Below are 71,726 nucleotides of genomic sequence, written 5' to 3' on the forward strand. Positions count from 1 at the left end.
CAGGGTTTGTCAGAAACTGCTTTAGACCCCAATCTACAGCACATTGGGGCTGCAGAAAACACTGTAGAATTCAAGATTCCTTAGGGGTGAAGGTAAGAATAAGAGTGAATGAGAAAAGAAAGGAAAAAGTCCTATTTGCAGGGTCATGCCAGGGACTTAGCACTTAAATATATCTGCAATGAATCTAAAGTGCTAGGAGAAAGAAACAGAAGAGAAATGTTCTCCCCTTTGGCAACATGGTAATCAAACATATGTATACATACACACACAAAAAGAGTTGTATACATTGCTGATGCGTGTTTATAAACCAGCAACTGGGGGCACGGGATAGGAGGAAGCCCTGATTTGTAAAATTTGCTAATTTCCTTGGTGTAAATACTCCCATGACCATGGCCAATTTCAAACTTCCAGCAAGAGGTCCTGAACTTCTGAGTTCAGAAGAGATGTAAATAGTACAGCATTATAGCATGTCTGCCATACCGACCACAACAGATGCAAATAGTCTTAAGAGCACAGGAAATAGTATATATACTTTTGAGTATTACTTTTTGTTTTTAATACAACTTACTTGATTGTAAGTGCATGACATTTAATTTTTAATAATGGCCATGTTTAACAACCAGTTCGCAAAATTCTTGAAAATTTAATCATCAGTAAGCCTGTATGAGCTGGCTCCAACATTCCACATCTAAGTAAATAAGGGGAAAGGAAAAATCAGACTGAAAACTATTAAATACTATTTACTGTGCTTTTTTTTTTTTTTTTTTTTTTTGGTATAGATAGGGAGACATAGTGGAAAACTAAAGAATTTTTAGGGTTCTAAAAATGTCAACAGGTTCTGCTCATTAGTCCCTCAAAAATGTAAAATATTCTCAAGAAAATGAGATGTTTCAAAGAATTTTAGGGCTACAGATGTGAGTACTTAAAATATAGGTAAATGTCCAATTTTATAAAGGCTATCTATCTGAAACGGTTTCCATGTGTTCTACAAGCTAGCTAGAATGATATGTGAATTAATTTATCATTTTTTAAAACTTGTTTTACTGCTATCAAGAAACGCAGGAACACTCAATTACTAAACAAATCCTGGGCTGGGCCCACCTTCTGCCAGAGTCAGCAACCCCTTTAACTCCAGCAGTTACCAGCACTAGGAATGCCGCCTTTACAAGACTCAGCATTACAGAGAAAAGAAGAAAGAGAATGAGTTGGAAGGAAGGGGAGAAGGGAATAAGGAAGGGAGACATAAAAGCTAGTGTTAAGAGTGCCACCAATTACAGCCTTGGGCACTGACAGTTATCAGAGATGTGTGCACTTGGGCCAAAGGCTGTAGTCACTTGTTTCTTTATTTCGGCATCTGACCGCTGCAAGATTAATGCACACTACCATGCAATCATCGCCGCTGTACTTTCACAGCCTTCGTTCTTGAGATGACAAACATCTGGATAAGTGATAATTCACACTTTTCCTGATGTTTGCAAGTATCTGGATGGATCATGCCATGTAGACAAAAATCGGTATAATTAACTTGAATGTTCACCTTTTATCCTGCAATCTTGTTACACTAAAGAAAAAGCAGTAAATCCTTCTAAAATTTGCCAAAATAATGCGGTCATGTGTATCAGACAGCCTTGATTAATGTACAATTATTACTGTTTTATTTGGGCGTGTACTGTTTTAAAAGCCTCCCTCTTACTAAAACTTAAAAATATCCCATCCTGTCTGGAAAACTTTAAAACAGCTTTGTAAAAAGTTATCCATCAGAGTCATGTTAAAGATTGAATTTATGTTGAATAATTAGTAAAGTAGGTGTGCCAATTCATTTTGCTACCCCTGAGTCTGGCTTGCAGCTATTATTTGTGGGTTAATAAACATTTTATACTTATTTACTAAGGCTATGTTAAAGTATCATAATGCTGTCTTGTTTTTATGAAGATGATCCCATTGATTTTTGATCAGTGGGGCATGTGCATTCAGTGATATTTCTGGAACTAAGAATTTGTGCTAAATTGGGTTGCATTTCTCACCCAGTGAAAGATTGGCAATACTAACTTCTTATATGGTCAGCGGAACACTTCTGCTGTATTTAGCCTAACTCAAAGCTATGCATGTAAACAGAGGTAGGCCTCTATCAAAATCAGTTACAAACACACTTACATACTAAATGCCTTTTAGTGATTATAAAAAGTTCATGTAAGCGAGACAACCCAATATGAAAGTGGTTAAGTCCTTTTCAATTGTTGTCACCCACTAAGACCTGCCTGTGTCCACTGGTGCAAGTTGTCAGAGGTGCCCACGAGCAAATAAAACAACCGTATGTATTTAAAAATCCCAGATAAATAAGTAGTGCTAAAAAAGAATAAAAATTAAATATTAGTTTTGTGGTTAACGGAAATGAACAACCTTTGATAAAATAGTCCCGGTGGGGAAGGAGAAGTGCTTTTGTTCGTTTTTTAAATGGCCGCCGTGGTGAAACTTCGCCTCTTGTAGAAATTTACTTTCGGTCTCCTTCAACTCGCTTTTTACGAACTAGGTAAGAAAGAAAGAAAGGTTAACATGACAAAGTGAAGGGATACTCCTTAAACTTCAGATAAACAACATTAATCACACAGAACAGCAATCTCACACACAGAACAGCAATCTCACACACTTAAATTTCAATATTCAATTACCCACCGGATTATTCTCTCATTCTTAGTTAAGATTGAGAGGATAAACCCAGTGTCGTGATGGGTTTACATTTACATAAAGCTATGTCTGATAGTTGAGAATTTGAATGTTAGGACTTCCCAGTTCTACGGAGTAGAATAGATCCACAATGTAGTGAACTTCCAAATATTTTCTTGGTCACTTATCCACAGCCCTTCTCAGCTTCTGTGCAACTCAATCACCTATTAGCTTTAATGCCCCAGGATGACACATTCACAACCCGTTAATTCTGATTATGGCTTGCAGACCAGGAGGATCTGCAATCGAAAGTTCCAAGTTTCTAAACCTGTTTTAAATCAAATCTCCTAAATATCAACCTCCAAGGAAGGTGTGATTCAGATGGCAACCAAACTCAAGAGATTAAAGTTCCCTTAAACTGGTTCTTAGTATCCAAGGAGTTGCCTGGCTGCCCATTCCCAGTTTCTGCCACCGTCTTCTTCCCCCTTTCACCTCCCGCCTGCAGGCTCCTCTAGTGGGTAGCAGGAGGGCTACTCTCATCTTCTTGGATTTGGCAAAAATGGTGCCCTGTGGCCCTGCCCCAACTCTCCACTTTAAATAGCCCAGCCTACTACCTAGGCTGCGAAAATGCAAAAGTCAAGCCCACAGTTACAGCTCCTGGGCTCAGGATGGCCCCTCCATTTACTTCAAACTTCTCGTTGTGCCTGTTCTTCTTTGGTCTCCATGTTGTTCAGCTGTGGACCCCCTCTGCTTTTCCTAAACATCTTCCGACTGTTGCCTCCACCCTTCCCCAAAGCCCTGTTTGCTGGGATGCCTCCTTAGCCTCACCTTCTGCAGCCCAAAGGCAAGCACTGCCATCTGCCCGGCCAGCCTCCAGATGCCACACATTGCTCTTTGGCTGGACCTCAGGGTCTTGGCTCAGTATGTGCAGGCAGAGAACTGGACACTAATTTTACTTGCTCCCTTCTGGTTCTAACCCTGCAGCTTCTATCTTGTTTACTACCTGAATCCTCCCTGTGGCCAGCACCATACGTCGTAGAACACTGTGCCCAGTTCCCCTGTCCACGGTCTGGTATTCTGACCCTGAACCTCAAACTGGGGACTGAGGCCTGCTATTGGCTAACTGCTTGCCAAGTGGACTATCTACACCTGGATGCCCTTTTGCTATGCTGCTTCAAATGGCGGGGATGTCCCCAGACCAAGCCTTCCCAACCTGTCCCATTCTTCTGTGCTGTGGTTGACTAGGCCATGCCCCACCTCATGTGAACAGAAGAAATGCCACAGATCCTCAGCAAAGAGTGGGCAGCAGGAAATATTAACGAGAGGCTAACTGAAAAAGCTACCTCTGAGTTTCCCTTCATAGCATAGTTCCATTAGTTCAGTTCACATGTAAATTACCAAAGTACCAGGCATAACCACAATTAAACCCAACTACAGAAGCACAGTCAGGCACAGACGAAGTAAATTGGGAATGTCCATGCCATTGTGTCCATCCATCTTCTGGTGTAGATAACAGCAGAGGGTGATTACATGCAATAAGTAAGGAAAGAAGAAGCAAATACATCAAGGAAACCAAGCAAAAATCACAGGTTGTCTGGAAAAAAGAACAAACAGTTCTTGAGAGAATGCTACAATAAAGCTTAAACTGTGAGATGATGAAGATTCCCATGACCATGTAATAGTTTGCCTTTGATGAAAGGCTAGCACTAATGGCCAGTGGGACGGTGACATGTTAGAGCTGAAGTGGAGAAATGAATGATCATCATGTTTTTCTAGTTGCTAACAGCACCACAGTATGCCCGCATTACCCAGGTCATTATTCTTTGTGATGGCAGCTGCCACCCTTGTTCGTGGCCCTTGCTTGGTAAACTGATATCCAAATTTGAGGATCCTTGAATTCTCCTCGAGCATCTGGGCAATTTCCATCTCTACGGCTGTTCCCAATTGCTGTCTCTGGTTGCAGGTGCAGGTACATACATAGGATGACCAAGAAGAATGAGAAAACAGTTACTCGTGTGGAAAAGATACGTGGCTACTTGTTGGACAACAAACAAACAAAACAAAGAGCCAAAAGCCTCCAAATGAATGGGAAAAAGTCACTTGAGATGTTTTCTTCCACGCAGTCATTTGCTCCTTGTCTAGAGGCAAAACCCGACAGACAGATAGCCAAATCAGCTGAGAGGACTAAGCCAATTATTTATGAAGGAAAAGATGATTCCAGATGTAAAGTGAAAGCAAAACCAGTATTTGGTGTTTCCAATTTACCCGTGTTTATGGTTTAAACCAGTGGTTGGCAAACTGCGGCTCGCGAGCCACATGCAGCTCTTTGGCTCCTTGAGTGTGGCTCTTCCACAAAATACCACGGCCTGGGCGAGTCTATTTTGAAGAAGTGGCGTTAGAAGAAGTTTAAGTTTAAAAAATTTGGCTCTCAAAAGAAATTTCAATCGTTGTACTGTTGATATTTGGCTCTGTTGACTAATGAGTTTGCTGACCACTGGTTTAAACAAAGGGTGTTTTTAAATAGGAAAATTGTCTTATAGCAATCAATCCAATTACTGAATTTCTATTCTGGGATCCATATCCAAAAATAATTAAAGATAATCAATTAATGAGCTGTTCTCTCTCAGCAGAGTCTCACTAGGAGATCCCCAAGAGGCTTCACCACAGTCAAGTGAGTTATCACACACTTGAAGCGGTTACTGGACTACAGAAAAGTAATCACGTTTCTTTATGTTTGTAAAAAGAGATATTTTGCTTGTCTTTTAAGGTGAGACATAGAGTAATAAAAACATTAAAAGTAGATTTTTAAAAATGGCAGCATGTAAAAATAAGAATTTAAAATTAAATTTAAGGGACACAGTATATTTTTTCATAATATATTCACTAAATATTTTTAAGTAAAAAGGACAGGCTTGTTTAGAAAAAGCAAACAATAAAGTGTATCCTATATAATAAAGCGGTAATATGCAAATTGATCCTCAGGCCCTTGCATCACAAGATGGCCACCCCCACGTCATCACAAGATGGCTGCCTCCATGTTGTCTCAAATTGGCTGCCCCCACATTATCACAAGATGGCCGACAGGGGAGGGCAGTTGGGAGTGACCAGGCCTGCAGGGGAGGGCAGTTGGGGGGGACCAGGCCTGCAGGGGAGGACAATTGGGGGTGACCAGGCCTGCAGGGGAGGGCAGTTAGGGGTGCTTGGGCCGGCAGGGGAGCAGTTAGGTGTCAATCAGGTCAGCAAGGGAGCAGTTAGGGGGCAATGAGGCTGGCAGGCAGAAGTGGTTAGGGGAAATCAGGCAGGCAGGCAGGCAGGCAGGCAGGCGAGCTGTTAGGAGCCAGCAGTCCCGGATTATGAGAGGGATGTCCGGCTGCCAGTTTAGGCCATGTGGGTTCGGGCCTAAACCAGCAGCTGGACATCCCCCAAGGGGTCCCAGATTGGGACCCTCCCCAGTGCACGAATTTTGTGCACCAGGCCTCTAGTAAAATATAAAAGCTCCCTTCCCCTAATATTCCCATTGCCCACAGAGAAAGCCAGTTTGGTATATAGTATGTAGTCTTAAACATTTTCTATGCATTCACATGTCTATGTAATCTTATGTACACCTATTTTTTTTTTTCACAGAAATGGATTCTAGTAGCAAATTGTTCTGAAAGATGTTTTTCTTTTAAGATTAATAACACCTTTTCATGTAGGTAAATACATGTTTATCTCATTGGACAGCTGCCCAGCATTCCACTGTAGTAATGCATCATAATGTCTGCAGCTAGGTCCTAATGACTGTTCGTTATATCGCTTTCCATTTCTACTATTGCAAACCTTGCTGCAGGGACCTTCCCGTGCACACACAGTATATCCTGGGGCATTTCTGCAAGTGTGCCTGGGAGGCAAATTTCAGCAGGATCCAGGTGTAAGCATGTTTTAATTTTTGACATATTACTGACTTATCCTCAAAGGCTATGGCAATTTTTACACTTGCTAACTGTGTTTGAGTTACTGTTTTCCTTACCCTAACCAACATGGGATGTTACCAATCTTTTCATCCCTGTCAATCCAATAAGTGAAACTTATATTTTACTTATATATATTTAATTTCTTTAATTTGCTTTTCTCAAATTATGAATAAGAACAATTAATTTTCTCATACATTTGTATGTCTTTTTTTTTTTTTTTTTTAACTAACAATCTCTGTAATTTGCCCATTTTTCCTGGGCTTTTTTTTTTTTTTAAAGGCTTGTAAATTTCTTATATATTAGGAAATTAGCTCTTTGTCAAATTTGCTGAAAATACTTTGTTCAGTTTCTTTCTTTTTTTTTTTTAAATATATTTTATTGATATTTTACAGAGAGGAAGGGAGAGGGATAGAGAGTTAGAAACATCGATGAGAGAGAAACATCGATCAGCTGCCTCCTGCACACCTCCTACTGGGGATGTGCCCGCAACCAAGGTACATGCCCTTGACCGGAATCGAACCTGGGACCCTTCAGTCCGCAGGCTGACGCTCTATCCACTGAGCCAAACCGGTTTTGGCAGTTTCTTTCTTTTTTTGATTACTTAAAGACATTTTTTTCCCGTTCATATGGTCAAATTTATCAATCTAGATTTTATGTCATGTTTAGAAAGTCTCCACTCCTGATATTTTCCACTTGTTTTATGATTTTGCATATTGTAATATTTAAATCTTATTTCATCTGAAATGAATTTTAATATAAGAATTAAAATACACCTTAGCCAATTTGGCTCAGTGTATAGTGTTAGCCTACAGACTGAAGGGTCCTGGGTTCGATTCCGGTCAAAGGCACATGCCTGGGTTGCAGGCTTGATCCCTAGTAGGAGGCGTGCAGGAGGCAGCCAATCAATGATTCTGTCTCATCATTGATGTTTCTATCTATCTGTCTCTCTTCCTTCCTCTCTGAAATCAATAAAAGTATGTTTAAAAAGGAATTAAAATAGAACAACTTTATTTTGTTCCAAAATGGATTCTAGTAGCAAATTTTCCCACCATCTTTTACTTCATTTTTCTTCCATGATTTGAAATACCTCTTTGTTGCAAAATTCTTAGGTATACTTGAGTGTTTCTGGACTCTATTACCCTGCCACTCTATTTCTGTGCCAGTATTATGCAATTGGATTGCTTTAATACCTTTTAAATTTGGAAATTTTAAGTATGGGGTAGATGAAGGATAAAAGTTTATGGAGAAAAAACAAAACAAAATAAAACAAACCAACAAACAAAAAGTTTATGGACAAAGTTTTTGTGTCCTTTGCTCTTTATCTTTCTTTTCATCTAACAACCTGTCAAATGAGTCTCCTGCCAAGATATTAACAAAATGTGGTACTTCCAGTAAGACAACAGTTTTGGGAGTCACAGGGCGGAGTCAGCATTCTAAGCAATGCGGATCTATGGGAGGGAGGAGCAGCAATAAAGAGATACTGACCTCAGTATCATGAGCAACTTGATCTCATGACACACTTTCGAACAATGGGACTGTATTAAGGACTGAGATCCACCTCAGTTCGGGGCTGCCACAGTTAGGCCTTCTGCCCCTGGAATGGGTCAAAGTGGTGCTATCCAAGGGCAGCAGGAGCTCATGGTGGACGTGGCTGACTGAGAGGGGTAATATAAAAGTCCCTTTACTTCTCCTTACAAATCTCAAGCATTTGGAGTCCAGCACGTGGATAACTTGGAGGATGGCGTGTTGATATAAAGGATGTAGGAGCTGAAAATGATGTTGGGGGGCATGTAAAAGAGGGGGAGAAAGAAATATAATATAGGGCATCTTTCTTTCTCAGCCTGAGTTGTTTTTTTGTTTTTTGAGGTCTTCTGTGTTGTATAAACCCAGGACACTAAATGAGCACCAGAATTTCTTATAATTTGGATAGTATGTTTCTTTTTATTAAGTCACTAAATACAAAGAAAAAAAGAAACAAAAGTTTAAGCATACATTTCTTCAGATCACCTTTTGTTTTTCTTTATTTTTATTAATGTCTTTTTAAAAATTGATTCTGAGAGAGAGAGAGGAAAAGAGAGGGAGAGAGAGAGAAACATCAATTGGTTGTCTCCTGCATGTACACTGGGGATTGAGCCTGCAACCTGGGCATGTGCCCTTACCAGGAATCAAACCAGTGACCTTTTGGTGCAGGGGATGATGCTCAACCAACTGAGCCACACTGGCCAGGGCACTGTCTGTTTTTCTTTAAGTAACCTCTTTTCACTACTCCAATTTATTTATTCATGATTATGCATTACCGATTGTTCTCACAGGGCACCTGATTAAGTCATTACGTATTTAGCTGGAACCCACACGGTGCGGGGTTCTCAGCAGGCCTCCATTCTGGTGCAGTTTCCTGCTGCAATGATATTAATTGGTTCTCAGCTGCTGGCCCTGCCTGAGGAAACTGTCTTAGAGATTAGTTTATTTCAAACCCTTCCTTAGACAGAGGAGGAAACGGAGATTTACTTCTATCAGTCTGTGAGTCAGTGAACAAAACTGTGGCTGGAAATCAAGGTTTGTTTATGAATTTCCTCATTCTTAAAATAAAGCAAAACATTTTTCCAGTTGTTCTAGAACTTAATCCTCTTCTTGTCACGAATAAAGAGAAGTCATTTCAGAGGTATACTGGGGGACTAAAGTTGAAAAATTACACAAATCCATGCCTAGATGACTGAGGAGGGGTGGTGAGGATGATACTTTAGATGGGATTTATTTATTTATTTGTTTGTTTCATTTTTGTTAATCTTCATCTGAGGATATTTTTTCCCATTAATTTTTACAGAGAGTGAAAGGGAGAGTGAGGAAAAGAGAGAAAGGGGGAGAGAGAGGAATGGAGGAAAGAGAGAGAAAGACAGAGAGCAAAAGAGAAACATTCATGTGAGAGAGACCTATCGATTAGTTGCCTCCTGCACATGCCCTGACTGGGGCGGGGATCGAACCTGCAACCCAGGTACCTGCCCTTGACCGGGAATCAAACCCGAGAACTTTCGGTATTTGGGCTGACATTCTAACTTCTGAGCCACACCAGCCAGGGCTTATTATTTTTTAAAAATTTTTTTATTGATTTCAGAGAGAGAGAGAGGAAGGGAGAGTGAGAGACATCAATTGGCTGCCTCCTGCATGCTCCCTACTGAATCTAGAGGAGATTTAAGAGAGACTGTATTTTAGGGTCTTCTTCACATGCATTAGAAAAAACTGCTCTATTCTAAATTTTCAGGATTTCAGCTCACTCACTACATATAAGGTTGTCAGGTTTAGCAAATAAAAATACACAACACCCAGTTAAATTTGAATTTCAATAAATAACAAATAAATGATTTAGTATAAGTATGTTCCATGATATATTTGGGATATAGTTATACTAAAAATTAATTGTTGCTATCTGAAATTCAAGTTAACTGTATTTTATCTGGCAACCCTAATTAGATGGTATTTTACAAGGAACTAGGAACAGAGTATCTAGAACCTTATTTCAGATACTGGGTTTCACTATGGCCTAAGCCAACACAAGAAGTTAAATATACTTTGGGATAAAGTGTCCACTTCTGTCTTAGATCTCCTGGGAATATTTACTAAGAGAGCTCAACTTCTTCCTGGTACTACTCTAGTTGATAAATATCCCTGAGCTATCACTTCTTTTCCTTTGGCATTTTTCTCACTTGTGTTCCTGCTCTCCTGCTTCCTGATGACCTTTAATTTACTAGCAGCTGGACACACACCAACATACACAGCATCAGCTTCCCCTGAATGTGTCTGGTCTTCCCCTGGGCGTCCCTCCACACCTGTGCATTTGGAAAGCTGTTTTGGTGATGCATCCCTTCTGGGGATGGTGAGGAAGTCTGCCTGTTTCCTGGTGGGGTTCCCACTCCCCTAATAACGAGCCTCGGGAGGAGTACAGGGCTGAACAGTCCTATTGATCTGGTCAGCAAAAAACAGAGTAGAGCTGTCCATGGAACCTGCCTCCAGGCTTAGGCAAAAGTCTTGAGTAGGCCCAGCCGGCACGGCTCAGTGGTTGAGCATCGGCCTATGAACCAGGAGGTCACGATTCCATTCCCGGTCAGGGCACATGCCCGGGTTGCAGGCCGAATCCCCAGTGTAGGGCATGCAGGAGGCAGCTGATCAATGATTCTCTCTCATCATTGATGTTTCTATCTCTCTCTCCTTCTCCTTTCCTCTCTGAAATCAATAAAAATATATTGAAGAAGAAAAAAAAAAGTCCTGGGTAGGATCCTGGGGCTTTATCAGATCTTAGAGGGTCTAGACCAGGAAATTTCCCAGATATGCAGGGGGTACTCTCAACAGGCACTTCCCTCAATGTCTCTCCCCACACCCCACAAGAGAATGCTCGTAGTACAAGCCTCCTTGCTCTCTCCTCTTTCAGTTCCATTCCGGGGCCCTTTCTTCCTACTGTACAGTGTCTAGACCCCTCAGATTCACTGAATCCCACTGTAGACACTTCCCTGTGGCAAAGGAGCAGGGTTACACGCCAAGAACTGAGACTTGCTCCCTGTGAGCTGGAGCCAGCTGAAGCAGCAGAGCAAGTCTGGAGGCAGGGCAGGCAGGCTGATGGGGAAAGAGAGGTCTTCAGGGGACAGGAAGTGGTGGCTTCAGGGAAAAACAACTTGCTTTGGCTGGTAATGGGAACCTGAGAAACTCTGTGACAGAGCTGAGATTATGACCGCACTGTGGGTGAGTCCGATGCTACTCTAAGCCAGGCCATCTTCTAGAACACAAAGTCCTTTATTTATTTATTTAAAAATATTTTTATTGATTTCAGAGAGGAAGGGAGAGAGAGAGAGAGATAGAAACATCAGTGATGAGAGAGAATCATTGATTGGCTGCCTCTTGCACACCCCACACTGGGGATCGAGTCTGCAACCTGGGCATGTGTCCTGACCAGGAATCAAACTGTGACCTGCCCTGGTTCATAGATCGATGCTCAACCACTGAGCCATGCCGGCCGGACATAGAACCCAAAGTTCTTTAAATGGGCTCTGTGGCCAGCACCAGACTGCAGGAGCCGGCTCTACTCTTTCAGCTCTGGGAACCTCCATCCAGGGACAGGAAGTCTGGCTCTGGGAGTGGCCACACTGTAGCCATAGTCCCATTGACAGGCAACAGCAAGGCTGGGGCAGGCATGGGTTGAGATTCCTGCTGAGAGGCCACAGTGATGACGGCTGAACAAAGCAGCTGTCATACCTCTGCCCTCACCTGCTCTTTCTCCTCTAGGCCTGACCAGCCCAGGGCTGGGGGCTAGCTGGTTCTTTATAGCTCAGGTTGCCCCACTGTGCAATGCTTAATTAGGAACATGCTCTCCCCTCCTCCCTCACAGGCCTGCAGCTTTTATAATGTATAGGAAAGCCAGAACATAAAATCGAGCAACAGAATTTTGTCTTTTAACTCACTCCATTGTGGCGTACCTTTCACATGCAGCCTGTGGGTCAGCTTACCTGGTTGTCGATCTTGATTTCTGTCAAGGTGTCATTTTCTCTTAGTGCCTCTACCAGGGCCAGGATTCCAGCTCCAGTTATAAAATTGGATTCTATGTTTAGACTTTTCAAGGTCTTGTTCACTTTCAGCATATCTGCAAAAGCCTTATTATTCAAAAAGGAAATAACCATTAGGGTTTCTAAAGATTTATTTCCTGAACTCCCCACCCCCAAATTAAATGAGTCTTTTTTACAGTACTTAAAAACTTAGTTAAATCATACTTTCACCTCAAAGCAAAAAGATAATTTAAAACTCAAAAAATTGGAGAAACCAAGATGGTGGCATAGGTAAGCACCTAAACTGCTGCCTCGCACAACAATTTCAAAACTACAACTAAAAGACAGAACGGACACCATCCAGAACCACAGGAAAGCTGGCTGAGTGAAAATTCTACAACTAGAAGGAAAGAGAAAAGCTCACAGAGAATTGGAGGTACGGCAAAGGGTCTTTGTGCGCGCAGAGAGGAAGGGCGGCTGAGAGCCTGGCTGACTTTCTCTGGTGGAAGGGGGAAGGAAGCCCCCGACCGCACTGAACCCCAGTTCTGACTGCACTGAACCCCAGTTCCAGGCGAGCCCCTGGGGACCCATGCTCTTGTGGGGGGAGTCTGGACTCTCGGGCAGAGACTCAGGAGCTGGGGAAGGCAGAAGTCTGAAGGCGCGCGCGTGCCAGTGCGCACAAAGGCTGCGGAGGTTGCCACAGGCTTTCCCTAGTGGAAGGGAGTCAGAGGCTCCTGACTGCACTGAGCCCCAGTTCTGACTGCAGTGAACCCCAGTTCCAGGCGAGCCCCTGGGGACCCACGCTCTTGTGGGGGGAGTCTGGACTCTCGGGCGAAGACTCGGGAGCCGGGGAAGGCAGAGGTCTGAAGGCGCGCATGTGCGCGCAAGGGCAAGGCTGACGAGAAGCCAAGACTGAGACTCCACCCCATCCAAGCTGAGCACAGAGGCTATTGCAATTTGGCAAGTCTAATCCTATAAGGCTGTCTCCAGCACCGAACTTCTCCCAGCATAGACACAGCTGATCCTTACAGCCAACTGGCCTGGAGGTCAATTCTTCCCAGTGATACCAACAACAATCAAGACTTAATTACAACAAGGCTGTACACACAGTCCACAAAGGGGTGCACCAAGAGTGTCCACCTCAGGTTAACTGGGGAGGTAGACCCACTGGGCCATATTGGAAACCTAGCACACAAATCTACCTTACCAACTCAGGGAAGCAGTGAAAATGCGGGGTCAAAGAATCAGATCACAAACGAAAGAAATGGAGGAAAACAAACGACTGGATATAGAATTCAAAACCACGGTTATAAGGCTTTTCAAGAATATCCTGAAAAGGCTGATAAATATAACGAGACCCTCGAAGATATGAAAAAGGACCAACTAGAAATTAAACATACACTGACTGAAATAAAATATATTATACAGAGACCCAAAAACAGACTAGAGGAACACAAAAATCAAGTCAAAGAACTGAAATACAAAGAAGCAAAAAACACTCAACCAAAAAAGCAAAAAGCAAAAAAAAACATCCAAAAAGTTGAAGATAGTGTAAGAAGACTCTGGGACAACTTCAAGCGTACCAACATCAGAATTATGGGGGTGCCAGAAGAAGAGAGAGAGCAAGATACTGAAAACCTATTTGAAGAAATAATGACCGAAAACTTCCCCCACCTGGTGAAAGAAATAGACTTACAAGTCCAGGAAGCCCACAGAACCCCAAACAAAAGGAATCCAAAGAGGACCACACCAAGACACATCATAATTAAAATGCCAAGAGCAAAAGACAAAGAGAGAATATTAAAAGCAGCAAGAGAAAAACAGTTAGTTACCTACAAGGGAGCACCCATACGACTGTCAGCTGATTTCTCAACAGAAATTATGCAGGCCAGACGGGAGTGGCAAGAAATTTTCAATGTGATGAATAGCAAGAACCTACAACCAAGATTACTCTACCCAGCAAAGCTATCATTCAGAATTGAAGGGCAGATAAAGAGCTTCACAGATAAGAAAAAGCTGAAGGAGTTCACCACCACCAAACCAGTATTATATGAAATGCTGAAAGGTATTCTTAAAGAAGAGGAAGAAGAAAAAAGTAAAGAGAAAAATTATGAACAACAAATACATGTCTATCAACAAGTGAACCTAAAAATCAAGTGAATTAAAAACCTGAGGAACAGAATAATCTGGTGAATATAATAGAATCAGGGGCATAGAAAGGGAGTGTACTGATAATTCTCAGGGGGAAATGGGTATGGGGGGTGCAGGAAGAGACTGGACAAAAATCATACACCTATGGATGAGGACAGTGGGGGGGAGGTAAGGGCAGAAGGTGGGGTGGGAACCGGGTGGAGGGGAGCTATGGGGGGAAAAAGGAGAAACAATTGTAATAATCTTAATAAAGATTTATTAAAATTAAAAAAAATAAATAAAATAAAACTCAAAAAATTGTTCAGTCCAGCAGCCCACACTTATGAATTTTATATATCTGCAAAACTAAAAAAAAAAAAAAGATACTGACATAGGATTACAACTTTGCTTTGTTGAGTAAAGACATAAAGAAACAAAAACAAGCCCTGACTGGTTTGGCTCAGTGGATAGAGCGTCAGCCTGCGAACTCAAGGGTCCTGGGTTCGATTCTGGTCAAGGGCATGTACCTTGGTTGCGGGCACATACCCAGTAGGGAGTGTGCAGGAGGCAGCTGATGGATGTTTCTCTCTCATCGATGTTTCTAACTCTCTCTCCCTCTCTCCCTTCCTCTCTGTAAAAAATCAATAAAATATATTTTAAAAAAAAGAAACAAAAACAAAACACCCCACTGCCATCTGTTATCACCATCAATGTTATTTTTGAGAAAAGGCAGTTTAACATAAGGAAATACATACAAAGGATTTAATTTCAGAATTATTTAATTTTCCCCTTCTTATATGAATGGATTAAAAGAAAACCTTTACTACTGACTAGCATTAGACACTACTGATTTGGTCATATCATTTCAGGTCATCCAGAAACCAGAACTCCTCAGATAACTCTTGGAACAAAGTCATCACTCAGAGCAGCAAACCCACTAGAGATGCCCAGTTCAAGCCTGCAGCCTGCATACATGCACCTGCTTGCTCCCCTTGCTCCCCAAGTTTTCCCTTCATGAGGAAAAGATATAACTTTTAAGCGACTAGAACCCTCACAGAGCATGAAATAAAAAAAAAAAAAAAAAAAAAAGAGGGCCATTATCTTGAAGAATTGCTAAAATACAGAAAACAGAAAGACTGACGGAGAAATTAGCACACAACTGCCTAAGATGCCAGAGGTAAGTCCGTGCGGGGCATTTCATTAAAGAACTGCTTTAGGCCCTGGACCGTGTGGCTCACTGGGTTGGAGCATTGTCCTGTACATTGAAAGTTCCGGGGTTCAATTCCCAGTCAGGGCACATTCCTAGGTTTTGGTTTGTTCCCAGTTTGGGCACACGTGAGAGGCAACCGATTGGTGTTTCTCTCTCTCTCTCTTTCTTAAAATAAAAAAAGTACCTTAGGAACAGATGGGACAACTAGAGCATATGGAGAACACACCACCCCTCCCTGTGGTTTCCCAGAAAAGGAGTACCTGCCAGCACAACTATCAGTGAACTATCAGTGAAAAGTCTCCTGGGAAGAGCCTCTAGCAAGGGTGCTAGGACCTGAGAGAGAAGCAGTGCAGAAACTGAGGCACCTCCAGACCATCACCAGATATGATATGGATGAAAGGAAGGAAGAGGCAACTATTGCCCAGGAATGAAATATACAGAAATCTACTCTTGCAGATGAAGCCCTCCTAAGGGCAGCACTGGTGGGGGGCCCCTGGCTGCCTGCTGGCTCCTCATTCACTCACTACAGAGAAGGTTGCCAGTCAATTCACCTGCCTGCTTACAAAAGCATTCATTCATTCATTCATTCATTCATTCATTCATTCATTCAAAAAAAGGCTACTATGTTCCAGCAGTAGAGAAAACAAAAATTCCTACTCTAGTGAGCTTATATTTGAGGAGGGCAGAATCAAAATTAATTAACAAAATATGCAGCTGTCATGTGGTGAATCAGAGGAAATGATCCTGGCTTACCCAAGTCAAACTTGCTCTCTATTCAGAAATATGAACGGGCAACCAGTGATTGCCAGATATGTGACAAAAACCAACATAAAAGAGAGAAGTGTTAGCAGATATTAATGTTAAGAAATGTTAAGAGAAGATCAATATTTATCCAACAGGAGTTTCAGAAGGACAATAACAAAAAAGAAGAGAAAGCAAAAAACTACAAAATAATAGGAAAAAATTTCCCAGAGTTGAAGAAAGCTACGTCTTTTTTTGTTGTTGTTAATTCTCACTGAGGATATTGATTTCCATTGATTTTTTTTTAGGGAGAGTGTAAGAGAGAGGAAAAGACAGAGAGAAACATCGATGTTAGAGAAACACATCGACTGGTTGCTTCCTGCACGAGCTCCCACCAGGGCCCAGGCTGGGGAGGAGCCTGCAACCAAGGTATGTGCCCTCGACTGGAATCGAACCCGGGACCCAAACTGGCTAGGGCAGCTACAAGTCTTTATCTGAAAGGACCTACTAAGGCTCAGAGGAATGAATAAAAGGCATATACAAGTGCAATTTCAGAACTCCAAGGAGAGAGTCCTCAAAGTTTCTAGCAAGAAAAAATAAAGTTAGCCCTAGCTGTTTGGCTCAGTGGATAGAGAGTCAGCCTGTGGACCAAAGGATCCCAGGTTCGATTCTGGTCAAGGGCACATGCCCGGGGTTGCAGGCTGGATCCCCAGTAGGGGGCGTGCAGGAGGCAGCCAATCAATGATTCTCTCTCATCATTGATGTTTCTAACTCTCCCTCTCCCTTCCTCTCTGAAATAAATAAAAATATATTTAAAAAAAAAGAAAAAATAAGTTACATGGAAAAAAGAGTCACTCAATTTCAAGGCACTTGAGAATTGTACGTGCTAAGGATAAGTTTTAAATTTTGGAGTCAATCCATATACATAACATAAAATATGACATAAAGCCGCTGGTATAGCTCAGTGGTTAAGCATCGATCTATGAACCAGAAGGTCACAGTTCGACTCCTGGTCCGGGCACATGCCCAGGTTGCGGGCTCGATCCCCAGTGGGGGTGTGCAGGAGGCAGCCGATCAATGATTCTCTCTCATCATTGATGTTTGTATCTCCCTCTCCCTTCCTCTCTGAAATCAATAAAAATATATTTTAAAAGTATGATATAAAATGTATAAAGCTCTAATGTGTGAAGATAATAAAACAACTACAATTTAGTGATAGAAGAGGAAGGAGGGATGGAAGGTAGAGTGAGTTCAGCAATGCCCTCATCTTTTCTAATGGAAGATAAAAAATTATCTAAGATGGCAAATTAAAAATAAAAATGTATGTATACTAGTGTTTTTCTACTGTGATTGCATATTAGAATGACCTGGAAGCCTTAAAAATATACCAATGCTTGGGCCCCAACCCAGAATAATGAAATCAGAACCTGGTGGCCTTGATAGCTACATTTTTAAATTGTTGACAGAACAACAGATGTCCCCATCTCACCCCCCCACCGCTTTGCCCCCCTCCACCCAACCCCCATCCCACCATAGGCCTTCATCACACTATTGTCTGTGTCCATGGATGGATAGCTGCATTTTTGAAAAGCTCCCCAGGTGACTAACATTCAGCCAGGATTGACAGACACTTTAATTAAAGTTATAAAGACAACAACTAGAAGAATGAAAAACAAACCAACAGTGATTATTCTGGGGAACAGAACAAGGAACGTCTAAACTATTTAAATTGTTTTTATGGAGGAAGAAACAGGAAGAATGGAGAAGGAATCCAACTTGGGGGTTTCTCAGGCTCTGCACTGTGGACATTTGAGGCAGGGAATTCCTTGTTGTGGGGGGATGTCTTATGTACTGTAAAAGGCTTAGCAGTCTCTGAGACCCACTAAATGCCAACAGTACCTCCTCCCACCCCCCGCCCCCCCCGCCCCAGTAATGACAACCAAAATTATCTGCAGACACTGCCAAATGTCTCTGGAGGGCAAAACTGCCCTGAGTTGAGAACCACTGGACTAGAAGAATAATCCTGTGTATTAGTCAGGCAGTTGCTTGACCTAAAAAGCAAGTACAAAGATTTGGACGGACATGATTGTATACCGTGTAAATCAAAGTGCCAGGTGTTTAATTAGAATTAAATGTACACATTTTAATTAGAGCACCAGAGGGAATGCATCAGGCCTTTCCTTATGGATGCTTCAAGCTTTGAGATTTACTTTCATTATTAGAATAACAAAATGTCAGAGCAATTACGCCTTTATAGAAAAGCTGCAGGACCTCCTGGCAAGCAGCCAGACCTTGCCAATTTCTTTAAACTTGAGAAAACACTTTTCTCATACTGAACAAAACAGGGGAGACCCAGCCAAACATAACCCTGGGCAGTAGGCCCAAGTTCATTTAAGTTCAGCAAATATTTGAGCATCTATTACATGTGCTGGGGATGATAACATTAGTAAAACAAAGACTACATTTCTTAAATATTATAGAAATAATTAGGGTAAAAATACATCTTTAAAGAGAAGGCCCTGCTTTCTGTACTTTACAGTGCTGTATGAAAATGCAGTTTTCTGCAATGTCTACATCTGTGTCATCCAAATGGTAGCCATCAGACACGCAGCTGTGGAGGCCTTGAAAAATGGCTGGTCTGAATGGAGACGTGCTATAAATGTAAAACGCACAAAGATGTATATGAAAACAATAAGGTAAAATACCTCATTATATTTCCAACTTGTATTTTGAAATTTTGAATATATTGGTTTAAATAAAATATATTATTAAAGTTAAAATTAATTTCATTATTTCTTTTGTTGTTTTTGTTTGTGTTTTTTGTTGTTGTTGTTATTAATCTTCACCTGAGGATATTTCTTCCATTGCTTTTCAGAGAGTGGAAGTGAGGGAGGGAGTAAGGGGAGGGGAGAGAAAGAGCGAGAAAGAGAAAGAAACATCAATGTGAGAGAGACACATCCATTGGTTGCCTCCTGCACATGCCCCAACTGGGACCAGGAATCGAACCTGGGACCCTTCGGTGCGAAGGCCAACACTCTAACCATTGAGCAACACCACCCAGGGCTCTTTTTGTTTTTTAATGTGGCTACTGGAAAACTGAAAATTATGCATATGGCTTACATTTGTGGCTGCCATTTTGTTTTGATTGTACAGTGCCGTAATAAACTCTTGACTTTTCTGGGGCATCATTGTTAATAATAATATCATTTTTTACATATTTGGGTCTTTTCTCTACACTGGCATTCAGTGATGGCAAGTTCCGTCAATACTCACTTCTATAGTTGTGGTCATATGGAAGTACTTGGCACATGGTGAACTAAACTTAATTACAGGTCACTAAATTCACTTCCTGGCTTGACCACATGCTTAATCTTAGTTAAGTTACTCAGCCTCTCTGAGCCTCAGTTGCCTCATCTATAAAATGGGGATAATGCAATCTTACACACACATTGTTTGTCTACATTCGCAATGATCTCACAAGTGCCTTGTTGAATCAAGTTTTGAACCTTACATAGAAAAGTGTCGTGAAGCTCTCTGCTTTAATGCTGATTTTTACTTCTCAACAGTGAGGCGTTCAGTCATAAACACAGACGGAAGATGTCTGTTGCCTGCGGGGTAACGAACCAATTTTCAAACTATACAAAGGCTCTTTCCTGACAATGGCATAACTGAAAGGGGAATCATCTAGGGCAGCGGTCGCCAACCTTTCGGACCTCACGGACCACCAGTGGTCCATGCACCACCCGTTGGCAACCACTAATCTAGGGGCAACCAGGTGAGAGCTGGGCCATCTTGGCATAAAGCCAAAAAGTCTTTTCTCTTCACACCCTGAAGGATAGCAATTCTTCCTCACAATTGTATGGTATGCTGGTCATACAGTGTGCATTCAACACATAGTTGTTGCATTAAAAACAGTATCAAAGAAATTACTATATTTGGAATTTACTTAGTTCAGTTAGAAAGCTATCTATTTGATCTGAGTAGGTTAGATTATTTATTAGTAGTGTTGATAACGGATTAGAAATTATTCCCATTCCTGCCATTTTATTCTAAACTAGTGACCCAGTGCACAGATTCGTGCACATTGAAAGGAAATTAATTAGAAGGTGGCCGGCGCAAGAAGGACTGGACACGCCCTGGAGCCAACCTCCCGCGGTCCCTCCCTGGCCAGCTGCACCTGGGGCAGCGCCCCGGCTTGAAGGGCATCTGCAGAGTGAGTGGGGTCCCTCCAGCAGGTGGGGTCCCTCAGCCTGGCCTGTGGGAATGGGGCTGAAACCAGCTCTCTGACATCCCCCAAGGGGTCCCAGATTGGGAGAGGGCGGTTCTCCGGTGATGCACCCTGGAATAGGGCTCCTTCCTCTCTGGTTCCGGGGTGCGTCACCTGAGAACCACTGCTGCCAAGTCACTGCAGCTCAGTAACTCCTGCATTGAGCGTCTACCCCCTGGTGGTCAGTGTGTGTCATAGCTACGGGTTGGAGCGTCTGCCCCCTGGTGGTCATTGTGCATCATAGCTACTGGTCGGATGGTCACTTAGCCTTTTACATATATATATAATATATCAAGTAGGAGTGACAAGTTATTTCTTTGTTCATGATCTCTTTAGTCACTTACATACAAAATTCACTGTGAATATTTTTGCTTTATTGAAAACAAATCTAAACGGCAGAGATTACATAAAATTATATACAGATAAGAATCCTTAAATTGTTAGTTTCATTTTACCAATGAGCTAGCTGTGCTCTTTTTCTAATTTAATGGTAGGTTTTAAATTCAAAACTGCTCTCAACTTACAAATTTAGATAATAATTTCTGGTGAAAATATCAATTTTTCAGCTTAGTGCTTATGTAATCATGGAAATAGTCTCTACTGCTGAGAGGCTGGAGGGCACACTCATTCACTCATTTATCAAGTGTTTTTCAAACATCTATCCTGTGCCAGCACCGAAACTTTCACATTGTCTGTTTTTAATGGTATTTCAGATCTTCCAAAAGACCTGTTACTTTAAATCACGTCATCAAGTAAAGAAAACTTCTGATTTCCTAGCTGAGCATTAGATGCTGTAGAACCACAGGGAGATACTCAGGCTCCTGATAACTGACATATTTTAGCAAATGTCTGAGTGAGGCATTGTGTGTAAGTACAGCATAGCTTGATGGTTAAGCATCCTCGTTGAGGAACCAAAAAGGCCTGGTGGGGAACCCTGGCTCTACTGCCTACTGGCTGAGTCACCTTAGAAAAGTTAGTTCACCTCTCTGAGCCTCAGATTGCTCATTTGTCAAAGTGGGAACTAATAATAGTACATACCTGATAATAATATAGTGGGGGATTAGGTGAGGTGACGTGTGTACAGTATAGAGATCAGTGCTAGAATTTACTAATTGCTCAAGAAACGTTAGCTATTAATAGGAGGGATAACACTGATGATGGCGATTGTAGTAGTAGTTAATTGGATCAAGGGGTTCCTTGTTTAGCTGAATTATCTAATGTGCATAGAAGGAACAGGGGTTTGGTTTTTTATTTTCATATTCTGGTTAACAATATCAAACACAAAATGTTTCAAGGTTTGGTTGTTAAAATATTTTTGAAACATACTAATGCATTTTAAAGATTAAAATGAAATATACTTTAACATTTTTATATGTGCCAAGTTCCTGTAAGATTTGGGGTCTTATGATTGTGACAGAATGTTATTACAGATGCAAAAGTTTCAGAAAATTTGTACTAAGCCCAGAACAAAAATCTAGATATTTGTTTAGCTAAATGCCTCATCTAATCCTGTTTCTTTCCCCTAAAAAGTGCATTGCTAACAAAATTCTACTTAATTCAAAGTGCCTGACAACTGGGTCTTGTTTTATTGTCTCATTATAACTTATTTTGTTTATTAACTGTGTCGAAAATAAATTTACCAGATCTAAAAATTGTTAATAAGACAAATTAAAGAGTTTATAATGAATTTAATATTTTCACGTTATATTTCTAAGAATTTTACTCACAATTGACACAGGGTCATTGCTGCGGGTGGCAGCCAGGCTGAACTTCTTGACATGGGTGTTGGTCTCCAGAGCCTTTGCAAATTCTTTCAGGGTTGGAATTGGAATGTTCTACGATGGGGAAGGTACAGAGAGTTGATAAACCAAGGATCCATAGCTTTTAAGTACTTTATATATTTAGATGACTAATTGCATGCTATCTCCTCTAAAAGACATTTATCACCCATCTTCCAACAACTGAAGCCATCCACAGCCAACAGCAACACTGTGTCTAATAAGGGAATGCAACAGGAGACACTCTGGCATCACCTTTCTGTTTACCAACCAAAAAATAACGCACCTACCATATTCCCCTCTTCTCTTGCATTCTCTGTGAAATGAAACCAGACTGACCTACTTGCTATTCTTTTAATATACCATGGTCTTTCTCTCCTCTGTACTTTTATATCTGCTTTTTCCTTTATCTGGAAATTCCTCTGTCCTTTCTCCGATTAATTCCTACTCTTCTTTTAAGACTCAGCTAAAATATCACCTCCTTTGCTATTGGCTCTCATGGGCAGGATCAAAGTTTTCCTTACCTGCAATTCCGTAACATTTGGGGGCTTACCACATCGTGCTCTAATTACTTGTTTAGTGTTATTCTCCTAACAACAAGTTCTTCAGAATAGACAAAAGGAATCCTACTCCCTCTTCTACAGCACTTAGCCGGGTACTGACCACTGGGGAGGGAGATCATATGGAGCGCAGCCAGGGGTTGACGTGAGTCTTACATGTTCCACAGACGAGTTCTGGGACTGTGAGCAACTTAACCTCTTTAAATCCCATTAAGAATTAAATGAGATAATGAATTTCAAGTTTTTAGCAAAAAAATATGATACATAACGAGTACTCAATAAAAGTCTGTTATTATTATTAAATGCTAGAAATTGGCCCAGCAAGAATGAACAAAACTCTCTCTTTCTCTCATACACAACACACACACACACACACACACTTCTCCACTTGAGAGTCACATGACCGATTGCCAAATAGAATAAAGTGTAAGTGACAATGTGTGACTTCCAAGAAGAAGTAATAAAATGCATGATGGCTTCCTGACTGTTCTCTTTCTCTTGGATCACTCACACTGGGGGAAGCCAGCTGTCATGATGTGAGGACACTCAGGCCACCCTATGGAGAGGGCCGTTTGGTAGAAACAGAGGCTTCCTGCAAATAGGCACATGTGTGCACCTTTAGGAAGTAGGTCCTCCTGCCTCAGGCAGGCCTTTACGATGACTGCAGCCCTGGCTGATAGCTTCCCGAGAGCCTTTTTTGAAACACTGAGCCATACTACCCAGCTAAGTCACTTCCTGTTTCCTGATACTAGGAAACTGTGTGAAATAATAAATGTTTCTTCTTTTAAGCCTGTAAGTTTTGAAGTAATTTGCCATTCAACAATAGATAACCAGTATATTAACACAACTACTATTATTGTTTCCAAGAATTCTAGAAATCACTTATTTTTTAAACCTACTTCTTCTTTTGAATAGGATATCTTGCCTCAAAATCAGTGACTCAAAAGATTTCAAATAGGTAATCAGTCATTCCCTTTAAGTTTCCTAAACTCACTATAAATCAAGTGACTGACAACAATCATAGTGAGATACCTTAATGTTGTTGAGATTGACTTCTTGGAGGCTGGGATCGTTAGCTTTCATCTGCTGCAGACTTACTTCCACATTTGTGGGGTTGGGTGGTTCCTCAAATACAGGCTTGACCTTTTCACCTTTGACCACATCTAAGACACAAGTTTAAAAAGAAAAGGATTCTCCTGTCAAAATCAATGATGATTTCCCCCCCGGCCCCACAAATGACCTTTCTTTCATATGCTCTGATTCTAATAATAATTTATTATCTATGACAAAGCTTATTCTCCACTAAACAAGTATGGGAATGGTATGGCTCTGAGTTACAGTTTCAAAGACTGATGCTTCTCAACCGCAATGAGAAGTCTCAGTAGCTGACACTGCATGGAGACAAAAGTGCAGGAGACCCTACAGCAAGCATGTCAAACTCGTGGCCCACAGGCCACATGTGGCCCACAATGAATATTTTTGCAGCCCAGCCAATACAATAGTATGTAAGAAACGATTTAATAAAAGTTTCATAACTTATTTTTTACAATGTCCTGTTATACATAATTATTAATAATGCACTACAACGTTCGCTAATGACTGATTACTATAATCGTGTTGCATTCATTTCCCTTACGCGCCTTATGTGCAGGCGCACCACTTCTCTCCACTAATACTAGCAGCGAATATTTTAGCAGCCGACTGCCATGTCATTAGTCTTGGACTGACTTGTTTGGTGTGCGCAACAGGAAATAGTTCACTTTCGGAGAACAAGAAAAATAGGCTTATTTGTGTTATGCTTATTTTTTGTTGTTGTTTTTGTTAGAACTCAGCAAAATAAAATTCCCCTTTATTGTGGACAACATTGTTTCACACATACATCAAACAGGCCAAAAAAATAAACAGCAATTTCATAGACAAAAAAAGAGGAAAAAAAACCTTTTTATCTTTGGCCTTTTTAACCATCTCATACAAACCAACAACTTATAATACAGCTAAGTACATACACAAAAAGTTACTGGAATGCTCGTAATGTTTTGTTGTTGTTTTTGCTTTTTTTACCATGTTTTTTGTTTTTTTTTTCTCCTTTGAGATTATAATGAACATCGTCACACCACAAGTGAAGTCAGAAGTAGGACAGAGAATGCTCCAAAGGCTGGTTTGGTCATCCTAAGATCATTAAAAATGGCTGACCCCTAACAATATGTACAAAAATATAAAATGTAAATAAAAAATGCAAATTTTCCTTTTTAAAGTATTTTTAAGAAAAAAAGCAGGGCCTTGGAAGTTTTGGTTCTTTTTTTCTCCCCTGTTGCAAATTCAGGTTGTGGTTTTGGTTGGGTGGTGAAGAGCGCTTGTCATCTGCAGGTGGCGCTGCCCGAGGTGGGTGGGTGGGCAGGCGGGCGGGAGTCTCTACTTGAAGGTGACCACGTCTAGGTTCTGAGACGGGAAGTGGAGGGTGGATAGGTCACGGAGGCCTTTAACTTTTCCTTTTTTTTTTTTTTTAATATATTTTATTGATATTTCAGAGAGAGGAAGGGAGAGGGATAGAGAGCGAGAAACACCGATGAGAGAGAAACATCGATCAGCTGCCTCCTGCACACCCGCCACTGGGGACGTGCCCGCAACCAAGGTACATGCCCCTGACCGGAACCGAACCCGGGACCCTTCAGTCCGCAGGCCGACGCTCTATCCACTGAGCCAAACCGGTTTCGGCTAACTTTTCCTTTTTTTGCTGTCTAGTCATCCTCATCAGTCTTCTGCTTCTTGGTGTCAACATCGTCATCCTCATCATCTCCAGCTGCCTCAGCCTCCTCATCTTCGTCTCCATCCTCTTCCTCACCATTACCTTCCTCTCCCTCGTCCTTCTCCTCCCCTCCTTCTTCCTCTTCTTCATCTACCTCATTGTCAGCCTCCTGCTCCCCATTTTCCTCATTCTCATCATTTCCATTCGCAGGTGCATCTCTTCCATTCTCTGCCTCCTCCACAACTTCTTTCTTCTCCTTTAAGAACTTGGTGGTGATCTCGGAGCTGGTGTCCACGGCCGTGTCTGACCTGGTGGGGCACACAGGTGATCTTATGCAGGGGATTTTTGTCTCAGTGGATAGAGTGTCGGCCTGCGAACTGAATGGTCCCAGGTTCAATTCTGGTCAAGGGCACATGCCCAGGTTGTGGGCTCGATCCCCAGTGGGGGACTTGCAGGAGGCAACCGATCCATAATTTTCTCTCATCGTGGATGTTTCTATCTCTCTCTCCCTCTTCCTTCCTTTCTGAAATCAATAAAAATATATATATTTTTTTTAAAAAGCGAGAGTTGGAGGACTCTGGTGAAGAAGCTGCTGGACTCTGCGGCGGTGAAGGAGGCGCACGGTGGAGGTGGTTGCAGCGAGTGGAGAGGAGCCACAGGAACAATACAAAGATGGCTTTTCGGAGCAGCCAGTGGGGCACGTTAAGCTCATTAATTTGCAGTTATTCAGTGTCTGGTAAGTTAATGTTCAAGAAACAATAATTTTTATTAAAATGTTCTGTATTTTTTATGTTAACGATTACTCATTTATTCCAGCCCTTTGTATTCAGCATGTCTCTATAAAAATAAACCTACATTTCTATGAAAATGGAAGCTTTTTTTTTTTTTTTTGTAGCCCACATAAACTTAAACATTGTTTATTTGGCCCGTGTTAGCCTTTGAATTTGACATGCTTGCCCTATAGCAAACGCAAAACTCAAATAAAATAATATAAATCCCTGGGCAGTATTTGGGGCTCCAAATGGACATCTTTCAGACTATAATAAACAAACCCTATGATCTGAGATGCAAAAAAGAAATAATGAATCTCTTCATTTCCCAAACCTTAATAATAGGTCTCTGGCTTTTTGGCCATAACCCATGCTCCTCTGATTTCCATTGTGCAATGTTAGTTTTGAGGAAGGTATGGGAAGAAAATAAAATAGAAAAGAATGGAAGAATTTTCAAAAGTTTTTATCAGAAAAAAAAATTTTTTTAATCCTCACCCAAGGATATTTTTCCATTGATTTTTAGAGAAAGTAGAAGAGAGAGGGAAAGACAGAGAGAAACATTAATGTGAGAGAAACACATCAATTGGTTGCCTCCTGTACACGCCCCGACCAGGGCCCGAGCCAGGGAGGAGCCTGCAACTGAGGTATGTGCCCTTGACCAGAACTGAACCCAGGACCCTTCCGTCTTTAGGCTGATGCTCCATCCACTGAGCAAAACTGGCTAGGGCCATGGTCGGCAAACTGCGGCTCGCGAGCCACATGTGGCTCTTTGGCCCCTTGAGTGTGGCTCTTCCACAAAATACCACGGCCTGGGCCAGTTTATTTTGAAGAAGTGGCGTTAGAAGAAGTTTAAGTTTAAAAAATTTGGCTCTCCAAAGAAATTTCAATCGTTGTACTGTTGATATTTGGCTCTGTTGACTAATGAGTTTGCCGACCACTGGGCTAGGGCATATTTGCAATATATATAAAACATATAAAGGGTTAAAATTCCTATATACACAAAACCCCTATAAATCAATAAAACAAACCAATTAAAAAGGGACAAATAAAAAAAATGAACAAGTAATATGATCAGAAGAATTTCTGTCATCCAACTAAAAATAAAAAAAAATAATTAAACTCTGAAATAAAAAAATGAGATATCATTTGATTGGGAAAAAAAAAAAGTAAAAGACCATAACAGAGTTGGCAACAATGTGGAGGAAAAGACATCCTCATATACAGGGTGTCCCAAAAATATGTATACACAGTTTGAATAATTATTAATTCCAATGTGTTAAATCTGAAAAGAAAGAAACATCAATTGAACTATCAACTGTTAAGTGTGTATACATTTTTTTGGAATCCCAGTATTGGTGGAAATGTTGATGCATGATTTTTGGGAGAGTAATTTGGCATCACCTATCAAAATTTAAAATGTAGAAACTTTATGACCCAGAAACTCTATATCTAGAAGTCTAATCTACAGAAAAAATAGCATAAAAACATAAAGATACACATTCAGGATTGTTCATTGATGTATTACTGGTGACAGTAAAACAAGATAAAATGTCCACTGATGTGAAAAGGATTAAATAAGTTATAGCATAATCACTTAATAAGATGCTATCTATTCACCAAAAGAACAGGCAAACCTACATGTACTGATATGAGACTAGAACCACAATTTTTTAAAAAAGTTAATGAAATATAAAATACTTAGGTATAAACCTGAAAAAATACGTACAAAATTGGTATGAGGAAAACTATAACACTCTTGAAAGACAGTCCATGTTCATAGATAGGAAGACTCAATATTGTCAGGATGTCAGTTCTTGACCAACTTGACCTCTAGATTCAGTGTAATCCCAATCAAAATCCCAGGAAGTGATTTTGAGATATCCACAAACTAATTCTAACGTTTATATGGAGAAGCAAAAACCCAGAAGAGCCAATACACTATTGCAAGAGAACAACAAAGTTGGAGGTCTATCACTACTTAACTTCAACACTTACTATAAAACTACAGTAATCAAGCCCTAGCTGGGTGGCTCAATTGGTTGGAGTGTCATCCCCTATACCAAAGGTTACAAGTTCGATTCCCCGTCAGGGCACATGTTTCTCTCTCACATCGATGTTTCTCTCTCTCCCTTCCTCTCTCACTAAAAATCAATAAAGTGAGGATTAAAAAAAAAAAAAAGCTACAGCAATCAAGACAGTGTGGCAAAGGTGAAGGAATATACAAATTAGTGGAATAGAACAGAACCCTGAAATATACCCACATAAATATAGTCAACTGATCTTTGACAAGGGAACAAAGGTAATGTAATGGAAAAAAGATGGAACAATGGGACATCAACATGACAAAATGAATTTAAACACAGATCTTACACTTTTATAAAAATTAACCCCAAATGGATCACAGACCTAAATATAAAATGCAAAACTATAAAACTCCTAGAAGATAACATAAGTGAAAACCTAAATGATCTTGGGTTTGGTAACGAATTTTTAAATATAACACCAAAGGCAGCCATGAAAAAATTGATAGGCTGGACTTAATTAAAATGAAAAGTTTCTACTCTGTGGCTTTGGCTGGTAAGGCTGTTAGTTGGGCATTGTCCCATGCACCGAATAGTTGTTGGTTCAATTCCTGCTCAGGGCACATGCCTATGTTGTGGGCTTGATCCCCGGTTGGGGCATGCAGGAGACAGCCAATTGATGTTCCCCTCTCACATAGATGTTTCTCTCTCTCTCTCTTCCTTTCCCTTCCTCTTTCTCTAAAAATCAATAAAAAAATCTTTTCTAAAAAAAAAAAAGTTTCGCCCTAACCGGTTTGGCTCAGAGCGTTGGCCTGCAGACTCAAAGGTCCCAGGTTTGATTCTGGTCAAGGGCATGTACCTTGGTTGCTGGCACATCCCCAGTAGGGGGTGTGCAGGAGGCAGCTGATTGTTGTTTCTCTCTCATTGATGTTTCTAACTCTCTCTCCTTCTCCCTTTCTCTCTGTAAAAAATCAAAACATATTTTTTAAAACGTTTCTACTCTGGAAGATACTGTCAAGAGAATGAGGAGATGGACTAGAAACTGGGAGAAAATATTTGCAAAAGACTTATCTGATATAGGACTGCTGTCCAAAATACACAAAGAACTCAAACTCAACAATAAGAAAACAATCTATTTAAAAATGGGCCAAAGCCCTAGCCAGTTTGGCTCAGTGGATAGACAGAGCATCAGCCTGGGGACTGAAGGGTCCTGGGTTCGATTCCGACCAAGGGCACATGCCAGAGTTGCAGGCTTGATCCCCAGAAGGGGGCGTGTAGGAGGCAGCCGATCAATGATTCTCTCTCACCACGGATGTTTCTATTTCTCTCTCCCTCTCTGAAATCAATAAAAATATATTTTTTAAAAAATGGGCCAAAGACCTTAGCAGACACTTCACCAAAGAAGATACTAGTATACCGGTGGAAAATAAGCATATGAAAAGATGCTCTGCATCATGTCATCAAGAAAATGCAAATTAAAATGAGATACTCTACTGCATACCTATTAGAACAGCCAAAATCTGGAACAATGACAAAACCAAATGCTCGTGAGGATGTGGAGCAAAACAACTCTCATCTTTACTGGTGGTAATGCAAAACGATATAGCCACTTTGGAAGACAGTTTCATGGTTTCTTACAAAACTAACAGTACTCTTCCCATAAGATCCAGCAATCATGCTCCTTGATACTTACTTGAAGGAGATAAAAAGTTTTGGTCACAAAAACCTGCACATAAGTGTTTATAACAGACTTGTTCATAACTGCCAAAACCTGGAAGCGATCACAACCAAGATGTATTGCAGAGTGAATGGATAAATAAACCGTGGTACATTCAGAAAATGGAGTATTATTCATCACTAAAAAGAAATGAGCTGTCAAGCCATGAAAAGACATGGAAGAACCTTACAAACTTATTCACAGGAGAAAGAAAGCCAGTCTGAATAGGCCACATGCTGTATGATTTTAATATATGACATTCTGGGAAAGGCAAAACTATGGAGACAGAAAAAGATCAGTGGTTGCCAGGGGTTAGAGGGGCAGAGCACAGAGGAATTTTAGGGCAGTACAAATAAATACTCTGTAAAATATCATAGTGAAGGATACATGTCTTATACATTTGTCCAAAACCACAGAATTACTAGTGCACCATCAGGAATGAACCTTCATGTAAACTACGCACTTTGGGTAAAAACAATGTGTCAATGTAGGTTCATCAATTGTAACATATGTACTGCTGTTGCAGGATGTTGGTAATGGGGGAGGCTATACATGTGGAAAGGCAGGGGATATATAAAATATCCTCTCATTTTTGTTGTGAACCTAAAAATGCTCTAAAAAACTGTGTTTTGTTTTTTTTAAGTTAACGATATGTATGTGTATGTATAAAAGCCAAGAAGGTTAGGCACCAGACTTTTTTTTAAATTATTTTTTATTGATTTTAGAGAGGAAGGGAGAGGGATAGAGAGAGATAGAAACATCAATGATGAGAGAGAATCATTGATCAGCTGCCTCCTGCACGCCCCCTATTGGGGATTGAGCCCGCAACCCAGGCATGTGCCCTTGGCCGGAATCGAACCTGGGACCCTTCAGTCCACAGGCCGATGCTCTATCCACTGAGCCAAACTGGCTAGGGCTAGGCACCAGACTTTTAACAGCAAATATGTTGTCAGAATGTTACCCTTTCATGTTGTGATTAATAATGAACATTTTATCTGTATGCATAAGAAACCAGAAAGAAAATAAAAGGAACATTGCTCGTTGTCTGTGTAAATTACCCATGATGATTTATACATATGCTGCTGAGATGCTAGAAACTATCTCCCAAGTTTTCATGAAAGAGAATAAAATAGAATTCATCTCAGAAAAGCTGTGATCGTTGGGGAATTTTCACAGCACCTGGATCACATTGTCCAAAATAACCTGATTATTGGTCTGTCCCTACTACGGGTAGATAAGTTCCTTTGGGCAGTGACCATCTTTTATCTTTGTACCTAAAGATAAAACCCATGACACACAGTAGGCATTTGGAAGATGACTGCTGAGTAAGTGCAAGAGTCTAATGAGCTGACACTTTGCCAGGAAATGGTCTGGCACTTCTGTGCCAGCAAATCCATCCCAGTGTGTCTTTCATGCTCTCTGGGGGATCTGGGTATTCAAATTCTAATGACAAGCACCCATTATTGAGACAAAAAGACACTGAAATAGAGAAAAGAACTTACTTAAGATACTTGATTAAAACATCCTTGGGAACAGGAAACTTTGCATTCCATGCTAACTATGCAACCTATGAGCAATTTTACCTTTTGATTGAAGGGACCTAACTACAGAGTGTGTTTTGGACAAAACAATTGATTGTTACTACACTGCCAGACAGAGTTCCCATGATCAGCTACTCTATTCTGGTTTGGTTGCCCCGAGCCCAGTGATCCTTGGTGAACTGACAAAAGCCACCTTCAAAGGCCACAGCACAGAGGTCAGGATGCCCTAGGAGGCCCAGTCAACAGGCCTCTCCTCCCAGCAACACGTGGAGGCTCCCAAGCCTCACAGAACCACAGATTCCACGTCAACTTACTTCTCACAGGCCCTTTGCCATCTTTAGTGTTGGGTGTTTCTTCATCAAACTTTGGGTTATTGAGCAAATTGTGTACTCCAAGAACAGCTGGAAGAAAAAGAAAATCAGTGAGTAAACATTACGTTTGCAAAAACATGTTAGGATATCCACATTGTTAATCTGTCCCTTGAAGAACAATTCTTTGTATCATAAAGGTAAGTCTTCAGACCCATACTTCCTTGCACATGTGTGGTACATGTACAGTGTTAAATAAACTGATATATTAACACACACACACACACACACACACACACAAACCCTCCCTGCAAGACCACCAGCAATCTACACAGGTCTTTCTACATCTGTACCTGTGACACCATTTGGACAGGTACAATGGTCTCATGATGGTCCCAAATTACTGAAAACCTGCTAAGACCTCCTAGTAAAGTAGATTCAACTCATCAGCTTTCCCATCCGTAAAACGTGCGAGTCGGACTGAATCCAAGGATATTTTTAAGATTTGACATTATAGAGATGATGGCATGTATTTTTTCAGAGGCAAAGAGCAGAAAGATCGTGGGTCTCTTTCAATATAAGCCTCACCACGAGAAGTTGCCCTTTCCTTATCTAAAGCATCTCACGGTGGGAAATAAAAGAGACACTGGCAAGGGAAGGCTGAGCATGCTGAGATTTGTGGCTCCTGTACTACATGGAACTGGCACCAGGGGGCAGCATAGCATGCGAGAAACAGCACTGAGGGAGAATGCACACCAGGCGGGCTGAAGCTGCAACTGCCACCCAGCTCTCCCCTCGCTAATAAAATTACAGGCGGCCACCTGGTGAAGGATCCCAGAATTGATCATCTGTTAACAGAGGGCAGAGCTCCTGTTAACCTCTGAGCTCCTCATCAGCTGTACTGTAATCTGCACATTAGAAGGAGGCAGGAGGCCAGCACACCGTAAGAAACAGCAAGTCTAGGGTTAAAAGGGCACCCAGGAGCAGTCAGCCAATGTGGATACTGTCATGTACTACCTGTGTGACTTGAGAAGTTACTAAGTGCCTCCGAGCCTCAGTTTCCCCATCTGTAAAATAGGGATAATAATTATGCTTTACCTACTACAAAAATGAAATGACTGCCCTGGCCAGTGTGTTCAGTGGTTAGAGTGTCAGCCTGAGCACCAGAGGGTCACAGGTTTGAAACCTGGGTTGCAGGTTTGATCCCCAACCCAGTAGGGGTGTGTGTGGGAGGCAACAAATTGATGTATCTCTCTCACATGGATGTTTCTCTCTCCCTCCCCTTTTTCTCTCCTCTACTTCCCCCTCCCTTCCACTCTCACTAAAAATCCATGGAAAAATATCCTCACTCCTCAGGTGAGGATTAAAAAAAAAAAAGATGAAATGACTTCCTATGCGTCAGGCACTGTTCTAAGTGCTTTATAAATTCTTATTAGTAAATAAGCATTTATTACTGTGTTTCTGGCATTGTCTAGGGAGAGGCCCTATTTGCTAAGCACAAGCTACTGAGACCATCCAAAAAGACGTATCTTGCTTTGGCCCCATACTCACTAATAACTTCTAATTATAATTTGGCTCCCATTGCCAAGTGTTAATTTTTGTATTACCTGTTTCCTGTGAACCTGGCAGGTGGATCCGTCCTCACTGCCTGGCCCCAATCAGACTGCTGCTATGTGCACCGACAAGATCAAATCTCCAGACCAGCACACTGTGAACTAGACTGGTATGGCTGGGGACCACACAGAAATAGGGCCACTGTGGGGGTGCTCGCTTGAGGAACGATCTGTCCTTCTGCTCTTGGTCTGCTAGAGTAACATGGGCAGGGCGTTGACACTCTTTCAAAGGCTGGCAGCTCTACCTCTTCCAGAGAGAGCTGCACTGGAGAAGATGCGGGGCTTCCTCCTGGTGCTGAGGGGCACTGCTGAGGGAGGGAGGGAGGCTACCTAAAACGAACACCACAGTTTTCTTTGGGGATTATCCCCCTGGTTTTACTGCATGAATTTCAGGATCTTCCAAATGATGGGTGTTTATCTCTTTCTTTCTTCTTAGGCATTTCCTGGGAATTTAAGCCCAGCCCTGCATTCTCCCTTTGGGCAATTCCAGGACAGACCGAGAGGCAACAATAACCATAACAAGATCCCTCCACAGCAACCACAGGGCTAAGGAGACTGGTCACTGCTAAGCACTTTCCTAACTGTGTGGCACACGTGCCTCAATGCTGCAGTGACTTCTGAGAGGGGTTCAAATACGTGAATTTAATACTGACCACTGATATCACAGAAGGAATGAAAATGTAGCTAGAACGGTTTGCATGCTATTAGAATAAGGCATAGCTGGTTCTCCTGGGAGGACGGTGATTATAATAATACTACAGGCCTGGTGCATGAATTCGTGCATGGGTGTGGTCCCTTGGTCTAGCCAGCAAGCGGGGCCGATAGGGGCTGTCTCACCCAGTCCCAATCGGGGCCGATCGGGGCCAGCCGGCTGGGGGGATGGACCGCAGGAGGTTGGCCGGCCGCGGGAAGTTGGCTGTGGGAGCATACTGACCACCAGGAGACAGCTCCTGCATTGAGTGTCTGCCCCCTGGTGGTCAGTGCATGTCAAGCGACCGGTCATTCGGTCGCTTAGGCTTTTCTATATACAGATGCCTTCCATTGGAATAAAAATGTAAGAATTCTTGCTAAGGCTATAGACTATTTTTTTAAAACACATCTCTCCTGTGATGACCTAATGACCCTCATGATCCACATATCCATCTTATTTGGAAAAAAGTGCATCCCATTGGTACACAAATATGCTGGTATATGCATGGACTCTTTCTCAAAGGATAGACAAAAAATGGGAGGGAGCTTATGAAATCAGGGTCAGAGACTTACTTTCATTACATATTCTTTTGTTTGTTTGTTAGTTAATCCTCACCTGAGGATATTTTTCAATTTTTTTTAGGGAGATTGGAAGACAGAGGGAAAGACAGAGAAAAATATCAGTGTGAGAAACGTATTGATTGGTTACCTCCTGTATGAGCACTGGCCAGGGCACAGACGGGAAGGAACCTGCAACCAAGGTACGTGCCCTTGACCGGAATCAAACCCGGGACCCTGTGGTCCACAGGCCGACACTCTATCCACTGAGCCAAACTGGCTAGGGCCATTACATATTCTTTTGTACTTTTTGGGCTTTTTCTATCTGCATGTATAACCAATTCAAATAATAATGCCAATAATTATTGTATTGTTGCTGCTGTTAAGAAAACTAGAAAGAAAGTCAGCGGATTGGGAGCCCGAAACCAAGATGGCGGCATAGGTAAACACCTAAACTGCTGCCTCGCACAACAATTTCAAAACTACAACTAAAAGACAGAACGGACACCATCCAGAACCGCAGGAAAGCTGACTGAGTGAAAATTCTACAACTAGAAGGAAGGAGAAAAGCTCACAGATAATTGGAGGTACGGCAAAGGGTCTTTGTGCGCGCAGAGAGGAAGGGCGGCGGAGTGCCTGGCTGGCTTTCTCTGGCAGAAGGGGGAAGGGAGCCCCCGACCGCACTGAACCCCAGTTCTGACTGCACTGAACACCTATTCCGGGCGAGCCCCTGGGGACCCACGCTCTTGTGGGGGGAGTCTGGACTCTCGGGCGGAGACTCGGGAGCCGGGGAAGGCGGAAGACTGAAAGTCCGCTCGCGCCAGTGCGCACAAAGGCTGCGGAGGCTGCCACAGGCTTTCCCTAACGGAAGGGAGTGAGAGGCTCCTGACGGCACAAAACCCCAGTTCTGACTGAAGTGAGCCCCAGTTCTGACTGCAGTGAACCCCAGTTCCAGGCGAGCCCCCGGGGACCCACGCTCTTGTGGGGGGAGTCTGGACTCTCGGGCGGAGACTCGGGAGCCGGGGAAGGCGGAAGACTGAAAGTCCGCTCGCGCCAGTGCGCACAAAGGCTGCGGGAGGCTGCCACAGGCTTTCCCTAACGGAAGGGAGTGAGAGGCTCCTGACGGCACAAAACCCCAGTTCTGACTGAAGTGAGCCCCAGTTCTGACTGCAGTGAACCCCAGTTCCAGGCGAGCCCCCGGGGACCCACGCTCTTGTGGGGGGAGTCTGGACTCTCGGGCGGAGACTCGGGAGCCGGGGAAGGCGGAAGACTGAAAGTCCGCTCGCGCCAGTGCGCACAAAGGCTGCGGGAGGCTGCCACAGGCTTTCCCTAGCAGAAGGGAGTCAGAGGCTCCTGACGGCACTGAGCCCCAGTTCTGACTGAAGTGAGCCCCAGTTCTGACTGCAGTGAACCCCAGTTCCAGGCGAGCCCCTGGAGACCCACGCTCTTGTGGGGGGAGTCTGGACTCTCGGGCGGAGAATCGGGAGCCGGGAAGGCAGAGGACTGAAGGCACACACGTGCTAGCAAGGGCAAGGCTGATGGGAAGCCAAGACTGAGACTCCACCCCATCCAAGCTGAGCACAGAGGCTATTGCAATTTGGCAAGTCTAATCCTATAAGGCTGTCTCCAGCACCGGGCTTCTCCCAGCATAGACACAGCTGATCCTTACAGCCAACTGGCCTGGAGGTCAATTCTTCCCAGTGATACCAACAACAATAAAGACTTAATTACAACAAGGCTGTACACACAGTCCACAAAGGGGTGCACCAAGAGTGTCCACCTCAGGTTAACTGGGGAGGCAGACCCACTGGGCCAAATTGGAAACCTAGCACACAAATCTACCAACTCAGGGAAGCAGTGAAAATGCGGCGTCTAAGAATCAGATCACAAACGAAAGAAATGGAGGAAAACAAACGACTGGATATAGAATTCAAAACCACGGTTATAAGGCTTTTTAAGAATATCCTAGAAAAGGCCGATAAATATAACGAGACCCTCGAAGAGATGAAAAAGGACCAACTAGAAATTAAACATACACTGACTGAAATAAAAAATATTATACAGAGACCCAAAAACAGACAAGAGGAACACAAAAATCAAGTCAAAGAATTGAAATACAAAGAAGCAAAAAACACTCAACCGAAAAAGCAAAAAGCAAAAAAAAAAATCCAAAAAGTTGAAGATAATGTAAGAAGACTCTGGGACAACTTCAAGCGTACCAACATCAGAATTATGGGGGTGCCAGAAGAAGAGAGAGAGCAAGATACTGAAAACCTATTTGAAGAAATAATGACCGAAAACTTCCCCCACCTGGTGAAAGAAATAGACTTACAAGTCCAGGAAGCCCACAGAACCCCAAACAAAAGGAATCCAAAGAGGACTACACCAAGACACATCATAATTAAAATGCCAAGAGCAAAAGACAAAGAGAGAATATTAAAAGCAGCAAGAGAAAAACAGTTAGTTACCTACAGGGGAGCACCCATACGACTGTCAGCTGACTTTTCAACGGAAACTATGCAGGCCAGACGGGAGTGGCAAGAAATTTTCAATGTGATGAATAGCAAGAACCTACAACCAAGATTACTCTACCCAGCAAAGCTATCATTCAGAATTGAAGGGCAGATAAAGAGTTTCACAGACAAGAAAAAGCTAAAGGAGTTCATCACCACCAAACCAGTATTATATGAAATGCTGAAAGGTATTCTTAAAGAAGAGGAAGAAGAAAAAAGGAAAGATAAAAATTATGAACAACAAATACATATCTATCAACAAGTGAACCTAAAAATCAAGTGAATTAAAAACCTGAGGAACAGAATAATCTGGTGAATACAATAGAATCAGGGGCATAGAAAGGGAGTGGACTGATAATTCTCAGGGGGAAAGGGGTATGGGGGGGTTCATAAAGAGACTGGACAAAAATCATACACCTATGGATGAGGACAGTGGGGGGTAGGTAAGGGCAGAAGGTGGGGTGGGAAATGGCTGGAGGGGAACTATGGGGGAAAAAAGGAGAAATAATTGTAATAATCTGAATAAAGATTTATTTAAAAAAAAAAAAAAAGTATTTTACCTATGGTCAAATTAAATGTAATTAAATGTCAAAAAAAAAAAAAAAAAAGAAAGTCAGCGGATTGGGCTGAATGTGGATTTACTGCACTGAGTGAATGTAACAGTAATTACCCCATTCCATAGTTGGGTTCAACAGACCTCTTAGTGGGGATCAAAATGGAATAGCAACTGGGAAAGAGCAAGAACGTCATGGAAATTTTGTGATGATAAAGTGCCAAATATGAAAGCTCATTAGAAAGCACAAGGGCTGTTATTTTATTGTGTAAGTTCTCAGCACTCCTTCAACTCTATTCTCTGATTTCTCATAGAAACTCTTGAGATTGGTAGGATGGGTATTATTGGATATTTTACAGCTGAAATTCAGCAGAATATTTGCTCAGAGAGGTTAAGTCACCTGTATCAAGTCTTAGAGCTACATAAAGATTGAAGCCAACCAGGTATCACAATAAAAACCAGTAGCTATGGAAAAACTCAAAGGCTACTGCCATGGGTATAGACCTGGAGGTCACAGAACGAAGTGATCCAAAGTTGAGGACTAACCTGCAGGAAAGTGACCCAAAGCTGAGGACTAACCTGCAAGATCGTAGAGTTCAGTGTCGGACGCACTGGCCAAAGCTTCTTCCAGTTCTGGATCAAGAGTCACTTTTTCTTCTTTACGCGTTTCTACGGGCTTTTCTTTGGGGATAAAGACTCTCCCTTTAAATCAGAAGAAAAACAAAAACCATTGTGTGGGCTGCTTATTGCAGGGGAAGTGGGCCCACCAGAAAATGCAGCTCTGGCTGTTAAGAGCTGAGTCATTAAGCTGTTGCACATCCAACTGGGATGCCTTAATTGCTGGGATAATGCCATTATCAATAATCCACAATTAGAAAGAAGGAAGGTCAGAGGAGGAATCCTGCATTCTACAACACTGACATCCAAGGAAACTGCAGTCCTTAACGACAGAGAGAAATGGCTTCTACCACCCTCCTTCCCATCGATCAGCAGCACTGCCCTTAGACCTGGGGAAGGGGGAGCCCTACCATGGACCCCAACTTTAAAGAGCTCAGCTCTGGTCTCCTCTGGCTGCACACCACCCCCCCCCCTCAGACACACACAGTGCTTCTGCCCCAACAAGGGAAGAATCATGGGACAAAGGGACATTCCCACTGAGAACAGAGGTTGCCTGCTAGACCACACCCAGGCACCTCAGACACAGGGATTCTTTGACTAAAAGCCCTGAGCCTGCTTCCAGGGCCTGCATGAATCCCTTCTCCATGCCCACCCTCCTGAATGCAGGTCACACTGCTGGGATGTATACCCCTAAGCCAAGGGGAGGCTGTGGTGGATGAGTATGAATGAAGCTTGGATATGTAGGCGGAGGTGTCAACCATATGCATTTGAGGTCCTGGCAGAGAAGGACAGACATCCCTGTGTAGAACTCTTGGAAGTCCAAGAGTACTGGCCTACATATATTTGTTGGATATAATATATTTTAACAGTTTGTTAACTTTTAATTTTTTTTTAAAGGCACTTGGACTTCTGTTTGTGTTCTTGTCTTGGACCCTGCAAATATTCGGACCAGATTCATCCAAATGGCCCCGGGATTCCTCAGGGACAAATGTGATCATCCAGAGTTTTCCTCTCACCAACTGAGGTGGTAGACCAGTAGGATGGTCTATCTAGGATCACATGATTAGATAGTGACTGGGACACAGCCACCTCTCTACAGCATACCAAAGTCAGCCTGATTTAAAAGAAAATAACCAGGGCTGGCGTACTCAGAGACCTGGGGATCTGGGCAGTAGGGCTCTCTGTGCTTCCCACGTGCACATTCTCTGCCACCATCTCTCACCTTACCCTGCCAACTGAATTACATTCATTTTGCCCCTACTCACTTCCGAATATGCCAATATCTGCAACACCCCAACCCACCCCCACGCTGCCCAAACCTCTGGACTAATAATCACACTGCCGGGAAGATGTGACTACAGCCAGGCCAGCACATCCACATCCCACATGGGCCTATAAAGGTGAAGCCAAGACACACTGGGGCCACCATAGCGATACCCCAGACCTACTCACACTCTTCCCAATTCCTCCTGCTTTGACTCTCGGTTTCTCTCTTTTTGGGGGCTGCTTTTACTTCTTGGCATGATCTCTGAAATTGGTCTCCTCCATAGTGATCTTTAGAGTTCCCTAAAGACTCACCCCTCCAATTCTTCTCCTCTTTGTCCCCTGGGGTAGAACAGACAGCTGGCTCCAGCTTCAGCCAATTAGGACCCAAGTCCCTTCTAGGTCTCCTTGGCTAGTCTGGCCTTCCCCACTCCCACGGTAAAGGAAAGGGGCAAACCCAAAGTCAGCATGTCTCCCTCATGAAAACTCTCTGGGAGACGTCCCTGGTTACAGCGGCTTTACACTTCCCAGTGGTTCACCAGATTCTCAAATGGTTGGACAAGGAAACAGGGGCCAGGTAGAACTGGGCACCCCAAAGAGGGCCCACTCCTTGTGGCCAGGCCAGGTCTCTATCTTTGATCACTATATAAGCTGCCATATTTCCAAGAAGGAAAGAAAGCACACTGGGAAACAAAACAGGAGAATAGCCAGAAGATAGAAGAGGGGGGGAAAAATCAACCAATCAATAGCATCTCAGACACTGGGGCTATTCCTGACTTAATTTTCATAGTATCTGCAGCCTGAAGCATTGTCTTTCTGGCTCGGATGATCTCGGATTTCTAAGTAATCTGGTACTGGTCAGGGTACCTCCCAACACTAGTTGCACAGGTGACCCACAGCTATCGGCATACAGGACAACGGCTGCCACACAGCCATTCCCTGGGCTCCGACCAAATAAGTTATCGGTGAAAAAAGCTACACCAGAGAGTTAAATGTAGCTCAGGCACACGGCCTTCAGAACTGAGGTGTGCCACCCCTCTCCTGAGGCCCTCACCATCGCCCCCCATGGCTTCTGGAGCACCCACTGGTCCTTCCCGGGGCCCTGCACACTCCCCCACCTCACCCTCATCCCTCTGCTCTGTGTGGAAAACTTGTTCTCTGCTCATTTTGCTCAACTGTGTTGCTTCTCAACCTTCTCCTAAGCTACCTGTGCAGCTGTACCCCTCTTGTATCGCCATTTATAACTCAGACTGCTCCTGCACTCCTAGGTCCCCCGTGAACCATCTGTAAGTTGATCTGGATCGAGAGGGAAATTTATCACAGCTCCTCCTCAGACCTCTACTCTGAGAACAGAACACAACAGCTTTCTTGTTATTCAGTCACTACCCTCATACTGGGGAAGTTTATTGAAAATTTGACATTAAATAATTTATTTTATTTCACAGTTAAGTTAGTTCAATAGCAACTATGTTGTCATAGAAAGAGTTCCATATTTCTACGGTAATCCTTAGTTATTTGCCTGGTTTGTCACTGTTCAAATTTACTTTCTTAATAAAATAACATCATCCATGGTGCATGACCCGTCAAACATGCCTGGTTCAGAGGAGAGCCTGGGCGCTGTGTAAGCGGAGATAGCACTGCTGTGACTCATGCCAGCAGGGAAGCTGTGTTCCCACCCCCACAGAAGCTCAGAGATGGCGTTCATTCGAGTCCATATTTATCGAATACCTCCCCGTGTCAGTTTCTGTGCCAGGATGCAAGAGAGACACAGCCCCACTGTGGAGATCTCAATCTAATGTGGAAAACACAGAAAACCCAAAACAAATAAACAAAGGATAAACACTTTTTGTGAAAGTAACAAATGAGTGTCAGGGCAGAAAGAAAGGGTCTATTTTAGATAGAGGGAAAGCTGGAGGCCTGAGCATTTAAGCTGAGATTTAGAAAGCAAAAAATGGAGATGTGGGTCAGAGGGAAGAGTCCACGAGAAGACCCTGAGATGGGAAAAAAACTCAGCAGGTTCTGGGAACTGAATGAAGATACTGGGGCTGAGGCTTAGCGAGGGAAGGCTGTCAGAGAGGTGGGCAGGGAGAAGTCTCCGGGGACTATGAGAAGCACAGTAAGGATTTGGGGTTTTAAGCAGGGAAGCAGTATGATCTGATTGGTGTTTTTAAAAGACTGATAGCCCTGGCTGGTGTAGCTCAGTTGGCTGGGCATTGTCCTGTGCACTGAAGGATTGCTGGTTTGATTCCCAATTAGGGCACATGCTGGGGTAATGGGCTCGAACCCCGGTGGGGGCTGTGCAGGAGGCAGCTAATCGATGTTTGAGCTGTTTTTCTTTCTCTCTCTAAAAATCAATAAAAATATATATATATTTTTAGACTGTGGTTGCCATGAGATTATCAATGATTTTATTAGTACCCATGGGCCCAAGTTGTCTATAGCTGAAGAACCTGGACAGGTGAGTGATATCCACTTTTTCCTCTAAAGAGGCTCAGGATCGAGAGCTAAGGAGGAAGGTTTTCCTGTCTTGAGTCTGTCATGCCTATCTCACAGCCTTCCCAGGTTTGTCATAGTGTTTCTTTCACTAGACCACAAGCTTTTTGAGGGCAGGGCAGAGTCTTACTCACTGTGGTCCCAGCACCTGGCACTCGGCTCTGCACAGAGGAGGTCAATGCTGAATGAATGAGTGATTTACTGCTCTACCTCTCAAGGTAACATCTAGGAACACAGCCAATGCCTAGACATGGAGTAGACTTCTGCAGCGGGTAAAGCCCTGGCCTAAGAGCATTCACGCTTATCGGACCTTCTCTTGGGCACAACTCTACTTCATACTCCCAAGACTGTCTTTGGGAGTTAATAATTCTTTTTTTACAGAACTAATTGGAGTACCACCACACTCTAGGTATTCATTTAATTAGCCTCCATGCTTCTTTTTCACTTAGTTAATAAACTTCATTTTGGAGAGCAGTTTTTAGGTTCAACAGGAAAGCACTGAGAGTTCCCATATACCCTTCGCCCCACACTGACAATTTCCCCCTCTATTGATATCCCACAGCAGAGTGGTACATCTGTTACAACCAATGAGCCTACATGGATATCACTATCACTCAAAGCTTAGCGTTTACATTAGAGCTCCCTCTTGGGGGTGTACATTCTATGGGTCTGGACAAATGTCTACATGGACATGTATCCATCAGCCATGATTCCTTTAAACACTGAATCCAATTATGGGCTTACTTCCCATTCCCAGGTCGGTTCCCTGGCTTGGCCTTCTAGGACATACATTAGGAGCACCTTTGTCCTTACCTTTCTTTTCTCCAGTGAAAGGCACAAAATCTTCCCTGTCTTTCTGTTCCAAAGCCTCCTTCTCCAGGTACATGAGGAGGTGCTCACGGTCAAAGGGGCCGGTGGCTGCTTTCTGGGTCTGGTCTTTCTGTCGGAATCCAGCTGGCAGCAGGGCACTCTGGTGAGACAGAGGTGTGAGCAGGAAGGAAGGTGCCTGCCCAACTGATACTCTGTTACCTCCCTTCTCTGCTGCACAAGGGGAGATGTGAGCTAAGGGTGGAGTTCTTTGGCACATCTGAGGCCCTACCTGCTCTAATATCCTGTGCTGAGGAGAGGAGGGCTGCCGAATGCAGGCAGCACTCATGTGGCTGGAGCAGCTTCTGGGACTTCTGCAGCTGCCTTCTAGAACATGACAGCACAAGGCCAGCCTCCTTCCACAGCCTCATAGATCCCACTTAGGTTTGGCCACATCTGCACCCAAGGTGCTCCCAGGCAGTCATATGGAGATTCTACAAAGGAGCCCATATGGCTATTCTCCCTTATTTCCAACCCTTCTCCTGGGGAAACAGCCAAGCAGGTAAGTGAACATTATGGTACCTGCTTGATTAAGCTTAGAGATTCCTTCCTTAAGTTTAAACAATACAATCAGAATACTTATATTTTTAAAAGTAAATACAGTATCCAAAGCACCTGCCACATCAGATTATCACACAAATAATTTTTAGTGACATTTTTATTTGTAGTAAAACCATTATTTTGGATGCCACTGATTCTAAGTTTAAGCTAATACCAGCAGGTCTGAAGGAAACACTATAACAAGTTACTTAGCTTTTCAAGAGCCCATGAAAATATTAGTGTACTTGATAATATCAAGAGCATTTGCTCCACTTAAGTGTATTTGATATTATGGTCACTTATTCTAATCTACCTATTGTTGTAGGATTACCAAAGATTTCAAGTTATTTATACATTTAAAAAAAAAAGATTTTTTTAATTGATTTTTAGAGAGAGAGAAAAGGAGAGGGAGAGAGAGAGAGAGAGAAACAGCAATGTGAGAGTGAAACATCGATTGACTGCCTCCTGCACACCACCTACTGGGGACTGAGCCTGCAACCTGGGCATGTGCCCTGACCGAAATCAAACTGGCAACCTTTCGGTGTACAGGATGATGCCCAACCAACTGAATCACACCGGCCATTTTAAAGAAACTAGATATAGAAAAGATCTGCCTTTGGGGGTAAAGACCTGGTTTAAATATTATCTCTGACATTTATTAGTATGGGATCTTAGGTAAATTACTTCTCCTACTTTATCCCCTCATTTATGAAATGGGGATAATACACTTTACCTAAGGGGCTTTTATGTCCAGCAGAATGTGTGATTCACAGAAGAAACTCGGTAAGATTTGTTCCTTTTCTCTCTTTCCCTTTTTTTTTCACCCAAGTCAGACTAGTCTTTCATCAATCAATGGAAACTACTTTTCCCCATTTACATTAAACTTGTTTTTGAGAAATACATTTGCCATATCGTATTATAGATTGTGGTTACTGAGGTTCTCCATAAATTTTGTAGAGTAAGTGACTCAGGACCAATCAGGGAAGAACACAATTTGCTTTTGGAGCTAAGGGATTTCTACACTATTGTTTAAGGACATGCCATGCCATTTATCCGGGACTATCACTAACCACACTGCTTCAGTTCCAGGTCACTAACCTCGGGATCTAGGTCATCAAGAACATTTTCCAAGTGTTTCAATTCCTCTTCTGAGAGTTTTCCAAGAAGCTCATCTTCATCAATGTTCTTATATTTCTCCAACTCTTTTTGAAAAGGGAGTGCCATGGTTTCTCAGATGCCCTTCTCATGGACCGCGAACATTTAAATGGGCCAGCTTCCTGAGACCTCAGAATGCCACTAATAAGAAAGAAACACTGTTATCTCCTTTCTGCAAACAGGATTTATTAACAGGAGACAGGGCTATGCTATCTGCCAGTGGAGTTTCTCTATTGAACGAATAATTCAACAAAAAAGGTAACATTACCTTCATTTGTAGAGCAACCTGACCACTTACAAAGTATTTTCATATATATTATTTTACTTACTTAGATCTTTACAACAACCTGGAAAGAAAGTCTGGACAGACATTAATAACCTATTGTACAGATAAAGAGTCTGAGATGAAAAGTGGCTAAGTGCTTTGCTTGAGGCTCCAGAACTGAGATGTGCGTGGCCTTCTGATTCCCAGGGTAGTGAGTGCCTTCCCACTATACTACTCTGCCTCCTCCAGCTTTCCACAGAACACAGTGAAGAACAATGCACCAATTGTACGGCAGTTGTGAGCAGCACACTTGTGTCTTTTCAGAGAAAGAGTAATGTGAAGAATACAAAATGGGGTTCATTCAGAAAGAGAGTCTGGAACATCCATGTGAGAAAGCATTGTCCAGCAGCCCCCCTGCCATTAGACTAAGGAGATTCTAAAATCCTGGCTGCATGCTCACCCTCTCCATTGTTCTCTCTGTTCTTCTTTCCTCCTCTCCCATTCTCTTTTAGTCCTACTTCCTTTTTGTTTCCTGGGATCCTGCTCAATTCTTTACATTCATAGTCCATTCCCCTTTCAATCCCCTCTTTTTATACCATCTCACCCCTAAACTTCCACTCACAGTGAAATTCTTACTCAATCCCTTCTTCTTTGCAGAGGATTTTATAGGTATTCTTAGAAAGATAATACTGCATTCAGGAAATAACAATGTACTCAACTGATTGTGTTTCTCCTTAGGAGGTATTACTATATGTCAAATGTTTCAAGGCAATTAATATTTGCTGTATGCCCACTAATTACCAGGCAGAGTTCTGGAAAACAGGAATACAAAGGCAAACAAGATATGACCCTTCCCCAAGAAGATCACAGCTCAGTGAGACACACAAATAGGGTAAGTGTTATAATAAATCTAATGTATAAAGTAGGTTTAAAACATATAAGGAGATAATTATTGGATAAGGGGATCTAGGGTTTGAGGGGACACTGTGCAAAAGAGGTTGAGTTTGAAACTTGAAGGAAGAGGTCATAGAGGTCACAGGGTAGACGTGAGTGGGGAAGGGTCATTCTTAGGAAAACGGAACAGTGTAAACAAAGGCACAAAGATCAGAAAGTACATGGTAAGTTGGGGAATGCTTGTGTGTCTAGAGGGGAGAGTTGCCAGGAGGGAAGAGGAAAGACAAGGAAGACATCTGTGAAGGGCCTTCCCTATATGCCTTGCCTAGGAACCCGGGCTTTATTCTGTTGGGAGATAAGGACCACGCCAAATTTTTAAAGTAGAGGAATGATCTGAGAAGCCGTTTTTAATAAGATAATTCGAACAGTAAGAATGAAAAATGGTTTGGCATGGAAAGAATGTTGTTTCCCTCTCTTTATTAATTCAACTATTCACCATATTCAAGTTTGTGGTTTTCTATTTGTGTCATTTCCATATATAATGTAACTCTCTTTCCCTTTCATAAGCCCACCTTCTTTCAGTTTCAATGGCTATATTCCAGTAAAAACGAAACAAAATTCATCCCACTGAAGTCAGAGAAACCAACTACACCATATACACTTTGTTCTGGTCCCAGCTACCACCAATTTACGGAGTGGCTATGGACAAGGATCTCAATCAGCCAGGCTCCTAGCCATCAAACATATTGGTTAAACTACCTTACCTACGGATTCAAAGATGAACAGTTTCCCACAATTCAACATTCTGAAATTGACATTTATCTGACAATTGATGGCTCTCAACCACTGACACAGCAGCAGTCAAGAAAGACTTGTCACAGCCTACATATGCATAAATATCAAAAGCACCAGCTTCAAAACTAGCAGAATAGGTGTCGGGGATTTGGAAAAAAATTCCAGGGACTCTTTAAAACCTAGTGGGGAGGAAGTGGGAGACATGGCGACTCACGTGTATTTAGCAACACTCCCAAAGGAAGGTCCAGATTAGGCCAGTTCCATATAATTACAGATTGGTTTAAGACCCAACATCAATGACTTTTATAAAATTACCATTTTTGATGGCAAGGAGAAGGCACTGGATGGAAACAAAACAGACATTGATGACTATGAGTCAAAAAATGATTTAAAAAGTTGGAATCTGAACATGAAGAAGTTTTAAGAATATCGGCCAATTCATTTCACTTGCATTTTCCCTTTTTATGTTGCACAGGGATGGTATGGTATTTTAAAAATCTGTGTATGTTTAGAGCAGCTTTATTTGTATCAGACAAAAACTGCAAACAATCTGAATGGTCATTAGTAGGTGGATGGATTAACAAAGTGTGGTATGCCCACATAATGGAATCTACTCAGAAATAAAAACGAATGAACTATTGATACACATGATGACGTGGATGAACCTCAAAATAATTATACTGAATGAAAAAAGCCAGACCCAAAGGAATGTATATGATATAATTACATTTATCTAAAATTCTAGAATATGTAGACTGAGCTATATGACCGAAAGCAAATCAGTAGTTGCTTACAGATTGAAGGGAGGTAGGGAGAGACAGGGGGAGAAATTACAAAGGGGCAAGTATCACATGATCTCACTCATTTGTGGAATATAACATAATCTGATGAACAAAAATGAATCCAGAGACACAGAAGCATCGAACAGACAATCAAACCTCAGAAGGAAGGCAGGGAGGTTGGGTGGAGGTGGGGGGTTTAAGAGATAAACCAAAGAACTTGCATGCATATACTAGTAAGCATAACCAATGGACAAAGACAATAAGAGGTGAAGGCCTGGGCTGGAAGGAGGGGCAGGCTAGCGGGGATAAAGGGAATATATGTAATACTTTCAACAATAAGAATTAAAAAAAAAGAAGTACAAATTAGTAGGTGCAGAATAGTCATGGGGATGTAAAGTACAGCATAGGAAATATAGCCAGCAATATTATAATAACTACTAGAGGCTCGGTGCATGAAATTCGTGCACAGGGAGGGTGTGTCCCTCAGCCCAGCCTGCACCCTCTCCAATGTGGGAACCCTTGAGGGATGTCCGACTGCCCGTTTAGGCCTGGTCCTGGATTGGGCCTAAACGGGCAGTTGGACATCCCTCTCACAATCCAGGACTGCTGGCTCCCACTGCTCGCCTGCCTGCCTTCCTGATTGCCCCTAACTGCTTCTGCCTGCCAGCCTGATTACCGCCTAACCACTCCTCTGCCAGCCTGTTTGCCCCTAACTGCCCTCCCCTGCAGGCCTGGTTACCCCTAACTGCCCTCCCCTGCAGGCCTGGTCACCCCTAACTGCCCTCCCCTGCAGGCCTGGTCCCTCCCAACTGCCTTCCCCTGCCGGCCATCTTGTGGTGGCCATCTTGTGTCCACATGGGAGCAGCCATCTTTGACCACATGGGGACAGCCATCTTGTGTGTTGGAGTGATGGTCAATTTGCATATTACTCTTTTATTAGATAGGATGTATGGTGTTAGATGGTACTAGATTTATCGGGATGATCACTTTGTAAGTTATATAAATGTCCAATCACTGGGGAGTACACCTGAAACTGTACTGTACCTCAACTCTAATTAAAAAATAAAAGTATATTATAAAAAAAAGAGGCAATTTGGGGGTTATGAACTACCTTGATTGTGCTGATAGTGTCATAGATGCATGCGGATATCAAAACGTATCAAACTGTAAACACTTTAAATATGTGCAATTTATTGTATGTCAATTAAAAGACTTAAAAAATCTCTGTGTAAGGCTAAAATAGCTCTTTCAATAAAGTAAAAATTATATATTTAAGAAGGCCTGCACCATATTTTAATCTTTCCTCAGTGGCACATAAAATATTCATGTGTTTACAATAGGCAGCATCTTAACATTGATAAGATTCTATTTGTATTGCTATTCCAGGACTCTACGACTATACCCCAACTCATTGTCTTCCCCGGAAACAGATTTGCTCTCCTGATTTTCTAGGTCGTACCAATAATCTACCGGTTAGTCACTTCCAAAGCTCAGATTCCTCCCCTTCCTTCCATGCCCAGTTGGTTAGCCCTCTTACAGAATCTTACTGCACTGTACTTTTCACACCATCCCTTCCTGTCATTCTTGTTCCAGACTTTGGTTCCGCTGGGCCTGGACTACTCTAATTGCATCTTGAAAGGTTTCTGTTCTTCCCTCTAAGCCACCCAGAACACCCAGGTCAGATCATCTTTCTTAACACTACTAACAGGCCACTACCCTGGTGAAGGACTTCCAATGGCTCCCGCTTCTCTATAGAAAAACGTTCAGACAGTTTAGCATTTAAGCTCCCATAAGTTGGCTTTGTTCTGCCCTTCCTGTTTTTATTACTTTCCTAGGGAGCCCTCCAATCCAGTCAAAATGGTTTATTTGCTCTATATTGTAGGCAGAATAATGCCGCCCTAAAGATGTCCACATGCTAATCCCCAGAACCTGGGAATGTTACTTACATGGCAAAGAGACCGGTGTGATTAAATACAAATTTTTAAAAAATATATTTTATTGATTTTTTTTACAGAGAGGAAGGGAGAGGGATAGAGAGTTAGAAACATCAATAGGAGAGAAACATCGACCAGCTGCCTCCTGCACACCTCCTACTGGGGATGTGCCCGCAACCAAGGTACGTGCCCTTGACCCCTTGACCGGAATCGAATCTGGGACCTTTCAGTCCTCAGGCCAACACTCTATCCACTGAGGTAAACCAGTTAGGGCAAATACAAATTTTTTAAATGGGGAGGTTATCCTGGATTATCTGGGTGGGCTCAACTAATCACAAGGGCTCTTAAAAAAAGAAAACAGGAATCAGAGAACAAGCTGTGACCAAAGAAGCAGATGCAATTGTTTTGAAGGTGGAGGAAGGGGTAGAAGGGCGGGGGAGGGGGAGGGTTCCTAGAGAAACTGGAAAAGGCAAGGAAGTGGATTCTCCCCCAGAGCCTTCAGAAAGGAATGCACTGATTTTAGCCTGATGAAACCTGCTTTGGACTTCTAACTCCCCAAACTGTAAGATAATAAATTTGTTGTTTTAAGTCACCAAATTTGTGACAGCAGCAACAAGAAACTAATGCATGCTCTTATCCATACACTTCTATTTTCCCACGTACTTGTTGCGGATATCTTGTTTGTCCCTCCACATCCACTCCCCACCCTGCTCTGTGCCCCAGGAACATGATGTATTTACACAGCATCAGTGGCTTCCTTGCTCTCTGGCTTTTGTTTGGCCAATAGGAGGCAAGTACCAGGAAACTGGAGGGCAGGGGGAGAGGGGAGGAAGGTGGGTCCAGAGGCCACATCTCCTATCAGGCAGCCTTCTCTGTAGTCTTTGGGGTGGTGAAGGATCTCTCTGTGGCTAGGGCCAGATTTCTGACGTAGTAGATTTCTTAAACCCTCCCCACATCTTTGTAAATAGCCTCTTTATTAAAATTCCTTCTAATTATTCAGTTTGAGTGTGTCCTCTGTTTTTTATTGGGACCTTGGCTGATATAGTAATATTACTTGGAATGTCCTCTGTTCTCATGGCTTATCCATGTGCTCTGGCTTAGATTCCAGCTCTGGGACCACAGACTGTCAGAGCTGACTGAGGCCTTAAAGATCACCCAGTCCAGCAGCATAGATGGTTTTCCTCCTACTTCTCTGATCATTCCAACTCGGTCATATATACATCCTATCTAATAAAAGAGTAATATGCAGATTGACCATCACTCAACACACAAGATGGCTGCCCCCATGTGGTCAAAGATCCTGCCCCCATATGGACACAAGATGGCCACCACAAGATGGCCAGCAGGGGAGGGCAGTTGGGAGGAACTAGGCCTGCAAGGGAGGGCAGTTGTGGGCAATCAGGCCAGCAGGGGAGGGCAGTTGGGAGGGACCAGGCCTGCAAGAGAGGGCAGTTGGGGCGATCAAGCCTGCAGGGGAAGGCAGTTAGGGGCAAACAGACTGGCAGGGGAGCAGTTAGGCATCAATCAGGCTGGCAGGGGAGTGGTTAGGGGGTGATCAGGCTGGCAGGCAGAAGCAGTTAGGGGCAATCAGGAAGGCAAGCAGGCGAGCAGTTGGGAGCCAGCAGTCCTGGATTGTGAGAGGGATGTCTGACTGTCCGACTGCACAGTGGAAAGTTTGCAAAGCACGGTCAGTCGGACATCCCTCGAGGGGTCCCAGATTGGAGAGGGTGCAAGGCTGGGCTGAGGGACACCCCCCCCCCACATGCACGAATTTCTTGCACCAGGCCTCTAGTATATATATATTATGGATTTCAGAGGAAGGGAGAGGGAGGTAGAAACATCAATGATAAGAGAGAATCATTGATTGGCTGCCTCCTGCAACCAGAGCATGTGCCCTGAGTGGGAACTGAACCAGCCATCTCTTGGTTCCTAGGTCGACGCTCAACCACTGAGTCACACTGGCCGGGCTATTCAGTCTCCTTGCCAATTCCTCTTCTTCCACCTTACATACTAGCAGGCTGCAAGGTCCTCTCTTAGAACTTTTCTCACACTACACATTTTTCCTGGGGGAATTCATCTCCTCCAACGTTTTAATTATTATCCATACCCCAAAGATCCTCAAATCTGTATCTTTGTTTTAGACTTTGTCCCTGAGGGCTAGATTTATATATTTCTTTTCTTTTCTTTTAAAAAATATGTTTTTATTGATTTCAGAGAGAGGAAGGGAGAGGGAGAGAGATAGAAACATCAGTGATAAAAGAGAATCATTGATTGACTGCCTCCTGCAAGCCCCCTACGTGCATCGAGCCTGCAACCCGGGCATGTGCCTTGACTGGGAAGAGAAATGTGACCTCCTGGTTCATGGGTCGATGCTCAACCACTGAGCCACACCAGCTGGGCGAGATTTATATATTTCCAACTGCTGAACTGACATCTCTACTTGGCTGCCTCAGGCTTCTTCAGATGTCATCATCTTTCCTTCCAAATAGCTTCTCCTCCTCTAGAATTTCTAACTTCTGGAGGTTGGCCCCGAAACCAGGGAGCCATTCTTGATACCTTGTCTTCCTTGTCTTCCTCTCCACCCATCAATCACCAAATCCTTTCTTTACCTAAACCTGTTAAGAACCCACCTACTTCACTGACCCATCCCTCTTATCCCTTTGATCTATTCGACATAAAAATGACCAAAGAGATCTTTTTAAACAACTCTGCTCTAGTTATTAAAATTCTCCAGAGGCTTCCCATTGCCTGGAGGATACAGTTCAGATTCACAGTCTGGCCTCTGTCATCCTCACCAGCCTCATCTTGCACTGCACTCCCCACCGCCCTCCTAATCTCCTCCTGGCTCCAGCCTCCTGGACCACTTCCAGTTCCTGGATCATGCCTTATGTTGTTTGCTCCAAGCACTCCTACCCCCTCCTCCGCAGGCTCGTTGCTGTCTTACTCATCTTCTAGTCTCAATGCAAGCTTCAGCTCCTCAGAGAGGCCTTGTTCCGACCCCCAGGCAAGGTCTGAGTTACTCTCCATCCCCATGGCATACCCCTCAGTCAGAACTATCCTTGACTTTATTGCAATTGCTTATCTTATCTTTGTCTTCCTTGCTTATCTTTGTGAGGGTGGGGACTTCAGTCACTGTTGTAATCCTGGCTCTCAGCACAGGCCTTGAACCAGAGTAGGCATCCAACAAATAAATGTCTGGTGAAGGAAATGAGCTGAGAGAGGTAAAGTGACCCACTGGTCCAGAGCTCATTCCTATATCCACTGCCTCCACCCTCTGTCACGGAATTTTCTGAGGCCACATAAGCCCATAGAAGTTGCTCTGCTTCCTCAACTCGAATCGCCTGTGTTAACAATTTGCTGTTCATTCCTTGCTCTCCCATTATCTTTTCATGTATGTTACATCTATGGTTCTCTCTCCAAATACACCACAAACTCTCAGAGGACAGGGACAATATAAAAATTCTTTATATTCCTTCTCCAGCTCAGGTTGGCATATTCATTCAACAAATATCTCTTGAAAGTCATGTTTTCCAGACACTGCTGGGACAACAGGAGCAAATGAAACAGATGATAGCCTATGCTCCAAATGAGCTTATGGTTTAGCAGTGAGAGAGACAATTAAGTAGTTACAATAACATGGTTTTTAAAAATATTTTTATTGATTTTTAGAGAAAGAAGAAAGAAGAGGGAGGGAGAGAGAGAGAGAAACATCAATGTAAGAGTGCAACATGGATCGACCCACAACCCAGGCATGTGACCTGATTGGGAGTCAAACCACCAACCTTTTGGTGCATGGGACAACACCCAACCAGCTGAACCACACCAGCCAGGGCTACAATCATATGTTAATACTATGGAACAGTACCTGGTAAAACTGCATTTGTTGTGTCAATGTACCAAGGGATCTCAAAGCCAGAGAAGAAAAAATAAAAGGTGCATCCTCTTGGAGTACAACTTTGAGTTGAAGATTTGGGGAAAATCTAGTTATTATTTTTTAATAACAAGTACAGATACACTATGGAGAAGAATGCAGCATTCACATGGCCTTTAAAATCAAGTCGCAGATTTCTGGCTCATGGCTGACCTGCTTTAGCCCCACCCAGGCCCAGAAGGGTTCATATTTATCCTCTCCTGTTAGTGAGGCCACAGTGGAAAGTTTGCAAAGCACTGCCACGGCCTCACCTCCAGAAGAGAGTCTGTCCCACGGCAAGCACTCAACATTCAACAAGATACTAATGTGCACCCTGGAATGAAGCAAGGCCAAATACAGCTTCAGGAATCCAGGTGGGCACACACATACTGAGCCAAGTCAGGAAAATGGAAAACAGGAGTAGGGACTTGAGCTGAAGAAAGAATGACTTGGGCTCTCATGTACTCTTACTATTACCTAAAGGTATAAGCCCTGAGAAAGAAATCAAGGAGTGTGGCTTTCTTTGCTTTTCTTTCCACTGCCTTCTTTGTGTAACTGTGGTATGAAAAAGGAAAATCAGATACAACATGAAGTGTCCAGCCTTTGGCCCTGCCTATACACAAAGACTAATAACCAAAACCAAAACAAGCAGCCCCATTTATTAAAATCAATCCAAACCAGAGAGTAATTTTTACAAAAGAACAAACAAAAACTACTCGTAAAAACCTAGTGAAAAGTTTTTTAAATGGGCAAAACAGTGCCACAAGTTGCTTTGGAGTACATACCTACCTAGGAAAGACCCGAAAGACTGCTCATGGAAAGGACAGACCACATTGTGGGGGAGGGGGATTTGACTGGAGAAGGGGGACTAGGGCTTCAACTGTACTGGTAATGATTTAATCTCAAGTGGGGGTCGTCAATAAGGGAGAAGTTGTTATTCTTTTTTATTTATTTTTTGATATATCTTTTATTGATTTTTTACAGAGAGGAAGGGAGAGGGACAGAGAGTCAGAAACATTGATGAGAGAGAAACATCCGACCAGCTGCCTCCTGCACACCTCCTACTGGGGATGTGCCCGCAACCAAGGTACATGCCCTTGACCGGAATTGAACCTGGGACCTCTCAGTCCGCAGGCCGACGCTCTATCCACTGAGCCAAACCAGTCAGGGCTGAAGTTGTTATTCTTTATCACACATCTTCAATATTTCATAATAATTTTTACAAGAGCCAATCGATACAAGAGCCAAATCTGCATTTTCTAAAACAAATAAATTAGAATAAAATCAACATATTTACATATCCTCCAATAAAACTTGAATTGATCTTACATACTTAATTCCTTTCTAGCTGTGGGTAAATACAAAGATGTGTACAAAACACATAGCCTGTGCTTTGGAATCTAGCTATTTTAAGATGGCATAGTCATCTCTTTATGTACTTACTATGTTATTTATATCCCCGGATTTTTATTTCTTTTTTTTTAAAACAACCAAATGGCTTCTGCCATATTCTAGAATATTCTTGCAGGAGATAAAGGACAGAGAAGAGGTTGGAATAAGGAGGAATTTCAGGCTAAAAAATGTGACAAGGCAATTGGAGGGAACAAGCTGAAAGGGGGATGAAGAGTTTGTATCTGAGACTATTTGTTCTTAACTTGCCAATCTTACAACACAAAAGTTAGGATAGCTCAAATTGTGCTTTGGCATAGCTCAAATTGTGCTTTAAAAGTCTACTTTTAAAACTATGTGCCCGCCAGTGACCATGCCCCTCTAGGTTCAGAAGATGGAAGGCTAAAAAAAAGCATGAGAGCCAAAACCGGTTTGGCTCAGTGGATAGAGCGTCGGCCTGCGGACTGAAGGGTCCCGGGTTCGATTCCGGTCAAGGGCATGTACCTTGGTTGCGGGCACATCCCCAGTGGGAGGTGTGCAGGAGGCAGCTGATCGATGTTTCTCTCTCATCGATGTTTCTAGCTCTCTATCCCTCTCCCTTCCTCTCTGTGAAATATCAATTAAAAAAAAAAGCATGAGAGTCCTGGAGTCAACCAGCCCTGGGTTTAATGGTTATAGATCCATGAATGCGTGACAAATCTCTGAGCCTCTGTTCCTTTCTCTCTAAAATGAGCAAAAACCAGTACTCTCTCAGAAGGTGGAGATGATGCTAAATGTGATCATGTGTGTACTAGGTTCAGTGTCTATCACATGCAAACCCTCAGTCAAAACCATTTCTCATTTGTCCCTGGCCTGGGGGTAATCTTCTATTTGAGATATTTGTTACCTCTGTTATCCTTGTCAGGATCTGTTGAACAGAGAGAGACAGCATCCTATAAGGGCTCGGAGTCAGTGTTGCCAGGTGTAGCAAGCCACCATGTGTAGGCTTTCGAAAATATGAGATAGGTTTCCACCTGGGTATGAAGTAGCCAAGAAACGTCTTGGCTGTAGCAGAAGCTCTTTAGCATGAAAGTCTTGCTGTCTGCCCAGACTGCCACCTGGTTTCTAATTCTCTTGTCAGGTTCTACTCCCTGCTGCTGCCTTCCCCCTTTGTCTGGCCCTATTGTCCGTCTGCTGGGGAGCCCCTGTTTCTACCTCCTTGCATTCCACTTGGGTATCTGTGTCATCTTAGTTTTTAACTGCCTACTGGTGCTAGCCATGTTTTCTCCTCTTGCCTTCAGGAAGTTATGAGCTTCTCAATTCCTGACTGACTGGCACTATGGGTTCCCTACTTTTTGTCTTTTGACTCACTTCTGCCTGCTTATGTAGGTTCTGACCCACCTATCTGGTCTCTTTCTCTGACATCGGTATCCCAGGTTTTGGCCAATGCTTTGTTATGACTTATGGGTAGTGTGTGGACCTTGACTCACGAATGCTTACCAAGTGATGCAAAACACTTAGCAACTGGTATGGAACAGGCACTGCCCAGTCAGAATGGTTGTCAGCTATACACAACAGAGATGGTCTTCCTTGCATATACTGCAGAACAGCAGCCCAGCTCACTAGATTCTGGACCCCTCCAACTACTCGGATGAGAGGCCTCCTGTTTCCTTCTTAGGACTGGTGCCTCAGATTTGCTTCTTACTCCTATGTCCAGGCTTGGCAGGGCTAGCCTTTTGCCCTGTTTCATGAACTCCTGTTATCTACAGTACGAGAGGTGATCTTCTCATTCCCACTCTATTCAGCTGTCACTAGGGAAATCCAGGATACTGGCAAACCACATGAAAGAGATGCCAAAACAGGAGGGCAAAATTTAAAAACAGGAATATATATATTTCAGGGATAGCAAAAATATCATTGTAACAAAAGGTTCTGTTCGGGCACATGAAGGAGGTAATCAATCAATGTGTTTCTCTCACATCGATGTTTCTCTCTCTCTTTCCCTCTCTCTTCTACTCTCCCTAAAAATCAATGGAAAAATATCATTGGGTGAGGATTAAAAAACAAACAAACAAAAGTTATTTCTGTTTTCTTGGTCTGGAAATAGGAAGTCTCTTTTGCACATGCCTTCTATGAACCTTTTTGAACCACTTATAGTCTATAAGGAAACATTTGGTTGTATGTGATTTACAAATAAAGGGAATGAAAGGAAACCCTACAAATTCTCTTCTATCAAAAAGCTGAATGTTTTTCCTCCCACACTTCCCTAACTCAAAAGAAAAAGAGCCACCACCTGGGATGTCCTTCTACGTTTACACAGATCTTGAACATAGAGAGGAAAGGGACAGTATTTCAACATGGTTCTTGGGTAGGTCTAGAATTTCTAAGGTTTGGGAATTATTAATATTTGAGGTTAGAGGTAGGAGATGGGGTGTTCTAAGACAATGATTGATAGTAGCCAAAATAAACCAGAAACGGGAACTTTCCCTGACCCCACCCATACCTGCAATAGGATTTCCATGTTGGGAACTTGAATCCACAGATTTACGATGAGTTCCCCACAGCTTCACTGCAGCTGTCTGTCACCAACCACACAGCCCTCCACAGTGCTTTCTCCTTATTTATTTTATTAATATCCCCCAATTATTTTATTTAAAGAGTTTCAATCTACCAAAAGGCAAAAGGATAATACAGTAGTAAGTACCTGTATACTACTGTCTTTGATTCACCAAATGTCATCCCTTTGCTGTATTTCTGAGCTTGCTCCCCGACTCTTAGACCTTTTTTCCTGAACCAGCTGAAAGTTGCAGATGTCATTAACACTTTGCCTCTAGCACCCACATCTCGAAAGAATAAGGGCAGTGTCCTACGCAACCACAGTACCACTACTCCACCTAAGGAAATTAAAAGTAATTCCATAATATTATCTAATATTCAGTCCATATTCAACTTTCCCCAATTGTCACCAAATAATCTTTTATTTTTATTTATTTATTTAGTTAGTTATTATTTTTTATTTTTTTTAGAGAGAGTGTAAGAGAGAGGGAAAGACAGAGAAACATCAATGTGAGAGAAACACATCGATTGGTTGCCTCCTGCACACGCCCTGACCAGGGCCGGGGCTGGGGAGGAGCCTGCAATTGAGGTATGTGCCCTTGATGGGAATCGGTCTGCAGGTCGACACACTATCCACTAAGCCAAACCAGCTAGGGCCAAATCATCTTTTATAGCTCTTTTTTTCCCCGCTGATCTAGGATCCCAAGTTCACATACCCGAATTGGTTGTCACATCACTTGCGTATTTTAAACTACCATACTCCCGCTTCCTCCAGTCTTTTTGGCAAGAACACTCCATAGTGAAGTTATGGCCTCATTGCATCCGAAAGGAGACCCATTCTAGGTACTGGTAAGCCTGATCATTAGGTTAAAGTGGTAACCTCCTCATCTCTACACTGGAGGGCACAGGTTTCCTCAGTAATCTCTGGTGAGATACTTTGAAATAATGTGAGAGTACTGTTCAACAACCTTTCGCTCAGAGGTTGTGTGCCTTGGATGAGTCCTTGTCTGAATCAGTTATGGCAGGGCTGGCATTGCACTGGTTTTCTGGCTCTCTCATGCCTTCTATTGTGTAGTATTTATTATTCACATGAATCCACAGCACCTGTCCTCGCTTTCCTCAGTGTATATTCTCTCTGGTTAGTTCTTGCTGGGCTTTTCCCCCCCACAGCCTTACTCACCACGTCTACTATTGCTGCCTCACCCTGACCTCACCTTCAGCAAATAAAAAACGAACATAACATGTTGCCTACAAAATTTACAGTAATCTACAAAAATTAAAACAGTGGTTACGCATATTTATTGGGTTAAAGAGCGTAGATAGAGGAAATCACTTTTTTAAAAGATTAGATTGCCTAAGCACGAACAATCTTTGCTCCTCACTAGGGTAAAGCCACTTGTTCTGTCACAACCAGGCTTTTCATGATGGTGCTGAACAGAGCATCCTCATCTCTTCAGTTCCCTGATATGAGTCCTGGGAGAACAGAGGTTTAGAAATCATTTACCCACATGTCCCATTGGAAGAGGCTCAGAGAGGTGAAGGGACTTGCCCCGAGTCCCTCAGCTTCTCAATGGTAGAGCCAGGACAAGAACCCATCTTAAAAACACCTGCTCCGATGTTCTTTTCATTCCCTTTCCAAGTGCCTCGTGATTCAGGTGTTTAAAGGGCAGGACGAAGCCGTACCATTTCATTGCTAATTTGCATTTGGCCTGCATCACCTTTGGATACTTTAAGTAACAATTCCCATTAGAAGAATTCTATAAATATTATTATTACGGCATTTAAAAATCAATCTTAATTTCTGCACATCAACGGAAAATTTAAGAAGACCCATGGGAGCACTTGCTACCATTTCTTTAACCAGGAAAAATATAAGGGTCCCGAGGACCTGCATCAGGCCCCTCTCTGAAAGCTGAAACGCCTGTGGGTGACAGCTCCGGAGATCTTAGAAAAGGACGTTAGCCGGGGTCCACCCTTCCCCGTTGCCCAAGGTAACGGTGCAGTGAGAGGCGATGCAGGGAGAGGCGTCAACCGGGCTCCAGGAGCTTGTCAAACGTTCACAGGAGAGGAGAAAGTGGGAAACAAAGCCCAGGGTGGAAAAACCCAGCCGCAGCCCGGGGAGGGCAGGAGACCGCGCCCTCACTGCTGCGGCACGGCGGCTGCAGAGGCTGCGGAGCGGCAGTGCCAGGCGTGGGACCCTGCCTCCCGCCCGCGTAGCCCGGTGCAGCGCTCTCCTCAGCGTAGCCCCGCGCAGCCCGCGCGGCCGGGAGGCACGAGGCGGCCCCGCTCTCCGCGCCCAGCCGGTCGGCTGAGCGCCGACGCCGCGGAGCATCCTCCAGCTGCAGGAGGGCGCGGCCATCCCCGCGCTACGGACCGGGGCTGCACACCGCGCCTGGTCCCGGCTGGCCCCCACCCAGCCCCTGCGCGCTCACCCGTTCGTGCGTCCATCCCGGAGCCGGCGGTGCGAGCCGTCAGTCAGTCAGCCCCGAGAAAGCGGGGCCGCTAGCAGGGCGCGCCGTGGCCAGGCGAGCGCGCGATCAACAGGCGGCTCCCGGACGGCGGGCACGGCGCCCGGCGCGCGGCAGCAGCGGAGCAGGCTGGGAAGCGTAGTTCCAGCGCCGCGCCGCGCCGCGGCCGCGTGGAGGCGAGACCCCCTTGCTGGTCCCAGCCGCTCGGGGTTCTCCATCCCTCCTCCCCTGCGTTTTCTCCCGGATTCTGCTTCCGAATCCCATAAGCGCTCTGCAGGCGAGGATAGCCTCAGCCTTAGGGAAAAGCTGTGCAGGCTCTTTGAGAAGCTAGGGCTACAGAGAGGAAGGGTGGCAAGGGCTCTTCAAGCTTGTGGGGAGCAGGTGGGTGCGTGAGCCAGTTCAGATACAGACCAGGCTCAGATACAGACCAGGCCTGCCCTAGGTTTTACTGGCTTTCCAGGGTCTGGGGCGCAGGCGTGGGAAAGAGGAGTAGCTGGGGTACATGCTTGGGGATGGGGAGGTGAGCGAGCAGATCTGAAGTTTGGGGGCGAGGGTGTCTGAGAGCCCACGCACATGCTGTGGCTTCATTAGACGTGAGGCTGAACAACTTAGCTCTGAGAGCCTTAGTATCCTTATCTGTAAAGCAGGGTTAAAGCATGAGTTGTGAGGACCAAATGCATAGTAGGTGCCTATGTGAAAGCACCTGTGTCTGGCACTTAGCACATGCTCAATAAAGGTTCCTTCCTTGAGTACAGGGACCTTCCCCCGCACACTTTTTACTTGGAAAGCCTTACATATAATGCTAAGCTAAAGAGAAATGGGCCGTGTTGGGCTGGGTAAATAAATGTTAAAACCAACCGGTTTATGGTCAGCTGTTTAGCTGGTTCACATTATCCCTGAACATGCACTGAGATGTCCTCTCTGCCAGGTTCTTGGGAGCTACAAAGATAGAGAAAATATTGTCTTGTCTTTGAAGCATGGAAGTGGGGTGCGGTGACATAGGACAAATACCGAAATTACTAAAATATACGGCTTAATGGGGTTACCTTCCAGAAACTTTTTCTAGTTAGACGTTATCTCCTTTTTGAACCCTTGCTGCATACTTCTAGTGTAACTTTTGCTTTGTAGCACTTAGCTGGACGGTTTAAGTTTTGTATGTAGCTACTGTGCAGTATTTCACACTATGGTGAGATGTGCATCTCAGATGCTGTGGAAGAAAAAAGAACTGAAGGGACGGGTGCAGCATTGCTGGTGTAATCTCTCTCTGAAATAGGCAAAGGGAGAATGGAGGTAAAACAGAACCATAATCTGTCAAAAACCTGTGCAATAATCATTTGGAAAAAAACAAAACAAAACAGTGCTGCAGAGGAAATTTTCTGTTTGCAAATAATAACACCCCTATGCATTTGTGAACATACGTTCCTATTTATTCATGTTCTCACTTGATTTTTGCAATAACCTATGAAATGCAGAGTGAAGATTTTTCTTTTTTTATATATATATTTTTATTGATTTTTTACAGAGAGGAAGGGAGAGGGATAGAGAGCCAGAAACATCGATGAGAGAGAAACATCGATCAGCTGCCTCCTGCACGCCCCCTACTGGGGATGTGCCCGCAACCAAGGTACATGCCCTTGACCGGAATTGAACCTGACCCTTCAGTCCGCAGGCGGATGCTCTATCCACTGAGCCAAACCGGTCAGGGAAAGAGTGAAGATTTTTCTCCAGTCAGAGTTCTAGGTAGCACAGAGAGGTGATATGACTTATTCAAGGTCATTCAGCTGGTCATTAAGCCTATCTTTGCTTCTTCCATGCTGGGTACTCTGAGCCTTCCCCAAAGAGGCACCCTCAGCACTGTCTTTCCTTTGTGCATTTCAAAACAGGGCCATACCTTCCCCAGCAAATGGGCTGCATCAGAAAATAAGGCGAATTGTTTAAAGCTTTTGGAACTAGCATGCTGAACAATGGCACACATGAGCTGCTGACTGAGAAACCGGTGTGGCTTCCACTATCAACTGTGGTAATAGACTGCACCCTGGGTCTCCTCACCAGAATGACAAGTCTAAGCTTGGGAAGAGTTAAATGAAATGGAGGTGTGACCAAGCCAGCTTAAATCACATTCCCATGTGTTCCTGTACATTTGTTATTCCAAACGTCGTGTGAAACAGACATGCTGTCTTGAATTTGTGTTGTGCATTTGTCACAAATGACAGCCTTCTGATAAATAACAGGACTGATTACAGATCAAGCCGGCAGTTTTCCCAGAGAAAGCTGATGCTAGGCATACACTGAAAATAATAAAACAATTTTATTCAGATAAAAAAGAGTAGCAAAGATTTGATATAGCAAAGATATTCAATAGTGTAAAATGTCTGTGTGTGATGAAATGAATGGAGCATTATTCAGACAAAAACTGTGAAAGGAAGCAGGCATAAAAATGATTTCTTAAGTGAAAGTCATAGTTGGCAGCCAAAGCAGAGACGCAAGAGCTATCTGACAGTCAATGTTGACACCAAACTAAAGAAAGAGTTATGAAAAGGAACTTCTAATCAATCTTTGTCTGTTCTAGGAGGGCTAGAAGCTAGTAGATGTTAATAGATGAGTGGGGAAGGTAGAACACTTAACCTTTCTATTTTTATGTTAAAATTTAATGGACAGACACTATGTAATGTTATTTGCACCAATAGAAATGCTTTCCTTCTAATGATGTAATTATTCCCCTTTCCTTTCTCATAAATACACCTTGCCTTTGTCTCCTAATTGGAACACCGAGTTTCTGCCTGAATTGTGCTTCCCAAATAGCTATTTTTAAAATCTCAAACAAATGATTATTGCCTTTCAAAAAACAAACTAACTAACTAACTAACTAAAAAAATCTTAATGGACAAATATCATAAGTTTCAGTCTGTTTAGTTTCTTAAATCTATGTCTAAAAAATTTTAAAGGAGCCCGCCCAGTGTGGTTCAGTGGTTGAGCATCTACCTATGAACCAGGAGCTCAGTGTTGGATTCCCAGTCAGGGTACATGCCTGGGTTGCAGCTTGATCCCCAGGAGGGGGTGTGCAGGAGGCAGCTGATCAATGATTCTCATCATTGATGTTTCTATCTCTTGCTCCCTCTCCCTTCCTTTCTGAAATCAATAATAATACATTTAATTAAAATGTTTTAAGGGAGAAAAGGATGTCAGCCATGCCTATGATCAGTTGAAACCCATCATTATTTCTGGACCATATCTTGTAGGTTTAACTTTTCAATTTGCTTGTTGAAAAATGAAAAAGTAAAATTGAAACAGAATCCTAGAGCTGGAAGGAACCTTACAGATCATCTTGCCTAGTCTCTTCTTCATGAAGATAAAGAAGCTGATACATCAACAGTAAAAGTCACTTGGTAGAAAGTAAAAAATTCTGCTTGGCTGTTACAATGAAGTATTTTTGTTATTCACAATGGAAAATGTACATAACTCATTAGAAACATGTCATAGATACTATTGCTTGCTTACTCAACATGCATCCCATCCTCTTCCTTCTTGTTTACAGAAGCCTACACAGGTGTTCACCCAATAGAGAAGGTGACCCTATTACCATCTCAGAGGTGTACTCCTAAACCTATCATGGGCAAGTGGGATAGGATCCTCTTGACTGGCCAGTGAGAGATTAGAGGTGGGAATGTGACCCAGTTCTGGCTAGGGAGAACTGAGGAGAGGTCTACTGAAGGCCTTCTGGGAAAGGTTTTCTTGCTCTTAAATGGAGACGTACAGGGAAATATGCCACTGTCTCCACTGGATGTTTTTACATATGGCTGTTACCTGAAACTGGAATAGCCATCTTAGAACCATCAGGGGATCTAGCCTTAGGACAAAGTCAGCACACTGATGATAACAGAATGAAGAGATAGAATGATGTTGTTGTTGAGTCAGTAAGTCAATCAGCCCTGGTCTGCCCTACTTCTGGATTTCTTGTTATGTGAGATAATAAATATCCTTATTGTAGAGTCAATTTGAGATGGAGTTTTTTGTTACTTGAAGCTGAAAGCATACTAAGTGTTACAGATGAAATGTGAAAGAAAGTTCTTTGGGTGGACTGAAAAACTACTTCTTAGAGTTGATAAAAACAAATAAGAACTACAAGCCATAGGCAAAAGATGGGGATATTATCATGTAATAGATAGACGTATGGTTTTAACATTAGACATACCTGGGTTTGAACCCAGACGTTTACTGCCTGGTTGACTGTGACCAAGTTATTTTATTTTATTTTATTTTATTTTATTTTATTTTATTTATTTCTATGCCTATTTTCTTCATCTCTAGCCTGGGTAACAGCATACAGAATTGTTATGCAGATTAAATTAAATAATTTGTGTCAAGTATGCTACAAAGAATATGGTAAACAGTATAGCACTAGTGATTGTGTTGATGAACCATGAATTAAGTCATATTTATAGTGTAATTGGCAGCAAGCATCTAAAAGCAAATCACTATAATAGTGATCATCTTAAATGACATCACAGTAATGCAATTTGCAAAACCCAGAACGTGAGAAACTCTACAAGACAAACAGCTCATTTCCTCAATAAATAAATTGTAAGAAAAGTAAAAGAGGGAGAGCTTATAGATACATAGAAACAAGAGAGAAATAACCAGTGCAGTGTGTAGATTTTCATTTGAGCAAAGCAGCTATTTAAAAAATCACATTAGGAGCCCTGGCCCGTGTGGCTTGGTTGGTTCAGTGTAATCCCATACACCAAAAGGTCCCGGTTCAATTCCAGTCAGGGCAAATACCTAGGTTGCAGGCTTGATCCCGGGGTGTGTGCGGTTCTCTCTCACTCTCTCTCTCACATTGATGTTTCTCTCTCTCGCTCCTTCCTTCCTCTCTCTCTCAAATCAATAAAAACACATTTTAAAAGAATAAATTTAATAAAAAAAGAAAAAAATCACATTGGGGAAAATGTGAACATAGGGTATTTGATTATATTAGGGTGCTATTTTAAATGTGATAATGGTGTCATGTTTTTTTTAAAGAGTTATTATATTGTGGAGGGATACTACTGAATATTACTGAAAAATACTGATTTTTATGAAAGAAATTATATTTGGGGTTTGCTTTTAAAATAATCCAGTGTGAGAGTGGTGGTTGGGTGGCAGGGCAGGGGTATAGATGAAACAAGCTTGGTCATGAATTAATAATGGTTGAAACTGAGTGATGGGGCTCTATTATATTTTTAAGTGCAACTTCATTGAGATATATTTCATAGATCATAAATTTACCCTTTTAAAGTGTACAATTCAATGTGTTTTTAGTTATGTAACTGTCACTCAATCTAACATTTCAAACCCCCAAAAAGAAACCCCATACACATTAGTAGTCACTCCCTCTTCCCATCACACTCCCAGACCCTGGAAACCATTAATCTATTTTCTGTCTTCCCGGAATTTGCTTATTCTGGACCTTATATAAGTGGGATCGTAAAACATGTGATCTGCCACGACCTGCATGGCGAGGTTCAGGATCTGTAGTAGGAGCCGACGCACAAATGAAAATGCTATACAAGATATAGGAATTTAGAAGGCATTGGGGGTGGAGGAGGAAGGTGGAGACTCTTTCTTTTTTATTTTTATTTAATTTTTATTTTTTATTGATTAAGGTATTACCTGTGTACATATCTTCCCATTGCCCCCCCACCCCATTCCCATACATGCCCTCACCCCCCAGTGTCTTGCGTCCATTGGTTATGCTTATATGCATGAATACAAGACCTTCGGTTGATCTCTAATCTCCCCCACCCCTCCCCAATCTTCCTGCTGTAATTTGACAGTCGGTTTGATGCTTTACTGCCTCTGTATTTTTTTGTACATCAGTTTATAATGTTCTTTATTATCCATAAATGAGTGAGATCATGTGGTATTTTTCTTTCATTGACTGGCTTATTTCACTTAGCATAATGCTCTCCATTTCCATCCAGGCTGCTGCAAATGGTAAGAATTCCTTCTTTTTTATAGCAGCATAGTATTCCATTGTGTAGATGTACCATAGTTTTCTGATCCAGTCATCTGCTGACGGGCACCTAGGCTGTTTCCAAATCTTAGCTATTGTAAATTGTGCTGCTATGAACATAGGGATGCATATATCCTTTCTGATGGGTGTTTCTAGTTTCTTAGGATATATTCCTAGGAGTGGGATTACTGGGTCAAATGGGAGTTCCATTTTCACTTTTTTGAGGAAACTCCATACTGTTCTCCACAGTGGCTGCACCAGTCTGCATTCCCACCAGCAGTGCATGAGGGTTCCTTTTTCTCGTGCAGCACTTGTCGTTTGTTGATTTGTTGAAGATTGCCATTCTGACAGGTGTGAGATGGTATCGCATTGTCATTTTGATTTGCATCTCTTGGATAATTAGTGACTTTGAGCATGTTTTCATATGTCTCTTGGCCTTTCTTCTGTCTTCTTTAGAAAATTATCTATTTAGGTCCGTTGCCCATTTTTTATTGGGTCGTTTATCTTCCTTTTATTGAGTTGTATGAGATCCCTGTAAATATTCGAGATTAAACCTTTATCAGTGATAACATTTGCAAATATGCTCTCCCATACAGTGGGCTTTCTTGTTGTTTTGTTGATGGTTTCTCTAGCTGTGCAAAAGCTTTTTATTTTGATGTAGTCCCATTTGTTTATTTTCTCTTTAGTTTCCATTGCCCTAGGAGTGGTAACAGTGAAGAAATTGCTTCGGCATATGTCTGAGATTTTTCTGCCTGTGGATTCCTCTAGTATTTTTATGGTTTCCCATCTTACGTTTTAGTCCTTTATCCATTTTGAGTTTATTTTTGTGTATGGTGTAAGTTGGTGATCTAGTTTCATTTTTTTGCATGTATCTCTCCAATTTTCCCAACACCATTTGTTGAAGAGACTGTCTTGACTCCATTGTATGTTCATGCCTCCTTTGTCAAATATTAATTGGGCATAGTGGTTTGGGTCAATATCTGGGTTCTCTATTCTATTCCACTGGTCTATATGCCTGTTCTTATGCCAGTACCAGGCTGTTTTGAGAACAGTGGCTTTGTAATACAGCTTGAAATCTGGTATTGAGATCCCTCCTACTTTGTTCTTCTTTCTCAGGATTGCTGTGGCTATTCAGGGTCTTTTTTTAATTATCTTTTTCTTTTTTTTTAATTTAATAAATCTTTATTGCTCAGATTATTATAGTTGTTCCTCTTTTTTCCCCCATAGCTCCTCTCTACCCGGTTCCCACCCCACCCTCTGCCCTACCCTCCCCCCCGCCACTGTCCTCATCCATAGGTGTACGATTTTTGTCCAGTCTCTTCCCACACCCCCCACAACCCTTTCCCCCTGAGAATTGTCAGTCCATTCCCTTTCTATGCCCCTGATTCTATTATATTCACCAGTTTATTCTGTTCATCATATTTTTTATTCACTTGATTTTTAGATTCACTTGTTGATAGATAAGTATTTGTTGTTCATAATTTTTACCTTTACCTTTTTCTTCTTCTTCCTCTTCTTAAAGAATACCTTCCAGCATTTCATATAATACTGGTTTGGTGGTGATGAACTCCTTTAGCTTTTTCTTATCTGTGAAGCTCTTTATTTGCCCTCAATGCTGAATGATAACTTTGCTGGGTAGAGTAATCTTGGTTGTAGGTTCTTGCTCTTCATCACTTTGAATATTTCTTGCCACTCCCATCTGGCCTGCATAGTTTCTGTTGAGAAATCAGCTGACAATCGTATGGGTGCTCCCTTGTAAGTAACTAACTGTTTTTCTCTTGCTGCTTTTAATATTCTCTCTTTGTCTTTTGCTGTTGGCATTTTAATTATGATGTGTCTTGGTGTGGTCCTCTTTGGATTCCTTTTGTTTGGGGTTCTCTGCGCTTCCTAGACTTGTAAGTGTATTTCTTTTGCCAGGTGGGGGAAGTATTCTGTCATTATTTCTTCAAATAGGTTTTTAGTATCTTGCTCTCTCTCTTGTTCTGGCACCCCCATAATTCTGATGTTGGTACGCTTGAAGTTGTCCCAAAGGCTCCTTACACTACCTTCAAATTTTTGGATTCTTTTTTCTTTTTGCTTTTCCAGTTGAGTGTTTTTTGCTTCTTTGTATTTCAAATCTTTGACTTGATTCTTGCGATCCTCTAGTCTGCTGTTAGATATCTGTATAATATTTTTTATTTCAGTCAGTGTATGCTTAATTTCTAGTTGGTCCTTTTTCATATCCTTGAGGGTCTCACTAAATTTATTGGCCTTTTCTAGAAAATTCTTGAAAAACCTTATAACCGTGGTTTTGAACTCTATATCCAGTTGTTTGCTTTCCTCCATTTCTTTCATTTGTGACCTGTTTCTTTGTCTCTGCATTTTGGCTGCTTCCCTGTGTTGATAGAGTGGCTTTGTGTGCTAGGTGTCCTATAGGGCCCAGTGACTCAGTGTCCCCAGTAACCTGAGGTAGACACTCTTGGTGCACCGCTTTGTGGACTGTGTGCATAGTCTTGTTGTAGTTAAACCTTGATTGTTGTTGGTATCACTGGGAGGAATTGACCTCTAGGCCAATTGGCTGTGAGGATCAGCTGTGTCTACAATGGGAGAACTTCTGTTCTGGAGACACCCTTATGAGACAAGATTTGCAAAAGCCTCTGTGCTCAGCTTGGATGGGGCAGAGTCTCAGGGCAGAGCAGACAGCACCGGTTTCCCTTCAGCCCTGCTCTAATAGGCCCCTGTGTCTCAGTGTCCCGTGGTAATTGCTGCAAGCACCTCTGAGAGAAAGCCGCCCTTGAGTTCTGCCCGCCGCCAGACAGTCCAGTTTCTCCCCTAATTAGTCTGGGTCCCCAGAGTCTCTCCTGGAACTGGAGTTCAGTGCAGTTGGGAGCTTTTGTCTCCCTCCCGTTTGAGAAAGCCAGCCACATACTCAGCCGCCTGCCCTCTCCACGCGTGCGCCTTGGTACCTCTGTCCTCCATAGTTCCTCTGAGTCTCAGCATGCTTTCCTCCCTCCTGACAGTCCAGCCTCTCCCCGCATGAGTCTGGGTCTCCAGAGTCTCACCCAGAACTTGAGTTCAGAGCAGTCGGGAGCTTTTTTCTCCCTCACGCTTGAGAAAGACAGCCGCGCACTCAGCCGCCAGTCCTCTCCACGTGCGTGTCTCAGTACCTTTACCCCCTGCAGCTCCTCTGAGTGCTTTTCTCTTTCCTTCTAGTTGTAGAATTTCCACTAAGCCAGCCTTCCTGTGATTCTGGATGATGTCCATTTTGTCTTTTAGTTGTAGTTTTGAAATTGTTGTGTGAGGCAGCAATTTAGGTGTTTACCTATGCCCCCATCTTGGTTTTCTCTCGGGATCTTTTTTAATTCCAGATGAATTTTTTGAGAGTTCTTTCTAGGTCTGTCAAATATGCTATTGGTATTTTAATGGGGAGTGCATTGAATCTATAGATTGCTTTGGGTAGTATGGACATTTTAATGATGGTGATTCTACCAATCCATGAACATGGTATGCTCTTCCATCTATTTATGTCTTCCTCTATCTCTTTGTTCAGTGTCCTGTAGTTTTCTGAGTAGAGGTCTTTTACCTCCTTAGTTAAGTTTATTCCTAGGTATCTTAATTTTTTTGGTGCGATGGTAAATGGGATTGTTTTCTTAGTCTCTCTTTCTGTAAGTTCACTGTTGGTGTATAGAAAAGCCATAGATTTCTTGGCATTAATTTTGTATCCTGCTACATTGACAAATTCATTTATTAAGTCTAATAATTTTTTGATGGAGTCTTTAGGGTTTTCTATGTAGCAGTATCATGTCATCTGCGAATAAGGGCAGTTTTACTTCTGCTTTTCCAATTTGGATGCCTTTTATTTCTTCTTCTTTTCTAATCGCAATGGCTAGTACTTCTAGTACTATGTCGAACAGGAGTGGTGAGAGAGGGCATCACTGTCTTGTTCCTGTTCTTAGGGGAAATGGTTTTAGTTTTTGCCCATTGAGTATGATGTTGGCTGTGGGTTGTCATATATGGCTTTTATTATGTTGAGGTATGATCCTTCTATTCCCACCTTGCTGAGAGTTTTTATCAAAAATGGGTGTTGGATTTTGTCAAATGCTTTTTCTGCATCAATTGATATGACTATGTGTTTTTTATCTCTCAATTTGTTTATGTGATGTATCATGTTTATTGATTTGTGGATATTGTACCATCCTTGCATCCCTAGGATAAATCCTACTTGGTCATGGTGTATGATCTTTCTGATGTACTGCTGGATCTGATTTGCTAGAATTTTGTTGAGGATTTTGGCATCTATGTTCATGAGGGATATTGGCCTGTAATTCTCTTTCATTGTGTTGTCTTTATCTGGTTTTGGTATTAGGGTGATGCTGGCTTCATAGAATGAGCTTGGAAGTGTTCCTTCCTCTTGAATTTTTTGAAATAGTCTGAGGAGGATAGGTTTTAGTTCTTCCTTGAATGTTTGGTAAAACTCCCCTGTGAAGCCATCTAGCCCTGGGCTTTTGTTTGCTTGAAGCTTTTTAATGACTGCTTCAAATTCTTCCATAGTTATTGGCCTATTGAGATTTTTAGATTCTTCCTGATTGAGTTTTGGAAGTGTGTATTTTTCTAGGAATATGTCTATTTCCTGCAGGTTGTCCAGTTTGTTGGAATAGAGTTGTTCATAATATTTTTTAACAATCCTTTGTATTTCTGTGGGATCTGTTGTTATTTCTCCTCTTTCATTTCTGATTTTGTTTATTTGGGTCCTCTCTCTTTGCTTCTTGGTAAGTCTGGCGAGAGGTTCATCAATCTTGTTTATCCTTTCAAAGAACCAACTCGACCGAGTCCTGGCCTTGTCTGCTTTTTATTCAGATTTAGATACACATCTTGCCCTCAGTAAGGCATGGCAAGCTCGTAGCAAACAGATAGTCGCAAAGGTCAGTAAAGATCAGTAAGGTCCAGTAAACATTTACTTGGAGGCTATCAGGTCAGGAGATTGCTTCGAGCCACCGCTGGCTCAACATGAACAATTGGTGCCTAGCGTCAGCCCTGCTAATGCTCAAGGTCCATCAGCCTCCCGCGTTCCTTGGTGCAGGCTCTTGACAGTGTTGGCATGCAGTGGCTTCCCACAGTGATCTTTAAGTCTGCATTCTTTCACTTAGTATACTATTTTCACTCTTCATCCATGTTGTAGCATGTATCAGTACTTTACTCTTTTTTCTGGCCAAATAATATTCCACTTATGGATATAACACATTTTCTTTACTTGTCAGTTGATGGACATTTAGGTTGTTTCCACATTTTGTCTATTATGACCAATGCTGCTATAAACATTTGTGCACAAGTTTTTTTATAGAAATATGCTTTTATTTCTCTTGGGTATATACTTAGGAGTGGAATTGCTAGGTTTTGTGGATCATATGGGTTTCTTCCAAAGTACCGTGTTTCCCCGAAAATAAAACATCTTCAGAAAATAAGACATACTTATAGGTTTCCTTCTGAGTGAAATATAAGGCATTCCCCGAAAATAAGGCCCCCAGGCTCTGTCTCAGAATGAAAATTAATTTACCGTAAACTGGTCGCTAGGGCCGCCCTGACTGGCGTCTAGCAACCAGTGACGTTACGCGGAGTCCTGACGTCACTGCTGTGTGGAGGCGGAGCGGAGGTCGGAGTGAGCGGTGAGTGCGGGGCGGGAGAGAGGAGGAGACTTTCGCAGATGCGTGTAGAAGAACAGGAGGATTAGAGCGGACTGGACACGGCGAAGGTGGTGAGTGCTGGTCTGTCTCTGGTGACACTACCTGATGCTCGCGGCCGCCTTCATGATGACTGAAGGTTCTCAGTCAGTGGCAGACCCTGCTCCAGCCCAGATCCAGGCCCCAGCAAGCCCAGTGACAGTCCCCAGGCAGGCCCCAGGGGGTAAATGTCTGATAAAGGGGTAGGGGGGATGTCTGGTGAAGGTGTTCAGTGGCACAGGGGTGGGGGGAGGGGGATCACTTAAAAT

The 71,726-nt window shown here is 42.7% G+C and overlaps 2 protein-coding genes across 2 annotated transcripts; both read right to left on the minus strand.

The window, feature by feature from the left end:
- Positions 1-771: 771 nt before the first annotated feature.
- Positions 772-59,884, minus strand: TMOD2 (tropomodulin 2). The gene is made up of 10 exons (XM_080654560.1): positions 59,734-59,884; positions 44,741-44,938; positions 43,049-43,205; positions 38,441-38,563; positions 31,941-32,027; positions 23,864-23,994; positions 22,221-22,328; positions 12,110-12,253; positions 4,473-4,617; positions 772-2,526 (listed from the first exon to the last, which is right to left on the minus strand). The coding sequence occupies exons 2-10, from the start codon at positions 44,864-44,866 to the stop codon at positions 2,492-2,494; spliced, it is 1,056 nt and encodes a 351-aa protein (XP_080510686.1). The 5' UTR covers positions 44,867-44,938; positions 59,734-59,884; the 3' UTR covers positions 772-2,491.
- Positions 25,570-26,719, minus strand: LOC308254100 (uncharacterized protein; the record flags this gene model as incomplete). The annotated part of the gene is made up of 2 exons (XM_080680018.1): positions 25,570-25,885; positions 26,682-26,719. 2 exons carry the CDS (start codon positions 26,717-26,719, stop codon positions 25,570-25,572), a joined length of 354 nt encoding a protein of 117 aa, XP_080536144.1.
- Positions 59,885-71,726: the final 11,842 nt, after the last annotated feature.

This window comes from Plecotus auritus, assembly GCF_963455305.1.
Source record: "Plecotus auritus genome assembly, chromosome: 1".
Classification (NCBI taxonomy): Eukaryota; Metazoa; Chordata; class Mammalia; order Chiroptera; family Vespertilionidae; genus Plecotus; species Plecotus auritus.

Bases quoted from the DNA above. Each gene is read 5' to 3' on its own strand.
- TMOD2 (XM_080654560.1), bottom strand. From the start codon at position 44,866: ATGGCACTCCCTTTTCAAAAAGAGTTGGAGAAATATAAGAACATTGAT. The intron at 32,028-38,440 runs GTTAGTCCTCAG...TTTTTCTTCCAG, and splicing joins TGAACTCTACGATCTTGCAG to CTGTTCTTGGAGTACACAAT. The intron at 12,254-22,220 runs GTGAGTAAAATT...TTGAATAATAAG, and splicing joins GCAATGACCCTGTGTCAATT to GCTTTTGCAGATATGCTGAA.